The 72089-nt window shown below is 51.6% G+C and overlaps 1 protein-coding gene across 2 annotated transcripts; it reads left to right on the forward strand.

Annotated features, from left to right (window-relative positions):
- The first annotated feature begins 7290 nt into the window (after window positions 1-7290).
- Window positions 7291-37888, forward strand: LOC134433268 (serine/threonine-protein phosphatase 4 catalytic subunit-like). 2 transcript variants are annotated; one of them, XM_063182141.1, is made up of 10 exons: window positions 7291-7325; window positions 9616-9727; window positions 13814-13865; window positions 15709-15763; window positions 17496-17596; window positions 22564-22737; window positions 26626-26752; window positions 32788-32977; window positions 36563-36737; window positions 37181-37888. In XM_063182141.1, the coding sequence occupies exons 2-9, from the start codon at window positions 9630-9632 to the stop codon at window positions 36690-36692; spliced, it is 927 nt and encodes a 308-aa protein (XP_063038211.1). In that variant the 5' UTR covers window positions 7291-7325; window positions 9616-9629; the 3' UTR covers window positions 36693-36737; window positions 37181-37888. The 2 variants fall into 2 exon arrangements, with proteins under 2 accessions (XP_063038211.1, XP_063038210.1); XM_063182140.1 differs by lacking the exons at window positions 7291-7325; window positions 9616-9727; window positions 13814-13865; window positions 15709-15763; window positions 37181-37888 and adding an exon at window positions 36812-36946 and having other exon boundaries at window positions 17508-17596; window positions 36563-36697.
- The last annotated feature ends 34201 nt before the right edge of the window (window positions 37889-72089 follow it).

Genomic DNA, 72089 nt, shown 5'->3' on the forward strand with positions numbered 1-72089 from the left:
TAGACCACACCCACAAAATGCTGACACATGACAGGCCACGCCCTCAAAATGGCTTCCAGACCACGCCCCCAATATGGCAGACAACTCACAGGCCACGCCTCCAAAATATGCTGAGACCACGCCCCCAAGATGGCTGACAATGTGGAGGCCACACCCCCAAAATGGCGTCTTGGCCACGCCCCCAAGATGGCCGACATCTCGCAGGCCACGCCCCCAAATTTGTGAAGAGGCCACGCCACAAAATGGCCGACAAATCACAGGCCACGCCCCCAAGATGGCCCCAACTCGCAGGCCACGCCCCCAAATTTGTGCAGAGGTCACGCCCACAAAATGGCCGACACATGGCAGGCCACGCCCCCAAATGGCATTTGGGCCACGCCCCCAAGATGGCCGACAATGTGCAGGCCACGCCCCCAAGATGTGTGGCCACGCCCACAAAATGGCTGACACGTCACAGACCACGCCCCCAAATGGCCAACTCCTAGCAGGCCACGCCCCCAAGATGGCCGACGACACACAGGCCACGCCCCCAGAGATGTGTGGCCACGCCCACAAAATGGCTGGCGGGTCACAGGCCACGCCCACAAATAAAGCTGAGGCCACGCCCCCAAGATGATTGACAACCCACAGGACACGCCCCCAGGGGGCGGGGAGGGGATTGGGACAAACTGGGAGGGACTGGGAGGGACTGGGAGGGACTGGGTTATACTGGGAGGGACTGGGAGGGGTTATTGGGGACTGGTTTATACTGGAGGGGATTGGGACAAACTGGACAAACTGGGACAAACTGGGACAAACTGGGATGGGATTGGAACAAACTGGGATGGACTGGGTTATACTGGGACTGACTGGGAGGGACTGGGCTGGACTGGGATGGGACTGGGAATGAACTGGACTGGGATGGGATTGGAACAAACTGGGATGGGACTGGTTTATACTGGGAGGGACTGGGAGGGGATTGGGGCAAACTGGGATGGGACTGGGAGAGACTGGGATGGGACTGGTTTATACTGGGAGGGACTGGGGGGGGTTAAAAGGGGACTGGGATGGACTGGGACAAACTGGGAGGGACTGGGTTATACTGGGAGGGACCGGGAGGGGATTGGGGCAAACTGGGATGGGACTGGGATAAACTGGGATGGACTGGGAGGGATTGGGGCAAACTGGGATGGGACTGGGATGGGACTGGGATAAACTGGGATGGACTGGGAGGGGTTATTGGGGACTGGGAGGGACTGGTTTATACTGGGACAGACTGGGAGGGGTTATTGGGGACTGGTTTATACTGGGAGGGGATTGGGACAAACTGGGAGGGACTGGGATGGACTGGGATGGGATTGGAACAAACTGGGATGGACTGGGTTATACTGGGACTGACTGGGAGGGACTGGGATGGACTGGGACAGACTGGGAATGAACTGGGAGTGGGATGGGTTGGAACAAACTGGGATGGGACTGGTTTATACTGGGAGGGACTGGGATGGACTGGGATTAACTGGGATGGGATTGGGTCAAACTGGGGCTAACTGGGATGGGACTGGTTTATACTGGGAGGGACTGGGAGGGGTTAAAAGGGGACTGGGATGGACTGGATAAACTGGGATGTGACAGGTTTATACTGGGAGGGGATTGGGGTAAACTGGGATGTGACTGGTTTATACTGGGAGGAACTGGGACAGACTGGGATGGGACTGGTTTATACTGGGGGGAATGGGAGGGGACTGGGATGGACTGGGAGGCAATTGGAGCAAACTGGAATGGGACTGGTTTATACTGGGAGGGACTGGGATAAACTGGGATGGGACTGGTTTATACTGGGAGGGACTGGGATGGGATTGGGGCAAACTGGGATGGGACTGGTTTATACTGGAGGGATTGGGAGGGGTTAAAAGGGAACTGGGTTATACTGGGACAGACTGGGACAGACTGGGATGGACTGGGAGGCAATTGGAGCAAACTGGGAGGGGATTTGAACAAACTGGGATTAACTGGGATGGACTGGGAGGGTTAATGGGGAACTGGGAGGGACTGGGATGGGACTGGTTTATACTGGGAGGGGTTAAAAGGGGACTGGGAGGGGCTGGGAGGGATTGGGAACAAACTGGGATGGACTGGGAGGGACTGGGACAAACTGGGAGTGACTGGGACAAACTGGGAGTGACTGGGAGTGGGACTGGTTTATACTGGGATGAACTGAGGGGGGTTAATGGGGACTGGGAGGAACTGGGTCAAACTGGGACTAACTGGGATGGGACTGGTTTATACTGGGAGGGGGCTGGGAGGGGATTGGGAACAAACTGGGATGGACTGGGAGGGACTGGGACAAACTGGGAGTGACTGGGAGTGGGACTGGTTTATACTGGGATGGGTTAATGGCGGACTGGGTTATACTGGGAGGGGATTGGGATAAACTGGGACAAACTGGGATGGACTGGGAGGGGATTGGAACAAACTGGGATGGACTGGGAGTGACTGGGAGGGGATTGGGATGGGACTGGTTTATACTGGGACAGACTGGGAGGGGTTAATGGGGGACTGGATTGTACTGGGAGGGGATTGGGACAAACTGGGGCAAACTGGGATGGACTGGGAGGGACTGGGTTATACTGGAGGGGATTGGGGTAAACTGGGATAGGACTGGTTTATACTGGGAGGGACTGGGAGGGATTGGGATGGGACTGGTTTATACTGGGAGGACTGGGAGGGGTTAATGGGGGACTGGTTTATACTGGGAGGGCATTGGAACAAACTGGGGGCAAACTGGGATGGGACTGGGAGGGACTGGGAGGGACTGGGTTATACTGGGGCAAACTGGGATGGACTGGGCTGGACTGGGAGTGGGATGGGTTGGAACAAACTGGGATGGGACTGGTTTATACTGGGAGGGACTGGGAGGGGTTAATGGGGAACTGGGAGGGACTGGGATGGGACTGGTTTATACTGGGAGGGACTGGGAGTGACTGGGAGGGGATTGGGAACAAACTGGGAGTGACTGGGAGTGGGACTGGTTTATACTGGGATGGGTTAATGGCGGACTGGGTTATACTGGGAGGGGATTGGGACAAACTGGGACAAACTGGGATGGACTGGGAGGGACTGGGACGGACTGGGAGGGGATTGGGATGGGACTGGTTTATACTGGGATGGGTTAATGGCGGACTGGGTTATACTGGGAGGGGATTGGGATAAACTGGGACAAACTGGGACGGACTGGGAGGGGATTGGAACAAACTGGGATGGACTGGGAGTGACTGGGAGGGGATTGGGATGGGACTGGTTTATACTGGGAGGGACTGGGAGGGGTTAAAAGGGGACTGGGTTGTACTGGGAGGGGATTGGAACAAACTGGGACAAACTGGGAGGGACTGGGAGGGACTGGGAATGAACTGGGAGTGGGATGGGTTGGAACAAACTGGGATGGGACTGGTTTATACTGGGAGGGACTGGGAGGGGTTAATGGGGGACTGGGAGGAACTGGGTCAAACTGGGACTAACTGGGATGGGACTGGTTTATACTGGGAGGGACTGGGAGGGGTTAATGGCGGACTGGTTTATACTGGGAGGGGATTGGACCAAACTGGGACAAACTGGGATGGACTGGGAGGGACTGGGAGGGGTTAAAAGGGGACTGGGAGGGACTGGGACAGACTGGGATGGGACTGGTTTATACTGGGAGGGACTGGGGGGGGTTAAAAGGGGACTGGGATGGACTGGGACAAACTGGGAGGGACTGGGATGGACTGGGAGGGGTTAATGGGGAACTGGGAGGGGACTGGGATGGGACTGGTTTATACTGGGAGGGACTGGGATGGGACTGGTTTATACTGGGAGGGGTTAAAAGGGGACTGGGAGGGGACTGGGAGGGGATTGGGACAAACTGGGACTAACAGGGGCAAACTGGGAGTGACTGGGATGGGACTGGTTTATACTGGAGGCACTGGGAGGGATTGGGACAAACTGGGATGGGACTGGGACAAACTGGGAGGGACTGGGAGGGGATTGGAACAAACTGGGACAAACTGGGATGGGACTGGTTTATACTGGGATAAACTGGGAGGGGTTAATGGGGGACTGGTTTATACTGGGAGGGGATTGGGACAAACTGGGATGGACTGGGAGGGACTGGGAGAGACTGGGTTATACTGGGACTGACTGGGAGGGACTGGGCTGGACTGGGATGGACTGGGAATGAACTGGGAGTGGGATGGGTTGGAACAAACTGGGATGGGACTGGTTTATACTGGGAGGGACTGGGGTGGACTGGGATTAACTGGGAGGGGTTAATGGGGGACTGGGTTTATACTGGGAGGGGATTGGGACAAACTGGGACAAACTGGGATGGACTGGGAGGGACTGGGGGGGGTTAAAAGGGGACTGGGATGGACTGGGACAAACTGGGAGGGACTGGTTTATACTGGGAGGGACTGGGAGGGGATTGGGGCAAACTGGGATGGGACTGGTTTATACTGGAGGGACTGGGATGGACTGGGAGAAACTGGGAGGGGTTAATGGGGGACTGGTTTATACTGGGAGGGGATTGGGACAAACTGGGACAAACTGGGAGGGACTGGGACAAACTGGGACAAACTGGGATGAACTGGGACGAACTGGGACAGACTGGGATGAACTGGGACAAACTGGGATGAACTGGGACAAACTGGGAGGGACTGGGACGAACTGGGATGAACTGGGATGAACTGGGAGGGACTGGGATGGACTGGGATGAACTGGGATGGACTGGGATGGACTGGGGCAAAACTGGTACAAACTGGGACAAACTGGGACGAACTGGGATGAACTGGGACAAACTGGGACAAACTGGGATGAACTGGGAGGGACTGGGACAAACTGGGATGAACTGGATGGACTGGGATGAACTGGGAGTGACTGGGAGGGACTGGGACAAACTGGATGAACTGGGATGAAATGGGACAAACTGGGACGAACTGGGAGGGACTGGGACAAACTGGGACAAACTGGGATGAACTGGGAGGGACTGGGATGAACTGGGAGTGACTGGGAGGGACTGGGACGAACTGGGATGAACTGGGATGAACTGGGATGAACTGGGACGAACTGGGACAAACTGGGACGAACTGGGATGAACTGGGACGAACTGGGACGAACTGGGACAAACTGGGATGAACTGGGATGGACTGGGATGAACTGGGACAAACTGGGAGGAACTGGATGAACTGGGATGAACTGGGAGGGACTGGGATGAACTGGGAGTGACTGGGACAAACTGGGACAAACTGGGATGGACTGGGATGAACTGGGAGGGACTGGGACAAACTGGGACAAACTGGGACAAACTGGGACAAACTGGGATGAACTGGGAGGGACTGGGACAAACTGGGACAAACTGGGACGAACTGGGATGAACTGGGAGGGACTGGACAAACTGGGACAAAACTGGGACAAACTGGGACAAACTGGGATGAACTGGGATGAACTGGATGGACTGGGATGAACTGGGAGGGACTGGGATGGACTGGACAAACTGGGACAAACTGGGATGAACTGGGAGGGACTGGGATGAACTGGGACAAACTGGGATGAACTGGGATGAACTGGGAGGGACTGGGATGGACTGGGACAAACTGGGACGAACTAGGACAAACTGGGATGAACTGGGATGAACTGGGACAAACTGGGACAGACTGGGATGAACTGGGATGAACTGGGATGGACTGGGAGGGACTGGGAGGGACTGGGAGGGACTGGGACAAACTGGGACAAACTGGGACAAACTGGGAGGGACTGGGACAAACTGGGATGAACTGGGACAAACTGGGATGAATTGGATGAACTGGGATGAACTGGGACAAACTGGGATGGACTGGGATGAACTGGGACAAACTGGGATGAACTGGGATGAACTGGGATGAACTGGGATGTACTGGGATGGACTGGGATGAACTGGGATGAACTGGGATGAACTGGGAGGGACTGGACAAACTGGGACAAACTGGGACAAACTGGGACAAACTGGGATGAACTGGGATGAACTGGGATGGACTGGGACAAACTGGGACAAACTGGGATGAACTGGGAGGGACTGGGATGAACTGGGACGAACTGGGATGAACTGGGATGAACTGGGGACGAACTGGGATGAACTGGGACAAGCTGGGACAAACTGGGATGAACTGGGATGAACTGGGATGAACTGGGATGAACTGGGAGGGACTGGACAAACTGGGATGAACTGGGATGAACTGGGACAAACTGGGATGGACTGGGACAAACTGGGACAGACTGGGATGAACTGGAACAAACTGGGACAAACTGGGATGAACTGGGATGAACTGGGATGAACTGGGACAAACTGGGACAAACTGGGACAAACTGGGATGAACTGGGATGAACTGGGACAAACTGGGAGGAACTGGGACAAACTGGATGAACTGGGACAAACTGGGACAAACTGGGATGAACTGGGATGAAGTGGGATGAACTGGGACAAACTGGGATGAACTGGGACAAACTGGGATGAACTGGGAGTGACTGGGACAAACTGGGACGAACTGGGACGAACTGGACAAACTGGGACAAACTGGGACAAACTGGGATGAACTGGGATGAACTGGGACAAACTGGGACAAACTGGGACAAACTGGGATGAACTGGGATGAACTGGGAGGGACTGGGATGAACTGGGACAAACTGGGACAAACTGGGATGAACTGGGACGAACTGGGACAAACTGGGATGAACTGGGAGGGACTGGGACAAACTGGGATGGACTGGGACAAACTGGGATGAACTGGGACAAACTGGGACAGACTGGATGAACTGGAACAAACTGGGACGAACTGGGATGAACTGGGACGAACTGGGAGGGACTGGGATGAACTGGGAGGGACTGGATGGACTGGGATGAACTGGGACAAACTGGGACAAACTGGGATGAACTGGGACAAACTGGGACAAACTGGGATGAACTGGGAGGGACTGGGATGAACTGGGAGGAACTGGGACAAACTGGGACGAACTGGGACAAACTGGGAGTGACTGGGACAAACTGGGACAAACTGGGACAAACTGGGACAAACTGGGAGTGACTGGGCCGGGATTTGTTTTCCCTTCCCCCACACATTTGGGGATTTTTTCTCCTTTCCCGCCAAATTCCCCCGACCTCGCTCCATTTCCCGCCTTTCCCTTTAAACCCCGCGACTTTTTTCACGCCCTTCCCCCCCCCCGCCATTTTCGCGACTTTTTTGCCGCTTCCCCGCCGCCATTTTAGCTCCTCCTTCCCCTTCACTTCCGGTCCGCCACTTCCGGGCTGGGCGTGGCCGGAAGTGACGCCAGCGGCGGCAGCGGTTGGGTCCGGGCCGGGATTTTTGGGGCCGATTTCGCCGATTTTGGATTTTTTTTTTGTTTCTTTTTGAAATTTTTTGGGGTTTTTTGGGGTTTCTCGAAGGTTCCGCGAGAACTCTGAGGGGGTTTGGGGGTTCCCGAGGGGGTTTGGGGGGTCCCGGGTGGGATTTTGAGGCCTTGTGGGGCCATTGGGGGAATTTGGGGGATTTTTTTGGGGATTTTTTTGGGGATTTTTGGGGGATTTGAGGGAAAATTTTGGGGTTTTGGGGAATTTGGGGCGGATTTGGGGCAGTTTTGGGGCCACTTGGGGGCGTTTGGGGCTTTGGGGGCATTTGAGGGAATTTTTGGGGGAAATTTTTGGGATTTTAGGGCAATTTTGGGGCACTTTTGGGGCCATTTTTGGGGTAATTTTGGGGCCATTTTTGGGATTTTAGGGCAACTTTTGGGGCAATTTTGGGACCATTTTTAGAGGAATATTGGGGGAATTTTGGGCCCATTTTGGGGAATTTTTGGGCCATTTTTGGGGCCATTTTTAGGGGAAGTTTTGGGCCATTTTTGGTGGAATTTTGGGGCATTTTGGGCCCATTTTGGGGCATTTTTGGGGGAATTTTGGGGCCATTTTGGGGCCATTTTTGAGGGAATTTTGGGGGAAATTTTTGGGATTTTAGGGCAACTTTTGGGGCATTTTGGGGCCACTTTGAGAAGAATTTGGAGAGAATTTTGGGGGGAATTTTGGGGCATTTTGGGGGCATTTTAGGGGAAATTTTGGGGCCATTTTTGGAGGAATTTTGAGGCATTTTTGGGGGAATTTTGGGGCCATTTTGAGGGGAATTTTGGGGCATTTTGGGGCCATTTTTTGGAGGGGAATTTTGGGCCATTTTGGGGCCACTTTTGAGGGAATTTTGGGGGAAATTTTTAGGATTTTAGGGCAACTTTTGGGGCATTTTGGGGCCACTTTGAGAAGAATTTGGAGAGAAATTTGGGGCATTTTTGGGGGAATTTTGGGGCCATTTTGGGGGGAATTTCCGGGCATTTTTGGGGGAATTTTGGGGCATTTTTGGGGCCATTTTTAGAGGGATTTTGGAGCATTTTTGTGGGAATTTGGGGCCATTTTCGGGGAACTTTTGGGGGAATTTTTGGGGCCAATTTCGGGTGAATTTTGGGGCCATTTTTGGTGGAATTTGGGGCAAATTTTGCGTCATTTTAGGGGGGATTTTTGGGGAGATTTGGGGGAATTTTTGGGGAATTTTGGGGCCATTTTTGGGGGGAATTTTGGGGATTTTTTGGGGCCATTTTGAGGGGAATTTTGGGGCATTTTGGGGCCATTTTGGGGCCATTTTTGAGGAATTTTGGGGGAAATTTTTGGGATTTTGGGGCAACTTTTGGGGCACTTTTGGAGCATTTTGGGGCCACTTTGAGAAGAATTTGGAGAGAATTTTGGGGCACTTTTGGGGGAATTGTGGGGGAATTTTGGGGCACTTTTGGGCAATTTGAGGGGAATTTTGGGGCATTTTGGGGCCATTTCTGGGGGAATTTTGGGGCCATTTTGGGACCATTTTTCGAGGAATTTTGAGGGAACTTCGGGGCCATTTTGGGGAATTTTGGCGTCATTTTTGGGGCCAATTTTTGGGCCCATTTTCGAGGGCAATTTTGGGCCATTTTGGGGGGAATTTTGGGGAATTTTGAGCCATTTTTGTGGAATTTTGGGGCCATTTTTAGAGGGATTTTGGGGGGATTTTTGGAGCATTTTTGTGGGAATTTGGGGCCATTTCAGGGGAACTTTTGGGGCCATTTTTGGGGCATTTTGGGGGGAATTTTGGGGGAATTTTTGGGGCATTTTAGGGGGAATTTTTGGGGCTGATTTTGGGGCCACATTTGGGGCATTTTTGGGGGCATTTTGGGGAATTTTTGGGAATTTTGGGGAATTTTTGGGCAATTTTGGGGGAATTTTGGGGCATTTTTGGGGGGATTTTGGGGCATTTTGGGGCCGTTTTTGAGGGGAATTTTGGGCATTTTTGAGCCATTTTTGGGGCATTTTGGGGGAATTTTGGGGGAATTTTTGGGAATTTTGGGGGGAATTTTGAGGAATTTTTGGGCCATTTTTGGGTGGATTTGGGGAAATTTTGGGGAATTTTTGGGGGAATTTTTGGGGGAATTTTGGGAGAATTTGGGAATTTTTGGGGAATTTTGGGGGAATTTTGGGAGAATTTTGGGGAATTTTTAATTAATTCCCCCTCCAAGCCCTCTAAGAGGATGTTAATGAGCTAATGAACGTTATTAATTAATTATCAGGCGCTAATTAAGCCATGGGGGAGCTGAGCGACCTGGACCGGCAGATCGAGCAGCTGCGGCGCTGCGAGCTCATCAAGGAGAGCGAGGTCAAGGCCCTCTGCGCCAAGGCCCGGTAATTAGCGCTAATTAATCACTAATTAATGGGAATTAATAGTCATTATTAGTCATTGAATGATTATTAGTGGGATTGAAGGTTCATTAATCGTCATTAATGGGCATCAAGGAGAGCGAGGTCAAGGCCCTCTGCGCCAAGGCCCGGTAATTAGCGCTAATTAACGCTAATTAATAACTAATAATAGTCATTATTAGTCAATGAATGGTTATTAGTGGGTTTAAAGGTTCATTAATGGGCATTAATGGCTGATAAACCTCGTTAGTGCTCATCAAGGAGAGCCAGGTCAAGGCCCTGTGGGCCAAGGCCCGGTAATTAGCGCTAATTAATCACTAATTAATAGTTATTAGTAGTCATTGAATGGTTATTACGGGGTTTGAAGGTTCATTAATGGTCATTAATTGTCATTAATGGGCATCAAGGAGAGCGAGGTCAAAGCCCTGTGCGCCAAGGCCCGGTAATTAGTGCTAATTAATCACTAATTAATACTCTTCAATTGGTTATTAGTGGGTTTATTCCTTGATTTTTGCTATTTAATGCTCATTAATGGTCATTAATGGCTGATAAACCTCATTAGAGCTCATCAAGGAGAGCGAGGTCAAGGCCCTCTGCGCCAAGGCCTGGTAATTAGCGCTAATTAATGCTAATTAATGGGAATTAATAGTCATTATTAGTCATTGAATGATTATTAGTGGGTTAAAAAGTTCATTAATGCTCATTAATGGGCATTAGTGGTCATTAATTGTCATTAATGGGCATCAAAGTCCAACTTTTGTGTTCCCAGCCCGGTAATTAACGCTAATTAATGGTAATTAATGGGAATTAATAGTCCTTATTAGTCATTGAATGGTTATTAGTGGGTTTAAAGGTTCATTAATGGGCATTAATCGTCATTAACGGGCATTAATAGGCATCAAGGTCAAGGCCCTCTGCGCCAAGGCCCGGTAATTAGCACTAATTAATCACTAATTAATAGTCATTATTAGTCATTGGGTGGTTAATAGTGGTTATTGAGGGGTCTGGGCCCTAATTAGTGCTCATTAATGGCCATTAATGGGCATCAAAGTCCAACTGTTGTGTTCGCAGCGCGGTAATTAGCGCTAATTAATGGTAATTAGGATTAATTGGTTATTAATAGTTTTATTCCATTATTTTGGCTGTTTAATGGTCATTAATGATCGCTAATTGTCATTAATGGTGATCAAAGTCCAAGTTCTGTGTGTTAAACCTGGTAATTAATAAAATTGACGCTAATTAACGCCAATTAATATTAATTAATTGACTAATAATGCGTTCATTGTTGTTAGCTTGTTAGTGCTCATTAATGGTCATTAATGGTAATTAATGGGCATTAATGGGCATCAAGGAGCGCGAGGTCAAGGCCCTGTGCGCCAAGGCCCGGTAATTAGCCTTAGGCTAATTAATCACTAATTAATAACTAATTAATATTCATTGATAGTCATTGGGTGGTTAATAGTGGGTTTAAAAGTTCATTAATGGTCATTAATTGTCATTAATGGTCATTAATGGGCATTAAGGTCAAGGCCCTGTGTGCCAAGGCCCGGTAATTAGCGCTAATTAACGCTAATTAATATTCATTAATTGCTTATTAATGGGTTTAAATTTTTTTTTGGTAATTAGTGGTAATTAGAGGTCATTAATGGTCATTAATGGTCATCAAAGTCCAAGTTTTGTGTTTCAAGCCCGGTAATTAGTTATTAATTAACTAATTAATAACTAATTAATATTCATGAATAGTCATGGAGTGGTTATTAGGGGCTTTGAACGTTAATTAATGGTCATTAATGGTGATTATTGGTCATTAATGGTAATTACTGGGCTTCAAAGCCCTGCTTGTCAAACCTGGTAATTAACGCTAATAAATAACTAATTAATGCTAATTGATATTCATAGAATGGGTGTTAATGGCTTTCGACCTTTATTAATGCTAATTAATGGTAATTAATGGTCATTAATGGGCATTAATGGTCATTAAGGAGAGCCAGGTCAAAGCCTGTGCACCAAGGCCCGGTAATTAGCGCTAATTAATGTTAATTATTACTAATTAGTAGTCATTGAGCGGCTATTAGTGGTTATTGAGAGGGTTAATGGTTCATTATTAGTAATTAATGGTCATTAATGGTCATTAATGGTCATTAATGCTCATTAAGGAGAGCCAGGGCAAAGCCCTGTGCACCAAGGCCCGGTAATTAATGCTAATTAATACAATTTAATTAATTAATTGGTTATTAGTGGTTTATTTCTTTATTATTGCTAATTATTGGTAATTATTGTTCATTAGTGGGCATTAATGCTCATTAAGGAGAGCCAGGGAAAAGCCCTGAGTGCAATGGCCCGGTCATTAGCGCTAATTAGTGCTAATTAATAATTACTTAATATTCATTAATTGGTTATTCGTGGTTATTGAGGGGTTTGAATGTTAATTAATGGTAATTAATGGTCATTAGTGCTCATCAAGGAGAGCGTGGTCAAAGCCCCGTGTGCAAAAGCCCGGTAGTTAACACTAATTAATTTAATTAATAATTAATTAATATTCATTAGTTGGTTATTTGTGGTTATTGAGGGCTTTGAATGTTAATTAGTGCTAATTACTGGTCATTAATGCTCATCAAGGAGAGCCAGGGCAAAGCGCCGCGTGCAAAAAGCCCGCTAATTAATGCTAATTAATACGATTTAATTAATCAATTGGTTATTAGTGGGTTTATTTCTTTATTATTGCTAATTATTGGCAATTATTAGTCATTAATGGGCATTAATGCTCATCAAGGAGAGCGCGGTCAAAGCCGGTGTGCAAAAGCCCGCTAATTAACGCTAATTAACGCTAAATAACGCTAAATAACGCTAATTAACACTCACAGGATGGTTATTAATTGCTTTTAATTACCGTTAATTACTGCTAATTGTTTTGAATTTTTGCTGGTTGCCGCTAATTGGGATTAATGAATGGCGTGATTAATTGCGATGAATTGAATTGTGAATGGAACGGTGATTAATGAATTCATTAATCACCGCTTTAACACATCCAACTCGGACTTTGATGGCCGTTAATGACAATTAATTCATTAACGTCGGTCGGGGTTGATTTCAGGCAACGGCTTGATGATAATGGCTGTTAATGAGCAATTAATGATTAATAATTAATGATTAATAATTAATGATCAATCATTAATGGTTAATGATTAATAATTAATGACTAATGGTTAATGATTAATAATTAATAATTAGCAATTAGTGATTAAAAATTAATGATTAAAAGTTAATGATTAATGATTAATATGAATAAATAATAATTGATAGCTAATGATTAGTGATTAATAAGTAATGATTAATCATTAATGGTTAATAATTAGTGATTAATAATTAATGACTAATGTTTAATATTAATAATTCATAATTGTTTTATGATTAATAATGATTAATATTTAGTTATTAATAATTAATTATTAATAATTAATGATTAAAGATTAATATTAATAAATAGTTGATAGTTAATGATTAATGATTAATAACTAATGGTTAATCATTAATGGTTAATAATTAATGATTAATAATTAATGATTAATAATTAATTAATAATGAATAATATTAATAATTCATAACTGCTTTTGTGATTAATAATTAATGATTAATATTTAGCTATTAATAGTTAATTATTAAAAATTAATGATTAGAGATTAATATTAATAAATAACACTTGATAGTTAATGATTAATGATCAATAAGTAATGATTAATCATTAATGGTTAATAATTAATGATTAATAATTAGTTGCTAATGATTGATATTAATAAATCATAATTGATTATTTATGATTAATAATTATTAATATTTAGTTGTTAATAATTAATTATTAAAAGTTAATGATTAGATATTAATATTAATAAATAACAGTTGATCGTTAATGATTAATGATTAATAAGTAATGATTAATCATCAATGGTTAATAATTAATGATTAATAATTAATTACTAATGATTAGTAATTCATAATTGATGATTAGTGATTAATAATTAATAATTAATGATTAATAATTAATGATTAATGATTGATAATTGCTGTTGTCAGGGAGATCCTGGTGGAGGAGAGCAACGTGCAGCGCGTCGACTCCCCGGTCACCGTGAGTGCCCAAATTGCCACAAAATTCCGAAAATTTTCCACAAAATTCCCAAATTTCCCCGAAATTCCACAAAATTCCCATAATTTCCCTGAAATTCTGGACATTTCCCCCAAATTCCGGAAAATTTTCCACAAAACTCCGGAAAATTTCCCAAAATTCTGGAATTTTCCCCAAATTTGTGGAAAATTCCCCCAAAATTCCCGAAAGTTCCCCAAAATTCCCCAATATTAACCAAAATTCTGGAAATTTTCTGGAAATTTCCCAAAAATTCCCAAAAAATTCTGGAAAATTCCCCAAAATTCTGGAAAATTTCCCAAAATTCTGGAATTTTCCCCACATTTCTGGAAATTTGCCCCCAAAATTCCTGAAAGTTCCTCAAAATTCCGGAAAATTCTGCGAAATTCCACAAAATTTGACAAAATTCTGGAAATTTCCCTGAAATCAGGAAAATTCCCCTAAATTCTGGAAATTCCCCCAAATTCCCCAAAATTCTGGAAAATTCCCCAAATTCTTGAAAATTCCCCCAAATTCTTGAAAATTCCCCAAGATTCCACAAAATTCCCAAAAATTGTGGAAATTCCCCCAAATTCTGGGAAATTACGGAAAATTCCCAAAATTCCCCCAAAATCTGGAAAATTTCCCAAAATGCCGGAAATTCCACAAAATTCTGGAAAATTCTCCAAAACTCCCCAAAATCTGCAGAACTCCACAAAATTCTGGAAAATTCCCCAAAATTCCGGAAAATTCCCCAAACCGAAAATTTTGTGATATTTTGGGTGGTTCTGGGTGGTTTCGGGATCATTTGGGTGCTTTGTGGTGTTTTGGGCAGATTTTGGGATGATTTGGATGTTTTGTGAGAATTTGGGGTGATTTGGGGGCGATTGGAGTATTTTGGGTGAATTTTGTGATGTTTTTGGGTGAATTTTTGTGGGTTTTGTGATATTTTTGGGTGAATTTTGGGGTGATTTGGGGGAATTTTGGGTGGATTTTTTGGTGACTTTGGGTGATTCTGTGATATTTTGTAATATTTTGGCTGGGTTTTGATGATTTTGGGATAACTTGAGAATTTTGGGTGAATTTTGGGTGGGTTTTGGGTGAGTTTTGGGTGACTTTTGGGGTGATTTGGATATTTTGAGATATTTTGTGATATTTTGGGTGATTTTGGGATAATTTGAGTATTTTGGGTGGATTTTGTGAAATTTTGGGTGGTTTTGGGCTATTTTGGGGATATTTTGGGGTTATTGGGGTGATTTTGGTACAATTTGGACATTTTGAGTGAATTTGGGTGGTTTTGGGGATATTTTGGGTGATTTTGGGTGGTTTTGGGGTCATTTGGGTGCTCTGATATTTTGGGTGGGTTTTGGGTGAATTTTGGGTGATTTTGAGAAGATTTCAGTGTTTTGGGTGGATTTTGGGCTATTTTGGGGACATTTTTTGGGGGGATTTTGGGGTTATTGGGGTGATTTTGGTACTATTTGGACATTTTGGGTGATTTTGGGTGGTTTTGGGTGGATTTTGGGTGATTTTGGGTGATTTTGGGTGACTTCTGGGATGATTTGGATATTTTGTGGTATTTGGGGTGAATTCAGGGCTCATTTGGATATTTTGGGTGAATTTTGGGTGATTTTGGGACATTTGGGGTGAATTTTGGGATGTTTTGTGACATTTTGGGTGATTTTGGGTGGATTTTGGGTGATTTTGGGTGAATTTTATGATATTTTGGGTGGATTTTGGGTGAATTTTGGGTGAATTTTGGGTGGATTTTGGGATGATTTGGATATTTTGTGATATTTTGTGACATTTTGGGTGGATTTTGGGGTGATTTTGGGTCGTTTCCCCCCAGGTGTGCGGGGACATCCACGGGCAGTTCTACGACCTCAAGGAGCTCTTCCGGGTCAGTGACCCCCAGTGACCCCTGTGTGACCCCGAGTGACACCTGAGTGACCCCTGAGTGACCCCGAGTGAACCTGAGTGACCCAGAATGACCCCCAGTGACCCCTGGGTGACCCTGAGTGACCCCGAGTGACCCTGAGTGACCCCGAGTGACCCCTGAGTGACCCTGGGGTGACCCTGAGTGACCCCTGAGTGACCCCAAGTGACCCCGAGTGACCCCTGAGTGACCCCGAGTGAGACCCCGAGTGACCCCAAGTGACCCCTGAGTGACCCCGAGTGATCCCAAGTGACCCCTGGGTGACCCTGAGTGACCCCGGGTGACCAATGAGTGACCCCTGAGTGACCCCGAGTGACCCCTGAGTGACCCCGAGTGATCCCAAGTGACCCCTGAGTGACCCCCGAGTGACCCCGAGTGACCCGAGTGACTGAGTGAACCTGAGTGACCCTGAGTGACCCCGAGTGACCCTGAGTGACCCTGGGTGACCTCGAGTGACCCCTGAGTGACCCTGAGTGACCCTGAGTGACCCCGGGTGACCCCGAGTGACCCTGGGTGACCCCTGAGTGACCCCGAGTGACCCGGAGTGACCTCTGAGTGACCCTGAGTGACCCTGAGTGACCCCGGGGTGACCCCTGAGTGACCAATGAGTGACCCTGAGTGACCCCTGAGTGACCAATGAGTGACCCTGAGTGACCCCTGAGTGACCCCGAGTGACCCCCGAGTGACCCAGAGTGACCCTGAGTGACCAATGAGTGACCTCGAGTGACCCCGAGTGACCCCGGGTGACCCCTGAGTGACCCCTGAGTGACCCCGGGTGACCTCGAGTGACCCCGAGTGACCCCGAGTGACCCCGAGTGTCCCTGAGTGACCCCGAGTGATCCCGAGTGACCCCGAGTGACCCCGGGTGACCCCGAGTGACCCTGAGTGACCCTGAGTGACCCTGAGTGACCCCGAGTGACCCTGAGTGACCTTTGAGTGACCCAAAGTGACCCCTGAGTGACCTGAGTGACCCCTGAGTGACCAATGAGTGACCTCGAGTGACCCCGAGTGACCCTGAGTGACCCCGAGTGACCCCTGAGTGACCCCGAGTGACCCCTGAGTGACCCTGAGTGACCCTGAGTGACCCCGAGTGACCCTGAGTGACCTTTGAGTGACCCAAAGTGACCCCTGAGTGACCCTGAGTGACCCCTGAGTGACCAATGAGTGACCTCGAGTGACCCCGAGTGACCCCTGAGTGACCCCGAGTGACCCCTGAGTGACCCTTGGCCCAAAAATGCCCTAAAAATCCCCAAAAAAAAGAGTTCAGAAACAGCACAAAAATGCCCCAAAATGGCTCCAAAATTCCCCCATAAAACGTTCAAAAATTCCACAAATATGCCCCTAAAAATCCTCCAAAAGTGGCCCAAAAATGCTTAAAAAAATCGGCAAAACACGTCCCAAAATGGCTGAAAAACGGCCCAAAAATGGCCCAAAATGGCCCCAAAATTGTTCCAAAAATTGCCCAAAAATTGCCCAGAAATGACCCCAAAAATGCCCCCAAAAATTGCCCAAAAATTCCCCAAAATGATCCAAAAATGTCTCTCCCCTGTCCCTCGCTGTGCCCAATTCTGTGAATTTTTGGGTGAATTTCGCTGATTTTTGGGGCCGATTCGGTGAATTTCGGGGTGGAATCTTGAGGCTTTTCTGTGATTTTTTTTGGGGCTTTCCCGTCGCTCACCTGTCCCGTCTCACCTGCGCAGGTGGGCGGGATGTCCCGGAGACCAATTACCTGTTCATGGGCGACTTCGTCGACCGCGGCTTCTACAGCGTGGAGACCTTCCTGCTGCTGCTGGCGCTCAAGGTGAGACAGGTGTGCACAGGTGGGACACACCTGGACAGGTGTGACAGGTACACACAGGTGTGACACACCTGGGACAGGTGTGACAGGTACAGACAGCGTGGAGACCTTCCTGCTGCTGCTGGCGCTCAAGGTGAGACAGGTGGGGCACACCTGGACAGGTGTGCACAGGTTGTGCTCAGGTGTGACACACCTGGACAGGTACAGACAGGTACAGACAGTGTAGAGACCTTCCTGCTGCTGCTGGCGCTCAGGTGAGAGCACCTGGACAGGTGTGCACAGGTGTGCACAGGTGTGACAGGTACAGACAGTGTGGAGACCTTCCTGCTGCTGCTGGCGCTGAGGGTGAGACAGGTGGGACACACCTGGACAGGTACAGACAGGTACAGACAGGTGTGGCACGGGTGTGACAGGTGTGATGGGTGTGACACACCTGGACAGGTGTGACAGGTACAGACAGCGTGGAGACCTTCCTGCTGCTGCTGGCGCTCAAGGTGAGACAGGTGGGACACACCTAGGACAGGTGTGCATGGGTGTGCACAGGTGTTGACACACCTGGACAGGTGTGCTCAGGGTGCGACAGGTACAGACAGGTGTGACACACCTGGACAGGTACAGACAGGTACAGACAGGTACAGACAGGTGTGCACAGGTGTGACGGGTGTGACACACCTGGGCAGGTACAGACAGGTACAGACAGCGTGGAGACCTTCCTGCTGCTGCTGGCGCTCAAGGTGAGAGCACCTGGACAGGTGTGCTCAGGTGTGATGGTGTTACACACCTGGACAGGTGTGACAGGTACAGACAGGTGTGACACACCTGGGTAGGTACAGAGAGGTACAGACAGGTGTGACACACCTGGACAGGTACAGACAGCGTGGAGACGTTTCTGCTGCTGCTGGTGCTCAAGGTGAGAGCACCTGGACAGGTGTGCATGGGTGTGATGGGTGTGACACACCTGGACAGGTGTGCACAGGTACAGACAGGGTGTGATAGGTGTGATACACCTGGACAGGTACAGACAGGTACAGACAGGTGTGACACACCTGGGACAGGCACAGACAGGTGTGGCACACCTGGACAGGTACAGACAGGTGTGACACACCTGGGACAGGCACAGACAGGTGTGACACACCTGGACAGGTACAGACAGCGTGGAGACCTTCCTGCTGCTGCTGGCGCTCAAGGTGAGAGCACCTGGACAGGTGTGCACAGGTGCGACAGGTACAGACAGGTGTGACACACCTGGACAGGTACAGACAGGTACAGACAGGTGTGCACGGGTGTGACAGGTGTGCACAGGTACAGACAGGTGTGACAGGTACAGACAGCGTGGAGACCTTCCTGCTGCTGCTGGCGCTCAAGGTGAGAGCACCTGGGACAGGTACAGACAGGTACAGAGAGGTACAGACAGGTGTGCACGGGTTGTGACGGGTGTGACACACTTGGGACAGGTGTGACAGTACAGACAGCGTGGAGACGTTTTTGCTGCTGCTGGCGCTCAAGATGAGAGCACCTGGACAGGTGTGCACAGGTGTGATAGTGTGACACACCTGGACAGGTGTGCACAGGCACAGACAGGTGTGACACACCTGGACAGGTACAGACAGGTGTGACAGGTACAGACAGGTGTGACACACCTGGGACAGGCACAGACAGGTGTGACACACCTGGGACAGGTGTGCACAGGTACAGACAGGTGTGACACACCTGGACAGGTACAGACAGCGTGGAGACCTTCCTGCTGCTGCTGGCGCTCAAGGTGAGAGCACCTGGACAGGTGTGCACGGGTGTGCATGGGTGTGCTCAGGTGTGACACACCTGGACAGGTACAGACAGCGTGGAGACGTTTCTGCTGCTGCTGACGCTCAAGGTGAGCTCACCTGGACAAGGTGTGCACAGGTGTGATGATGTTACACACCTGGACAGGTGTGCACAGGTACAGACAGATGTGATGGGTGTGACACACCTGGACAGGTACAGACAGGTACAGACAGCGTGGAGACCTTCCTGCTGCTGCTGGCGCTCAAGGTGAGACAGGTGGGACACACCTGGGACAGGTGTGCACGGGTGTGCTCAGGTGTGCACAGGTGTGACAGGTACAGACAGGTACAGACAGGTGGGACACACCTGGACAGGTACAGACAGGTGTGACAGGTACAGACAGGCGTGTCACACCTGGGACGGGCACAGACAGGTGTGACGGGTACAGACAGGTTGTGCACAGGTGTGATGGGTGTGAGCACACCCCTCACACTGTGTCATACCCAGTACACGTGTGTTATAAATGTCTCAGGTGTGACCCAGGTGTGTCACCTGTGCCCAGGTGCGGTACCCGGACCGGATCACGCTGATCCGCGGCAACCACGAGTCGCGGCAAATCACGCAGGTGTGGCACAGGTGATGCCATAGGTGTGTCATACATGACCCAGGTGTGTCGTACCTGACCCAGGTGTGTTACCTGTGTCCAGGTGCGGTGCCCGGACCGGGTCACGCTGATCCGGGGCAATCACGAGTCGTGGCAGATCACGCAGGTGTGGCACAGGTGTGCTGTACGTGGCACAGGTGATGCCATAGGTGTGTCATACATGACCCAGGTGTGTCATACCTTACCTGACCCAGGTGTGTTACCTGTGCCCAGGTGCGGTGCCCGGACCGGATCACGCTGATCAGGGGTAATCACGAGTCGCGGCAGATCACGCAGGTGTGGCACAGGTGTGCTGTGCGTAGCACAGGTGACACCGTAGATAGGTTATACATAGCACAGGTGTGTCATACGTGACTCAGGTGTGTCTCACCTGCCCAGGTGCGGTACCCGGACCGGATCACGCTGATCCGCAGTAACCACGAGTCGCGGCAGATCACGCAGGTGTGGCACAGGTGATGCCATAGGTGTGTCATACGTGATCCATGTATGCTGTACCTGACCCAGGTGTGTCTCACCTGCCCAGGTGCGGTACCCGGACCGGGTCACGCTGATCCGCGGCAACCACGAGTCGCGGCAGATCACGCAGGTGTGGCACAGGTGTGGCACACACAGCACAGGTGACACCGTAGATAGGTTATACATAGCACAGGTGTGTCATACATGATCCATGTATGCTGTACCTGACTCAGGTGTGTCTCACCTGCCCAGGTGCGGTACCCGGACCGGATCACGCTGATCAGGGGTAACCACGAGTCCCGTCAGATCACGCAGGTATGGCACAGGTGTGCTGTGCGTAGCACAGGTGACACCGTAGGTGTGTCACACACAGCACAGGTGTGTCATACATGACTCAGGTGTGACCCAGGTGTGTCTCACCTGCCCAGGTGCGGTACCCGGACCGGATCACGCTGATCAGGGGTAACCACGAGTCCCGTCAGATCACGCAGGTATGGCACAGGTGTGCTGTGCGTAGCACAGGTGACACCGTAGGTGTGTCACACACAGCACAGGTGTGTCATACATGACTCAGGTGTGACCCAGGTGTGTCTCACCTGCCCAGGTGCGGTACCCGGACCGGATCACGCTGATCCGGGGCAACCACGAGTCGCGGCAGATCACGCAGGTGTGGCACAGGTGTGGCACACACAGCACAGGTGACACCGTGGATAGGTTATACATAGCACAGGTGTGTCATACCTGACGCAGGTGTGTCACACATGGCACAGGTGTGGTACCCAGGTGTGTTACCTGTGCCCAGGTGCGGTACCCGGACCGGATCACGCTGATCAGGGGTAACCACAAGTCACGGCAGATCACGCAGGTGTGGCACAGGTGTGCTGTGTGTGGCACAGGTGATGCCATGGATAGGTTATACATAGCACAGGTGTGTCACACACAGCACAGGTGTGTCATACATGACTCAGGTGTGACCCAGGTGTGTTACCTGTGCCCAGGTGCGGTACCCGGACCGGATCACGCTGATCCGGGGGTAACCACGAGTCGCGGCAGATCACGCAGGTGTGGCACAGGTGTGGCACACACAGCACAGGTGACACCGTGGATAGGTTATACATAGCACAGGTGTGTCATACCTGACGCAGGTGTGTCACACACGGCACAGGTGCAGTACCCAGGTGTGTTACCTGTGCCCAGGTGCGGTGCCCAGACCGGATCACGCTGATCCGGGGTAACCACGAGTCGCGGCAGGTCACGCAGGTGTGGCACAGGTGTGCTGTGTGTGGCACACGTGATGCCATGGATAGGTTATACATAGCACAGGTGTGTCACACGCAGCACAGGTGTGTCATACATGACCCAGGTGTGACCCAGCTGTGTCTCACCTGCCCAGGTGCGGTACCCGGACCGGGTCACGCTGATCCGCCACAATCACGAGTCGCGGCAGATCACGCAGGTGTGGCACAGGTGTGCTGTACGTGGCACAGGTGACACCGTAGATAGGTTATACATAGCACAGGTGTGTCATACATGACTCAGGTGTGTCACACACAGCACAGGTGTGACTCAGGTGTGTTACCTGTGCCCAGGTGCGGTACCCGGACCGGATCACGCTGATCCGCGGTAACCACGAGTCGCGGCAGATCACGCAGGTGTGGCACAGGTGTGCTGTACGTGGCACAGGTGACACCGTAGATAGGTTATACATAGCACAGGTGTGTCATACATGACTCAGGTGTGACCCAGGTGTGTTACCTGTGTCCAGGTGAGGTGCCCAGACCGGGTCACGCTGATCCGCCACAATCACGAGTCGCGGCAGATCACGCAGGTGTGGCACAGGTGACACCATAGGTGTGTCACACGCAGCACAGGTGTGTCATACCTGACCCAGGTGTGACCCAGCTGTGTCTCACCTGTCCAGGTGCGGTACCCGGACCGGGTCACGCTGATCCGGGGCAATCACGAGTCGCGGCAGATCACGCAGGTGTGGCACAGGTGTGTCACACACGGCACAGGTGACACCATAGGTGTGTCATACGTGACTCAGTTGTGTCGTACCTGACCCAGGTGTGTCTCACCTGCCCAGGTGCGGTACCCGGACCGGATCACGCTGATCAGGGGCAATCACGAGTCGCGTCAGATCACGCAGGTTTACGGCTTCTACGACGAGTGCCTGCGCAAGTACGGCTCGGTCACCGTGTGGCGCTACTGCACCGAGATCTTCGACTACCTGAGCCTGTCGGCCATCATCGACGGCAAGGTCAGCGCACCCGGGCACACCTGGGGGGGATAGAAACACACCTGGGCACACCTGGGCACACCTGGGGGATAGGGGCACACCTGGGCACACACCTGAGGGGGATAGGAACACACCTGGGCACACGTGGGATGTAGCTGGGCGCACCCGTGATACACCTGGGACACACCTGGGAGGGGTAGGAACACACCTGGGCACACCTGGGGGCACCTGGGCACACCTGGGGGCACCTGGGGCATCTGGGGGCACAGTGGGGGCACCTGGGCACACCTGGGACACACCTGGGGGCACCTGGGCACACACCTGGGGGCACCTGGGCACACCTGGGGGCACCTGGGACACACCTGGGACACACCTGGGCACACCTGGGCACACCTGGGGCGGGTGGGACACTGAGGTGTGGCACTGCCTGAGCCTGTCGGCCACCATCGATGGCAAGGTGAGCACACCTGGGCACACCTGGGGGGATAGGAACACACCTGGGCACACCTGGGGGCACATGGGGGCACCTGGGAAGGGTTTGGGCACACCTGGGACACACCTGGGCGTGCCTGGGCACACGTGGGATGTAGCTGGACACGCCCATGATACACCTGGGGGCACCTGGGAGGGATTTGGGGACACCTGGGCACACCTGGGCACACCTGGGCACACGTGGGATGTAGCTGGGCGCACCCGTGATACACCTGGGACACACCTGGGAGGGGTAGGAACACACCTGGGCACACACCTGGGGGCACCTGGGCACACCTGGGGCGGGTGGGACACTGAGGTGTGGCACTGCCTGAGCCTGTCGGCCATCATCGACGGCAAGGTGAGCGCACCTGGGCACACCTGGGGGGGATAGAAACACACCTGGGCACACCTGGGGGGGATAGAAACACACCTGGGGGCACCTGGGCACACCTGGGGCATCTGGGGGCACAGTGGGGGCATCTGGGCACACCTGGGGCGGGTGGGACACTGAGGTGTGGCACTACCTGAGCCTGTCGGCCACCATCGACGGCAAGGTCAGCGCACCTGGGCACACCTGGGGGCACCTGGGGGGGATAGAAACACACCTGGGCACACCTGGGGGCACATGGGGGCACCTGGGCACACCTGGGCACACCTGGGCGCACCTGGGGGAGAGAAATGGGGAAAACTGGGGGAAAATGAGGGGAAAACCAGTGAAAGTGAGGGGTTTGGGCACACCTGGGCACACCTGGGAGGGGTAGGAACACACCTGGGCACACCTGGGCACAGCTGGGAGGGGTTTGGGGACACCTGGGCACACCTGGGGACACCTGGGAGGGATAGGAACACACCTGGGCACACCTGGGCATACCTGAGGGGATCGGAACACACCTGGGCACACCTGGGGGTACATGGGGGCACCTGGGAGGGGTAGGAACACACCTGGGCACACCTGGGCACAGCTGGGCATACCTGAGGGGGATCGGAGCACACCTGGGCACACCAGGGCACAGCTGGGAGGGGTAATGGGCACACCTCAGGAGGCGCGAGGAACACACCTGGGCACCAAAATGACCCAAATGTGTAAAATGTCTCAAACACCCCAAAAACCCCAAAATACCCAAAAATCCCAAATGTCCAAAATTGCCGATTTTAACCCAAAATGCCCCAAAATTTTCAGATTTTCTGTGTCCACGGGGGCTTCTCGCCGTCCATCCAGACCCTGGACCAGATCCCTGTCCCAAATACCCCAAATACTCCAAAAACCCAAAACCCCCAAATTCCCCAAAATACCCAAAAATCCCAAATGTCCAAAATTGCCGATTTTAACCCAAAATGTCCCAAAATTTTCAGATTTTCTGCGTGCACGGGGGCCTCTCGCCGTCCATCCAGACCCTGGCCCCCAATACCCCAAAATGACCCAAAAAACCCCAAATATCCCAAAATACCCCAAAAACCCCAAAATACCCAGAAATCAAAAATGCCCAAAATTGCCGATTTTAACCCAAAACGCCCCAAAATTTTCAGATTTTCTGCGTCCACGGGGGCCTCTCCCTGTTCCTTTTCCTGTCCACAATGACCCCAAATACCCCAAATACCCCCAAAAATCCCAAATACCCCAAAATATCCCAAACATCCCCAAAAACCCCAAAATACCCAAAACCCAAAAATGTCCAAAATTGCCGATTTTAACCCAAAACGTCCCGAATATCCCAATATATTCCAAATATCCCAAATACTCAAAATGTCCCAAATGGCCCAAAATATCCCAATAATCCCAAGTATTCCAAAATATCCCAAAATACCTTAAAAACCCCAAATGTCCCAAAATACCCAAAACTCAAAAATGTCCAAAATTGCTGATTTTAACCCAAAATTTTCAGATTTTCTGCGTCCACGGGGGCCTCTCGCCGTCCATCCAGACCCTGGACCAGATCCCGGCCCCAAAAACCCCAAAAACCCCAAAACCCCCCAAAACCCCAAAATACCGAAAAATGAAAAATGTCCAAAAATTGCCGATTTTAACCCAAAATGCTCCAAAATTTTCAGATTTTCTGCGTCCACGGGGGCCTCTCGCCGTCCATCCATGCCCTGGACCAGATCCCTGTCCCAAATACCCAAAATATCCCAAAAACCCCAAAACCCCCAAATACCCCAAAATACCCAAAAGTTAAAAGTATTCAAAATTGCCGATTTTAACCCAAAATGCCCCAAAATTTTCAGATTTTCTCCGTCCACGGGGGCCTCTCCCTGTCCCTTTTCCTGTCCAAAAGGACCCCAAATACCCCAAAAACCCCAAAAATCCCACACACCCCAAAACCCCCAAAATACCCAAAAATCAAAAATGCCCAAAATTGCCGATTTTAACCCAAAATGCTCCAAAATTTTCAGATTTTCTGCGTCCACGGGGGCCTCTCCCTGTCCCTTTTCCTGTCCGCAATGACCCCAAATATTCCAAAAACCCCAAAAATCCCAAAAACCCAAAAACCCCCAAAAACCCCAAAATACCCAAAAGTTAAAAGTATTCAAAATTGCCGATTTTAACCCAAAATGCTCCAAAATTTTCAGATTTTCTGCGTCCACGGGGGCCTCTCGCCGTCCATCCAGACCCTGGACCAGATCCCTGTCCCAAACACCCCAAATACTCCAAAAACCCCAAAAACCCCAAAAACCCCCAAAACCCCAAAATACCCAAAAATGAAAAATGTCCAAAATTGCCGATTTTAACCCAAAATGTCCCAAAATTTTCAGATTTTCTGCGTCCACGGGGGTCTCTCCCTGTCCCTTTTCCTGTCCACAATGACCCCAAATATTCCAAAAACCCCAAAAATCCCACACACCCAAAAACCCCAAAATACCCAAAAACCAAAAATGTCCAAAATTGCCGATTTTAACCCAAAATGCCCCAAAATTTTCAGATTTTCTGCGTCCACGGGGGTCTCTCCCTGTCCCTTTTCCTGTCCAAAAGGACCCCAAATATTCCAAAAACCCCAAAAACCCCAAAACCCCCCAAACCCCCAAAATACCCAAAAATCAAAAATGTCCAAAATTGCCGATTTTAACCCAAAATGTCCCAAAATTTTCAGATTTTCTGCGTGCACGGGGGCCTCTTGCCGTCCATCCAGACCCTGGACCAAATACCACAAATACCCCAATTATCCCAAAATACCCCAAAAATCCCACACACCCCAAAAACCCCAAAATACCCAAAAATCAAAAATGCCCAAAATTGCCGATTTTAACCCAAAATGCTCCAAAATTTTCAGATTTTCTGCGTGCACGGGGGCCTCTCCCTGTCCCTTTTCCTGTCCACAATGACCCCAAATATTCCAAAAACCCCAAAAATCCCAAAAACCCCCAAAAACCCCAAAATACCCAAAAGTTAAAAGTATTCAAAATTGCCGATTTTAACCCAAAATGCCCCAAAATTTTCAGATTTTCTGCGTGCACGGGGGCCTCTCGCCGTCCATCCAGACCCTGGACCAGATCCGCACCATCGACCGCAAGCAGGAGGTGCCGCACGACGGCCCCATGTGCGACCTGCTCTGGTCCGACCCCGAAGGTACCTGGGCACACCCGGGCACACCTGGGCACACCTGGGCACACCTGGGCACAAAAACCCCCAAAAAATCCGGGAAAAATTAAAAAAATCCCAAAGATTTTAGCCCAAAGTTCATGAAATTGGCAGCAAAAATTCGCCTGAAAATTCACCGAGTTGGTGCCAGTGAGGGACAGCTGGGCACACCTGGGCACACCTGGGCACACCTGGGTACAAAAAACCCCCAAAAAGTCCGGAAAAAATAAAAAAAATCCCGAAGGTTTCAGCCCAAAATTCACGAAATTGGCCCCAAAAATCAGCGAAATTCAATGTATTGGGCACAGTGAGGGACACCAAAAAAAACCCCAAAAAATCCCAAAGATTTTACCTTAAAATTCATTAAATTGACCCCAAAAATTCACTTCAAAATTCAGGGATTTGGGCACAGTGTGGGTCAGGTCTGGGCACAAAAAACCCCGAAGAAATCCGGAAAAAATTAAAAAAATCCCGAAGGTTTCAGCCCAAAATTCACGAAATTGGCCCCAAAAATCAGTGAAATTCACTGAAAAATTCAATGTATTGGGCACAGTGAGGGGCACCAAAAACCCCCAAAAATCCCCCAAAAATCCCAAAAAATGCCTCAAAAAATCCCCAAAATTGTGAAGATTTCACCCCAAAATTCATGAAATTGGTCCTAAAAATCAGCGAAATTCACTGGAAAATTCATTGAATTTGTTACAGTGAGGGACACCAAAAAACCCCAAAAAAATCCTAAAAAAATCCCAAAGATTTGACCCCAAAATTCATTAAATTGACCCTAAAAATTCACTTCAAAATTCATAAAATTGGTTACAGTGAGGGACAGGTCTGGGCACAAAAAACCCCAAAAAATCCTGAAAAAATTCAAAAATTCCTGAAGTTTTTAGCTCAAAATTCACGAAATTGGCCCCAAAAATCAGCGAAATTCACTGAAAAATTCAATGTATTGGGCACAGTGAGGGACACCAAAAACCCCAAAAAATCCTAAAAAAATGCCCAAAATTGTGAAAATTTCATCCCAAAATCCCAAAGATTTGACCCCAAAATTCATGAAATCGACCCCAAAAATTCAATTAAAAATTCACTGAATTGGTCCCAGTGAGGGACCGGTCTGGGCACAAAAAACCCCAAAAAATCTTGAAAAAATTCAAAAATTCCTGAAGTTTTTAGCTCAAAATTCCCTAAATTGACCCCAAAAATTCACTTCAAAATTCACAAAATTTGTCACAGTGAGGGACAGGGGAGGGACCCAAAAAATCCTAAAAAATCAAAAAATCCCAAAGATTTCAGCCCAAAATTCACAAAATTGGCCCCAAAAATCGCCTGAATCCGGTCCAAAAATTCTTGGATTATTCACAATAATCCCCCAAAAATTCCTCAAAAATTCACCGAAATTGTGAAGATTTCACCCCAAAATTCACCAAATTGGCCCCAAAATCAGCGAAATTCACTGAAAAATTCAATGTATTGGGCACAGTGAGGGACACCAAAAAACCCCAAAAAAATCCTTAAAAAATTCCCAAAATTGTGAAGATTTTGCCCCAAAATCCCAAGATTTGACCCCAAAATTCACCAAATTGACCCCAAAAATTCACTTCAAAATTCACTGAATTGGTCCCAGCGAGGGACAGGGCTGGGCACAAAAAACCCCCCAAAAATCCTGAAAAAATTTAAAAAATCCCGAAGGTTTTAGCCCAAAATTCACGAAATTGGCCCCAAAAATCAGCGAAATTCACTGAAAAATTCAATGTATTGGGCACAGTGAGGGGCACCAAAAACCCCCAAAAATCCCCAAAAAATGCCTCAAAAAATCCCCAAAATGGTGAAGGTTTCACCCCAAAATTCATGAAATTGGCCCCAAAAATCAGCGAAATTCACTGAAAAATTCAATGTATTGGGCATAGGGAGGGACACCAAAAATCAAAAAAAAATCCTAAAAAATCCCCAAAATTGTGAAGATTTTGCCCCAAAAATCCAAGATTTGACCCCAAAATTCACCAAATTGACCCCAAAAATTCACTTCAAAATTCAGTGAATTGGTCGCAGCGAGGGACAGGTCTGGGCACAAAAAACCCCAAAAAAACCCGGAAAAAATTTAAAAAATCCCGAAGGTTTCAGCCCAAAATTCACGAAATTGGCCCCAAAAATCAGCGAAATTCACTGGAAAATTCAATGTATTGGGCACAGTGAGGGACACCAAAAACCCCCAAAAATCCCCCCAAAATCCCAAAAAATGCCTCAAAAAATCCCCAAAATTGTGAAGATTTCACCCCAAAATTCACGAATTTGGCCCCAAAATTCAGCGAAATTCACTGGAAAATTCAATGTATTGGGCACAGTGAGGGACACCAAAAAACCCAAAAAAATTCCTAAAAAATCCCAAAGATTTGACCCCAAAATTCATTAAATTGACCCTAAAAATTCACTTCAAAATTCATAAAATTGGTTACAGTGAGGGACAGGGGAGGGACACCAAAAGTCCTAAAAAAATAAAAAAAACCCCAAAGATTTCACCCCAAAATTCACAAAATTGGCCCCAAAAATCGCCTGAATCCGGTCCAAAAATTCTTGGATTGTTCACAATAATCCTCAAAAAAAGCCTCAAAAAATCCCCAAAATTGTGAAGATTTCACCCCAAAATTCACCAAATTGGCCCCAAAATTCAGCGAAATTCCCTGGAAAATTCAATGTATTGGGCACAGGGAGGGACACCAAAAAACCCCAAAAAAATCCTAAAAAATGCCCAAAATTGTGAAGATTTTACCCCAAAATCCAAAGATTTGACCCCAAAATTCATTAAATTGACCCCAAAAATTCAATTAAAAATTCACAAAATTGGTCCCAGTGAGGGACAAGTGAGGGACCCCAAAAATCCTAAAAAAATCAAAAAAACCCCGAAGATTTTAACCCAAAATTCACAAAATTGGCCCCAAAAATCGCCTGAATCCGGTCCAAAAATTCTTGCATTATTCACATTAATCCCCAAAAAATGCCTCAAAAAATCCTCAAAATTGTGAAGATTTCACCCCAAAATTCACCAAATTCGCCCCAAAAATCAGCGAAATTCACTGAAAAATTCAATGTATTGGGCACAGTGAGGGACACCAAAAAACCCCCCAAAACCCCTGAAAAAATCCCAAAGATTTGACCCCAAAATTCATTAAATTGACCCCAAAAATTCACTTCAAAATTCACAAAATTGGTTACAGTGAGGGATAGGGCTGGGCACAAAAAACCCCAAAAAATCCTGAAAAAATTCAAAAATTCCTGAAGTTTTTAGCTCAAAATTCACGAAATTGGCCCCAAAAATCAGCGAAATTCGCTGGAAAATTCAATGTATTGGGCACAGGGAGGGACACCAAAAAACCCCAAAAAAATCCTAAAAAAATCCTCAAAATTGTGAAAATTTCATTCCAAAATCCCAAAGATTTGACCCCAAAATTCATGAAATCGACCCCAAAAATTCACTTCAAAATTCACTGAATTTTTCAGTGAATTTCGCTGATTTTTGGGGCCAATTCATCCAAATTTTTTCGTAAAAACTCCAAATTTTTTCCGATTTTTTCGGGGTTTTTTTCCTTTTTTTTGGTTATTTTTAATCTCACATGTCCCTCACATGTCCCTGACATGTCCCTCGCATGTCCCTCACCTGTCCCTCACTGTGACCGATTCCGTGAATTTTTAAGTGAATTTTTAAGTGAATTTTTTTGGGCCAATTCATCCAAATTTCATCGTAAAACCTCCAAATTTTTTGCGATTTTTTTGGGGTTTTTTTCCTCTTTTTTGGGTATTTTTTATCTCTCATGTTCTTGACGTGTCCCTCACATGTCCCTGACCTGTCCCTCACTGTGATTGATTCCATGAATTTTTAAGTGAATTTTTTGAGGCCAATTCATCCAAATTTCATCATAAAAACTCCAAATTTTATCGTAAAAACTCCAAATTTTTTGTGATTTTTTCAGGGTTTTTTTCCTTTTTTTTTGGGGTATTTTTTATCTCACATGTCCTTGACATGTCCTTGACATGTCCCTCACCTGTCCCTCACATGTCCCTCACCTGTCCCTCACTGTGACCAATTCCATCCATTTTTAAGTGAATTTTTAAGCGAATTTTTTGAGGCCAATTCATCCAAAATTTATCATAAAAACCCCAAATTTTTTGCGATTTTTTGGGTTTTTTTTTTCTTTTTTTTTGGGTATTTTTAATCTCACATGTCCTTGACGTGTCCCTCACATGTCCCTCACCTGTCCCTCGCTCTGACCAATTCCATGAATTTTTAAGTGAATTTTTTGGGGCCAATTCATCCAAATTTCGTCATAAAAACCCCAAATTTCATTGTAAAAACCCCAAATTTTTTGCGATTTTTTTTGGGTTTTTTTCCTTTTTTTTTGCATATTTTTTATCTCACATGTCCTTGGCGTGTCCCTCACATGTCCCTCACCTGTCTCTCACCTGTCCCTCACTGTGACCAATTCCATCCATTTTTAAGTGAATTTTTAAATGAATTTTTTGGGGCCAATTCATCCGAATTTTATCATAAAATCTCCAAATTTTTTGCGATTTTTTTTGTGTTTTTTCCTTTTTCTGGGTATTTTTTATCTCACGTGTCCTTGGCATGTCCTTCGCATGTCCCTCACCTGTCCCTCACTGTGACCAATTCCGCCCATTTTTAAGTGAATTTTTAAGTGAATTTTTTGGTGTCAATTCATCCAAATTTTATCATAAAAACTCCAAATTTTTTCCCATTTTTTCGGGGTTTTTTCCTTTTTTTTGGTTATTTTTAATCTCACATGTCCCTCACATGTCCCTGACGTGTCCCTCGCATGTCCCTCACATGTCCCTCACTGTGACCAATTCCGTGAATTTTGAAGTGAATTTTTAAGCGAATTTTTTGAGGCCAATTCATCCAAATTTTTTCGTAAAACTCCAAATTTTTTGCGATTTTTTTCGGGTTTTTTTTTCCTTTTTTTCGGGTATTTTTTCATCTCACATGTCCTTGGCATGTTCTTCACATGTCCCTCACTGTGACTGATTCCGTGAATTTTTAAGTGAATTTTTAAGTGAATTTTTTTGGGCCAATTCATCCAAATTTCATCGTAAAACCTCCAAATTTTTTGCGATTTTTTGGGGGTTTTTTTCCTCTTTTTTGGGTATTTTTTATCTCTCATGTTCTTGACATGTCCCTCGCATGTCCCTCACCTGTCCCTCACCTGTCCTTCACTGTGACCAATCCCATCCATTTTTAAGCGAATTTTTTTGGGCCAATTCATCCAAATTTCATCATAAAAACTCCAAGTTTCATTGTAAAAACCCCAAATTTTTTGCAATTTTTTTTGGGTTTTTTTCCTTTTTTTTTTGCGTATTTTTTATCTCACATGTCCTTGACGTGTCCCTCACATGTCCCTCACCTGTCCCTCACTGTGATCGATTCCGTCCATTTTTAAGTGAATTTTTAAGTGAATTTTTTTGGGCCAATTCATCCAAATTTCATCGTAAAAACTCCAAATTTTTTGCGATTTTTTTCGGGTTTTCTTTCCTTTTTTTCGGGTATTTTTCATCTCACATGTCCTTGACATGTCCCTGACATGTCCCTCACCTGTCCTTCACATGTCCCTCACCTGTCCCTCGCTGTGACCAATTCCGTGAATTTTTAAGTGAATTTTTTGAGACCAATTCATCCAAAATTTATCATAAAAACCCCAAATTTTTTGCGATTTTTTCGGGGTTTTTTTCCTTTTTTTTGGGGGTATTTTTTATCTCACCTGTCCCTCACCTGTCCCTCACATGTCCCTGACCTGTCCCTCACATGTCCCTCACCTGTCCCTCACTGTGACCAATTCCGTCCATTTTTAAGTGAATTTTTAAGCTAATTTTTTGGTGCCGATCCATCAAATTTCATCCTAAAAACCCCAAATTTCATCGTAAAAACCCCAAATTTTTGCCATTTTCTCGGGGTTTTTTTCCTTGTTTTTCATCTCCCGTGTCCCTGACGTGTGCTTCGCGTGTCCTTGGCGTGTCAGACACCACGGGCTGGGGCGTGTCGCCGCGCGGCGCCGGTTACCTGTTCGGCTCCGACGTGGTGGCGCAGTTCAACGCCGCCAACGAGGTCTCCATGATCTGCCGCGCCCACCAGCTCGTCATGGAGGGCTACAAGTGGCACTTTGGCGAGACCGTGCTCACCGTCTGGTCCGCGCCCAATTACTGCTACCGGTATGTAAATGAGATGCTAATGATATGCTAATGAAGTGGTTTTTGATTGGGAGATACCTGGGGGACAGGTGGGGCTGGGGACACCAGCTCGTCATGGAGGGCTACAAGTGGCACTTCGGGGAGACCGTGCTCACCGTCTGGTCCGCGCCCAATTACTGCTACCGGTATGTAAATTATATGCAAATGAGGTCTTAATTATGCGGTTATTTACTGGGGGTTGCGTTAAGGACAGGTGTGGTTTGGTCACACCTACGCAGGCAGTGATGGGCTCCAGGTGAGGAGCTCCAGACATGAGTAGGAGAGTGAAAAAGGGGCCCAATTACTGCTACCGGTATGCTAATTATATGCAAACTATATGCTAATGAAGTGGTTTTTGATTGGGAGTTACCTGGGGGACAGGTGGGGCTGGGGGACACCAGCTCGTCATGGAGGGCTGCAAGTGGCACTTCGGCGAGACCGTGCTCACTGTCTGGTCCGCGCCCAATTACTGCTACCGGTATGCTAATCATATGCTAATGAGGTCTTTATTATGGGGTGTTTTATTGGGGGTTGTGCTAAGGACAGGTGTGGTTTGGTCACACCTGTGCGGGCAGTGATGGGCTCCAGGTGAGCAGCTCCAGACATGAGCAGGAGAGTGAAAAAGGGGCCCAATTACTGCTACCGGTATGCTAATGATATGTAAATGATATGCTAATGAAGTGGTTTTCGATTGGGAGTTACCTGGGGGACAGGTGGGGCTGGGGGACACCAGCTCGTCATGGAGGGCTGCAAGTGGCGCTTCGGGGAGACCGTGCTCACCGTCTGGTCCGCGCCCGATTACTGCTACCGGTATGTAAATGATATGCTAATGAGGTCTTAATTATGCAGGTTTTATGCGGTAGTGTTATAACGTACAGGTGTGGTTTGGTCACACCTGTGCGGGCAGTGATGGGCTCCAGGTGAGCGGCTCCAGACATGAGCAGGAGAGTGAAAAAGGGGCCCAATTACTGCTACCGGTATGCTAATCATATGCTAATGAGGTCTTAATTATGCAGGTTTTATGCGGTAGTGTTATCACGTACAGGTGTGGTTCGGTCACACCTGTGCAGGCAGTGATGGGCTCCAGGTGAGCGGCTCCAGACATGAGCAGGAGAGTGAAAAAGGGGCCCAATTACTGCTACCGGTATGCTAATGATATGCAAATGAGGTCTTAATTATGCGGTTATTTACTGGGGGTTGCGTTAAGGACAGGTGTGGTTCGGTCACACCTGTGCAGGCAGTGATGGGCTCCAGGTGAGGAGCTCCAGACATGAGTAGGAGAGTGAAAAAGGGGCCCAATTACTGCTACTGGTATGCTAATTATATGCAAACGATATGCTAATGAAGTGGTTTTTGGTTGGGAGATACCTGGGGGACAGGTGGGGCTGGGGGACACCAGCTCGTCATGGAGGGCTACAAGTGGCACTTTGGGGAGACCGTGCTCACCGTCTGGTCCGCGCCCAATTACTGCTACCGGTATGCTAATCATATGCTAATGAGGTCTTAATTATGCGGTTATTTACTGGGGGTTGCGTTAAGGACAGGTGTGGTTCGGTCACACCTGTGCAGGCAGCGATGGGCTCCAGGTGAGGGGCTCCAGACATGAGTAGGAGAGTGAAAAAGGGGCCCGATTAGTGCCAATTGCATGCTAATGAGATGCTAATGAGGGCTTAATTACGCGGGTTTTATGCGGTGGTTATCTCAGGCGCAATGGGGTTGGTCTCACCTGTAAAGGGGTCCAGGTGTGCCGGTCTTGGCAGAGGTAGAAAGGTGGAAATGGTGCCTGATTGGCGCTAATTGCATGCTAATGAGATGCTAATTAATGTGGGAATTATTGGGGAATTAATGGGGGAATTAATTAGGGACAGGTGTGGTTTGATCACACCTGTGCAGGTGAAGCGATGGCTCCAGGTGAGGGGCCCAATTGCTGCTACAGGTATGCAGATTAGATGCTAATTAAGTGTTAATTACATGCAAATTATGCTCAGTTTAATGAGGCACGGGAGGGTGTGGCTTGTAGCCGGACTCTGCCTGAATCTCCAGGTGAGCTGGGCAGGTGAGCAGAGAACCCCGCCTCCAAATATGCAAATGAGGTGCGATTCTATGCAAATGAGATGCAAATGGGGGCTGGGTGTGGGAGGAGTCAGGCTGGGGTTGGCCGGGCTCCAGGTGAATCAGACAGGTAAGAATGCGGCAAAACCCCAGGAAAAGCGATTTAATGAGATGCTAATGAGATGCTAATGAGGCTCGGGATGCAAAGGGGCGGGGCTGGAGCCATCAGGTGGGGCTGGGCGGGGTTTGGGGATCGCCAGGTGAGAACTCTCTGAAGAATTCCGCTAAAACTGAATAATGAGATGCAAATTAAGCACAAACACCTCACAAATGCCATGCAAATGAGATGCAAAAGGCGTGTGAAACACAAAGTGGGCGGAGCTTGGGGCAGTCAGGTGGAGGTGGGGTGCCCAGGTGCGCTGGGCAGGTGGCAGCTCCACCAAAACCGACTAATGAGATGCAAATAAAGTAGAAATTATATTCAAATGAGATGCAAATGAGATGTCAGACACAGAGGGGGCGGAGCTTGGGGCAGTCAGGTGGGGCTGGGGTGCCCAGGTGAGCTGGGCAGGTGAGAAATCTGTTTGAAAGTGCCCCTAAAACTGAATAATGAGATGCAAATTAGGTACACACACCTCACAAACACCATGCAAATGAGATGCAAATGAGATGCAAATGAGGACCATAGTCAAAAGGTGAGCTGGGCAGGTGAGAGCTCGCTATGAGCCAAATAATGAGATGCAAATAAGGTAGAAATGCTATTCAAATGTGATGCAAATGAGCCGTGACACAAAGGGGGCGGAGCTCGGGTGCCATTCAAATTATATGCAAATGAGCCGTGAGACAGAGGGGGCGGAGCTCGGGTCAGTCAGGTGGGTTTGGGGTCTCCAGGTGAGCTGGGCAGGTGAGAACGCTGTTTAAAAGTGCCCCTAAAACTGAATAATGAGATGCAAATGAGATGCAAGTTTCGTATATATATATGACATATGCCATGCAAATGAGATGCTAATGAGGGATAAGACACAAAGGGGGCGGAGCTTGGGGCTGTCAGTTGGGTTGGGGGTCTCCAGGTTAGAACTCTCTTGAAGAATTCCACTAAAGCGGATTAATGAGATGCAAATTTGATGCAAAAGAGATATATGGGACATATATTATGCAAATGAGATGCAAATGACGCATGGAACGCGAAGGGGGCGGAGCTTGGGGCAGTCAGGTGGGGCTGGGGTTGTCCAGGTGAGCTGGGCAGGCAACAACTCTGCTAAGAATTCCACTAAAACTGGATAATGACATGCAAATTAGATGCAAATGAGATGTAAGTGACAGATGCAATGCAAATGAGATGCTAATGAGCATGCGAGACACAATGGGGGCGGGGCTTGGGGTTCTCAGGTGTGTTTGGGTTCTCCAGGTGAGAGCTCTTAAGAATTCCGCTAAGACCGAATAACGAGTCGCAAATTACGCATAAACGCCATGCAAATGAGGTGCTAATGAGGTGCCGACGCCCCCCCCCGGCAGGTGCGGTAACGTGGCGGCCATCTTGGAGCTGGACGAGCACCTGCAGAAGGAGTTCATCATCTTCGAGGCGGCGCCGCAGGAGACGCGCGGCATCCCCGCCAAGAAACCCGTGGCCGACTACTTCCTGTGACGCACCTGGGCACACCTGGGGGCACCTGGGCACACCTGGGCACACCTGGGTATGGCTAGGGTACACCTGGATATGGTTAGGATACACCTGGGGGCACCTGGGTACTTCCTGTGACGCACCTGGGCACACCTGGGGGCACCTGGGCACACCTGGGGGCACCTGGGCACACCTGGGCATGGCTAGGGTACACCTGGGCATGGCTAGGATACACCTGGGCACACCTGGGGGCACCTGGGCACACCTGGGGGCACCTGGGGGTACCTGGGTATGGCTAGGGTACACCTGGGTATGGCTAGGGTACACCTGGGCACACCTGGGCGCACCTGGGCGCACCTGGGCATGGCTAGGGTACACCTGGGGGTACCTGGGTACTTCCTGTGACGCACCTGGGCACACCTGGGCATACCTGGGTACACCTGGGGGCACTTGGGTATGGCTGGGATACACCTGGGCATGGCTAGGATACACCTGGGCACACCTGGGCAAACCTGGGCACACCTGGGTATGGCTAGGGTACACCTGGGTATGGCTAGGGCACACCTGGGCACACCTGGGGTTATCTAGGGCACACCTTGGCACACCTGGGTATGGCTAGGGTACACCTGGGGGCACCTGGGGGCATCTCGGGTACACCTGGGATACACCTGGGGGCACTTGGGATATTCCTGGAAACATCTGGGCACACCTGGCGGTACCTGGGCACACCTGGGGGCATCTCAGATAGACCTGGGTATGGCTAGGGCACACCTGGGGGCACCTGGGGGCATCTCAGATACGCCTGGGGGTACCTGGGGTACACCTGGGGGCACCTGGGCACACCTGGGGGCATCTCAGATACACCTGGGGGAACCTGGGCACACCTGGGTATGGCCAGGGTACACCCGGGAACACCTGGGGGTACCTAAGATACACCTGGGCACACCTGGGGGCACACCTGGGCACACCTGGGATATAGCTGGGTGTACCTCAGGTAGACCTGGGCACACCTGGGGGCACCTGGGATAGACCCGGAGGTGCCTGAGACACACCTGGGTATGGCTGGGGTACACCTGGGGGCACCTGGGCACACCTGGGTATGGCTGGGGTACACCTGGGGGCACCTGGGCAAACCTGGGCACACCTGAGATACACCTGGGCACACCTAGGTATGGCTGGGGTACACCTGGGCAAACCTGGGCACACCTGAGATACACCTGGCCACACCTGGGTATGGCTGGGGTACACCTGGGCAAACCTGGGCACACCTGAGATACACCTGGGTACACCTGGGTATGGCTGGGGTACACCTGGGCACACCTGGGCACATCTGGGTATGGCTGGGGTACACCTGGGCACACCTGGGCACACTTGGGGAGTACCTGGGGGTAGCTGGGCATGGCTGGGGCACACCTGGGCACACCTGGGGGTAGCTGGGCACACCTGGGGGTACCTGGGGTGTTCCTGTGCCACACCTGGGCACACCTGGGGGTACCTTGGATAGACCTGGGCATATCTGAGGGCAGCTGGGCACACCTGGGGGGTACCTGAGATGCACCTGGGAACACCTGGGCACACCTGGGGGTGCCTTGGATAGACCGGGGCATATCTGGGGGTATCTGGGCACACCTGGGGGTACCTGGGCACACCTGGGGGTACCTGGGATGTTCCTGTGACACACCTGGGCACACCTGGGGGTACCTGGGATGTTCCTGTGACACACCTGGGCACACCTGGGGGTGTCTGTGATAGATCTGGGCACACCTGGGGGTACCTGAGACACACCTGGGAGTACCCGGGATACACCTGGGGGTACCTGGGCACACCTGGGGGTGTCTGTGATAGATCTGGGCATACCTGGGGGTACCTGAGACACACCTGGGCACACCTGGGAGTACCTGGGATACACTTGGGGGTAGCTGGGGGCACCTGGGTATTGCCAGGGCACACTCGGGGACACCTGGGATAGACCTGGGCACACCTGGGGGTACATCTGGATACACCTGGGGGGGCCTTGAATGGACCTGGCAGCACCTGGGCACACCTGGGGGTACCTGGGCACACCTGGGGGGTACCTGGGCACACCTGGGGGGTACCTGGGCACACCTGGGGTTACCTGGGCACACCTGGGGTTACCTGGGCACACCTGGGGGGTACCTGGGCACACCTGGGGGGTACCTGGAGGCACCTGAAGGTACCTGGGGAACATCTGTGACCTCCTGAGGTCACCGTGGGGGCACCTGGGCACACCTGGGACACACCTGGGATCCACCTGGGGGTACCTGGGCACACCCGGAGGTACCTGGAGGCACCTGGGCACACCTGGGGGTGTCTCTGATAGATCTGGGCATATCTGGGGGTACCTGGGACACACCTGGGCACACCTGGGATCCACCTGGGGGTACCTGGGCACACCTGGGGGTACCTGGGACACACCTGGGGGTACCTGAGACACACCTGGGCACATCTGGGGCACACCTGGGATCCACCTGGGGGTACCTGGGACACACCTGGGGGTACCTGGGACACACCTGGGCACATCTGGGGCACACCTGGGATCCACCTGGGGGTACCTGGGCACACCTGGGGGTACCTGGGACACACCTGGGGGTACCTGAGACACACCTGGGCACATCTGGGGCACACCTGGGATACACCTGGGCACACCCGAGTGCCCTCGAAGGACAAAACTGGGCACACCCGAGTGCTCCAGGGGTCACCTGGGCGCACCTGGCATCGCCCCTGAGCTCAGCTGGGGCCACCTGGGGTGTGGGGCCGGCCTGGGGACCCCCCCCCCCACCCCGTGACCTTCGGGGCGACCCCAGGTGTGCCCAGGTGACCCTCAGGGCCCCTCCCCCTCCCTTCCCCCTCCCCCCGCGCGCGTTTTGGGGCCAAAAGGGGAATTTTTTGTGTTTCTGCCTCGTTTTCGGCTCCGTTTGGATAAAAAAAAGTTCGAAAAATCCCAAAGAAAGTTTCCCGGGAATTTTGGGGAAGCGGGGGATGGGCGGGGGGGGGGCAATCCCATCATCCTCTGCGGCAGAACCAAGATGGCGGCACCCACGAACCAAGATGGCGGCGCGCGTGAGTCCCCACGTGACCGTAAATCCAAGATGGCGGTCTCTGCGCCGGAAGTGTTGGTGCAGGGCAGAAATGGGAACAAGTGGGTGACGTCACGGATCGGGCCACGCCTCCTCTACCGAAGCCACGCCCACAAATGGGCGTGGTCAGCAGCGTTTTAGGCCTGGCTGCCTCCCCTCACTTTAAATCTCGCGAGATCTGGGAAAGGGGCGGCGGGAGAGCAGCGAAATCTCGCGGGAGTTTCCTTATCGGAGGACTGAGAATCTCGCGAGACTTGGGAGGGGCAGGGAAGGAGGGGAGGGGGGTTTAAAATCTCGCGAGATCTCCTGTGGAGATGCCCTGAGGTCTCGCGAGATTTGGAGCAGGGAGGAGGGGAAATCTCACGATAACACGCATCGATACTGACGGAAATCTCGCGAGATTTGTGTAAAGGGCGGGATTGAGGGAAAAGCTTCAGGTCGTGAGGGGGTTGAAATCTCGTGAGATTGCCCGTAAAGAAGGGGCGTGGTCTCGCGAGATTTCGTGTGTGGGGAGGAGGAGGAGGAGCAAGGCCTGGAGAAGGCAGGGCCTGGAACACCGGCATGGCGGCCACGGGGAAGGGTCAAAATCTCGCGAGAGTTGGTGTGAGGGAAGGGCGGGAGCGAGGAGAGGGCGGGAAAGGGAAGGGGCGGGGCCTCGACCCCAAATCAGAGACCCCAAACCCCAAACTGGGACCCCAAACCCCAAACCGGGACCCCAAACCCCAAATCAGAGACCCCAAACCCCAAACTGGGACCCCAAACCCCAAACCGGGACCCCAAACCCCAAACCAGAGACCCCAAACCCCAAACCAGAGACCCCAAACCCCAAACTGGGACCCCAAACCCCAAACCAGAGACCCCAAACCCCTCACAGGCCCGAACCCCAAATATGGGGCACAAAACCCCAAACCTGGAACCCCCAAACTGGCCCCAAATTCCAAACCGGAGACCCCCAATAAGACCCCAAACCCCTCACAGGCCCTGACTCCAAACCAGAGACCCCAGACCCCAAATCAGGGACCCCAAACCCCAAATCAGACCCCAAACCCATCACAGCTCCGACCCCAAACCAGGCACCCCAAACCCCAAACTGGGACCCCAAATCCCAAACCAGAGACCCCAAACCCCTCACAGGCCCAAACCCCAAATATGGGGCACAAAACCCCAAACCAGGGACCCCAAATTCCCAACCGGGGGCACCAAACCCCAAACTGGGACCCCCAAACTCCAAACTGGGACCCCAAACTCCAAACCAGGGAACCCAAACCCCAAACCAAAATTTGGGCCCCGAATTGGCCCCAAACCCAAAATCAGGGGCCCCAAACCCCTCACAGGCCCTGACACCAAACAAGGGACCCCAAACCCCAAACCAGGGACCCCAAATTGGAAACTGGGACCCCAAACTGGCCCCAGACCCCAAATCAGAGACCCCAAATCCCAAATCAGGGACCCCAAACCCCTCACAGGCCCTGACCCCAAACCAGGGATCCCAAACCCCAAATCAGGGACCCCAAACCCCAAACCTGGAACCCCAGATCAGGGATGCAAACCAGAGACCCCAAACTCCAAATCTGGGATCACAAATCCCAAAGCAAAGACCCTAAACCCAAAATCAGGGACCCCAAACCCCAAACTGGGACCCCAAACCCCAAACCAGAGACCTCAAATCCCAAATCAGGGACCCCAAAATGACCCCAAACCAGGGACCCCAAATCCCAAATCCGGGACCCCAAACCCCAAATCAGGGATCCCAAATCAGGAACCCCATAATTCCCCCACATTTAAAAGAACTTCAAAACCTTCCTGGAATCCATTGGGGACCCCCCAAAATCTCTCTGGGAATCCCAAAATTAAAAAAAAAAAAAAAAAACTAAAAAAATCCCAAAAGTCCCCAAAATTCCCCCAACTCTTAAAAAAACCCCAAAACCTCTTTGCCAACTCTTAGGGACTCCCAAAAATTCCAAAAAAGCCCCCTAAAAAATCCCAAAACCACAAATTACCCCAATCCCTAAAGAGAACTCCAAAATCTCTTTGTGATCCATGGGGACCCTCCCAAAATCTCTCTGGGAACCCCAAAATTTATTAAAAGCCCCAAAAAACCCCCAAAGCCCCCCGAAATTCCCATAACCCTTAAAAAAACCCCAAAACCTCTTTGTCAACTCTTAGGGACCCCCAAAAATTCTCTGAAACCCCCAAAAATTCCGAAAAATTCCCCAAAAATCCCAAATTCCCTCAAACCCCTAAAAGAACCCCAAAATCTCTCTGTGATCCATGGGAATCCTCCCAAAATCTCTCTGGGAACCCCAAAATTTATTAAAAGCCCCCAAAAAACCCCCAAAGCCCCCCGAAATTCCCCCAACCCTTAAAAAAACCCCAAAACCTCTTTGCCAACTCCTAGGGACCCCTAAAAATTCTCTGAAACCCCCAAAAATTCCAAAAAATTCCCCAAAAATCTCAAATTCCCCCAAACCCCTAAAAGAACCCCAAAACCTCTCTGAAACCCCTGGACACCCCAAAAAACCCCAAAAATCCCCCCAAAGAACCCAAAAGTAAACGAAAAACCAAAAAAGAAACCCCAAATCCATTCTGTCACTCCAAAATCTTTTTCCCACGGTGGGTCCCCAAAACCGGGATTTTTTAACTCATTTTTTTATTCATGGCAGGAAAACCTTCGACAGTGTGGGGGAGGGGCAGGAGCAACGCCTCCGTGACCCCTCCCCCACCCCCAAAACCTTGGCCCCGCCCCCCCCAGCCCAGCAAAAAGCACATTTGCACAGATCGGGTTCAAAAGGAACCAATTTTGCAACAAGAGGGGGGAGGGGGAAAACGCCCCTCCCCCACCCCCCAAGGACCCCGCCCACTCTACCCCCCCCCCCGACTATGCTGGGCACGGTCCTGAAACAAGATGGCCGCCGAGGGGCAAGATGGCCGCCGGGTGTTGTGGTCTGCTCGTAGTCAAGATGGCCGCTGGGAATCAAGATGGCTGCTGGAAGTCACGGGAGTTGGAAGAAACCATGATGGCCGCCAGGTGTTGTGGTCTGTTCGTAGTCAAGATGGCCGCCAGTAATCAAGATGGCTGCCGGGAGTGATGGGAGTTGGTGGGAGTCAAGATGGCTGCCGAATATCAAGATGGCTGCTAGGATTTCTGGTCTGCTCATAGTCAAGATGGCCACCGGAAATAAAGATGGCCGCCAGGTGTTGTGGTCTATTCATAGTCAAGATGGGTGCCAGTAATCAAGATGGCCGCCACGTGTTGCGATCTGATCGTAGTCAAGATGGCTGCTGGGAATCAAGATGGCGACCAGGTGTTGTGGTCTGTTTATAGTCAAGATGGCCGCTGGGAATCAAGATGGCTGCCGAGAGTAACAGGATTTAGTGAGAGTCAAGGTGGCCGCTATAAATCAAGATGGCCGCCAGGTGTTGTAGTCTGTTTATAGTCAAGATGGCTCCTGGGAATCAAGATGGCTGCTGGGAGTGACGCGAGTTCGTGAGAGTCAAGATGGCCACTGTAAATCAAGATGGCCGCCGGGTTTTATGGTCTGCTCATTGTCAAGATGGCCGCCAGGTGTTGTGGTCTGTTCGTAGTCAAGATGGCCGCCAGTAATCAAGATGGCTGCTGGGAGTGATGGGACTTGGTGGGAATCAAGATGGCTGCCAGAAATCAAGATGGCGACCAGGTGTTGTGGTCTGTTTATAGTCAAGATGGCTGCTGGGAATCAAGATGGCTGCCGGGAGTGACAGGAGTTGGTGAGAATCAAGATGGCCGCTGTAAATCAAGATGGCCGCCAGGTTTTATGGTCTGCTCATAGTCAAGATGGCTGCAGGAAATCGAGATGGCCACCGGGTGTTGTGGTCTGTTTGTAGTCAAGATGGCTGCCAGTAATCAAGATGGCTGCCGGGAGTGATGGGAGTTGGTGGGAATCAAGATGGCTGCCGGAAATCAAGATGGTGACTAGGTGTTGTAGTCTGTTTATAGTCAAGATGGCCACTGGGAATCAAGATGGCTGCCGAGAGTAACAGCAGTTAGTGAGAGTCATGGTGGCCGCCAAAAATCAAGATGGCCGCCAGGTGTTGCGATCTGATCGTAGTCAAGATGGCTGCTGGGAATCAAGATGGCTGCCGGGAGTGACAGGAGTTGGTGAGAGTCAAGATGGCCACTGTAAATCAAGATGGCCACCAGGTGTTGTAGTCTGTTTATAGTCAAGATGGCCGCTGGGAATCAAGATGGCTGCCGAGAGTAACAGGAGTTAGTGAGAGTCATGGTGGCTGCCGGATACCAAGATGGCCGCCAGGATTTCTGGTCTGCTCATAGTCAAGATGGCCACCGGGAATAAAGATGGCCGCCAGGTGTTGTGGTCTATTCGTAGTCAAGATGGCTGCCAGTAATCAAGATGGCTGCTGAGAGTGATGGGAGTTGGTGGGAATCAAGATGGCTGCCGGAAATCAAGATGGCGACCAGGTGTTGTAGTCTGTTTATAGTCAAGATGGCCGCTGGGAATCAAGATGGCTGCCGAGAGTAACAGCAGTTAGTGAGAGTCAAGGTGGCCGCCAAAAATCAAGATGGCCGCCAGGTGTTGCGGTCTGGTCGTAGTCAAGATGGCTGCTGGGAATCAAGATGGCTGCCAGGAGTGACAGGAGTTGGTGAGAGTCAAGATGGCCGCTGTAAATCAAGATGGCCGCCAGGTTTTATGGTCTGCTCATAGTCAAGATGGCTGCCGGAAATCAAGATGGCCGCCGGGTGTTGTGGTCTGATCGTAGTGAAGATGGCTGCCGGGAGTGATGGGAGTTGGTGGGAATCAAGATGGCTGCCGGAAATCAAGATGGCGACCAGGTGTTGTGGTCTGATCGTAGTCAAGATGGCTGCTGGGAATCAAGATGGCTGCCAGGAGTGACAGGAGTTGGTGAGAATCAAGATGGCTGCTGTAAATCAAGATGGCCACCAGGTTTTATGGTCTGCTCATAGTCAAGATGGCCACGGGGAATAAAGATGGCCGCCAGGTGTTGTGGTCTGTTTATAGTCAAGATGGCCGCTGGGAATCAAGATGGCTGCCGAGAGTAACAGTAGTTAGTGAGAGTCAAGGCGGCCGCCGAAAATCAAGATGGCCGCCAGGTGTTGCGGTCTGGTCGTAGTCAAGATGGCTGCTGGGAATCAAGATGGCTGCCGAGAGTAACAGCAGTTAGTGAGAGTCATGGTGGCCGCCGAAAATCAAGATGGCCGCCAGGTGTTGCGGTCCGGTCGTAGTCAAGATGGCTGCTGGGAATCAAGATGGCTGCCGGGAGTGATGGGAGTTGGTGGGAATCAAGATGGCTGCCAGAAATCAAGATGGCGACCAGGTGTTGTAGTCTGTTTATAGTCAAGATGGCCGCTGGGAATCAAGATGGCTGCCGAGAGTAACAGGATTTAGTGAGAGTCAAGGTGGCCGCTATAAATCAAGATGGCCGCCAGGTGTTGTAGTCTGTTTATAGTCAAGATGGCCGCTGGGAATCAAGATGGCTGCCGAGAGTAACAGGAGTTAGTGAGAGTCATGGTGGCTGCCGGATACCAAGATGGCCGCCAGGATTTCTGGTCTGCTCATAGTCAAGATGGCCACCGGGAATAAAGATGGCCGCCAGGTGTTGTGGTCTATTCGTAGTCAAGATGGCTGCCAGTAATCAAGATGGCTGCTGAGAGTGATGGGAGTTGGTGGGAATCAAGATGGCTGCCGGAAATTAAGATGGCGACCAGGTGTTGTGGTCTGTTTATAGTCAAGATGGCCGCTGGAAATCAAGATGGCTGCCGAGAGTAACACCAGTTAATGAGAGTCAAGGTGGCCGCCGAAAATCAAGATGGCCGCCAGGTGTTGTGGTCTGGTCGTAGTCAAGATGGCTGCTGGGAATCAAGATGGCTGCTGGGAGTGACAGGAGCTGGTGAGAATCAAGATGGCCGCTGTAAATCAAGATGGCCGCCAGGTTTTATGGTCTGCTCATAGTCAAGATGGCTGCAGGAAATCGAGATGGCCACCGGGTGTTGTGGTCTGTTTGTAGTCAAGATGGCCGCCAGTAATCAAGATGGCTGCCGGAGTGATGGGAGTTGGTGGGAATCAAGATGGCTGCCGGGAATCAAGATGGCTGCCGAGAGTAACAGCAGTTAGTGAGAGTCAAGGTGGCCGCCAAAAATCAAGATGGCCGCCAGAATTTCTGGTCTGCTCATAGTCAAGATGGCCACCAGGAATAAAGATGGCCGCCAGGTGTTGTGGTCTATTCGTAGTCAAGATGGCTGCCAGTAATCAAGATGGCTGCCGAGAGTGATGGGAGTTGGTGGGAATCAAGATGGCTGCGGGAAATCAAGATGGCGACCAGGTGTTGTAGTCTGTTTATAGTCAAGATGGCTCCTGGGAATCAAGATGGCTGCCGGGAGTGATGCGAGTTCGTGAGAGTCAAGATGGCCACTGTAAATCAAGATGGCCGCCGGGTTTTATGGTCTGCTCATTGTCAAGATGGCCGCCAGGTGTTGTGGTCTGTTTGTAGTCAAGATGGCTGCCAGTAATCAAGATGACTGCCGGGAGTGATGGGAGTTGGTGGGAATCAAGATGGCTGCCAGAAATCAAGATGGCGACCAGGTGTTGTAGTCTGTTTATAGTCAAGATGGCCGCTGGGAATCAAGATGGCTGCCGAAAGTAACAGCAGTTAGTGAGAGTCAAGGTGGCCGCCAAAAATCAAGATGGCCGCCAGGTGTTGCGGTCTGGTCGTAGTCAAGATGGCTGCTGGGAATCAAGATGGCCGCCAGGATTTCTGGTCTGCTCGTAGTCAAGATGGCCGCCAAGAACCAAGATGGCCGCCGACTTTTATGGTCTGCTCATAAACAAGATGGCTGCTGGGAATCAAGATGGCAGCCAGGTGTTGTAGTCCGCTTGTATTCAAGATGGCCGCCAGGAACCAAGATGGCTGCAGGGTGTTTTGGTCTGCTCATATCAAAATGGCCGCCAGCAATCAAGATGGCCGCCAAGAATCAAAATGGCCACTGAGTTTTTGCATCTTCTTGTGACCAAGATGGCCGCCAGGTCACGTGTTAAATTCAAGATGGCCGCCAGGAAACAAAATGGCCGCCGGGAGTCCCAGAGGTTGCCGAGAACCAAAATGGCCGCCGGCTTTCGGTGTTTGAAGCCAAGATGGCTGCCGGGTCACGTGACGATTTAAATCAAGATGGCTGCCAAGAAACAAGATGGCGCCCGGGTCCAAGATGGCCACCGCAGAGGCACAAAATGGCAGCCGAATGTGACGTCATCGATGCGCCGAGACGACCATCTTGGATTCACTACGGCGGCCATCTTGGGGTCATCGAAAGGTCAGCCCCGGCGGCCATCTTGGAACTGCTCTGGTGGCCATTTTGTGACCCCGCCCCTTTTCATGGCAGCCATATTGGGGTCATTCAAAGGTCACCGTGGTGGCCATGTTGGAGTCATTTAAAGGTCACCATGGTGGCCATACTGGGGTCAACCAAAGGCCACCCTGTCGGCCATATTGGGGTCAAAGGTCACAATGGCGGCCATATTGGGGTCAGTCAAAGGTCACCATGGCGGCCATACTGGGGTCAACCAAAGGCCACCCTGTCGGCCATATTGGGGTCAGTCAAAGGTCACCATGGCGGCCATATTGGGGTCGGTCAAAGGTCACCGTGGTGGCCATATTGGGGTCATTCAAAGGTCACCGTGGTGGCGATATTGGGGTCATTCAAAGGTCACCATGGCGGCCATACTGGGGTCAACCAAAGGCCACCCTGTCGGCCATATTGGAATTTCCCACCCAGCAGCCATTTTGTCCCTTCCCCATGATCATCGGCCATTTTGTGTCCCACAAACGTCGGCCATTTTGTGCCTGTCCCACAATTGCCGGCTGTTTTGTCTTTTACGAATGTCGGCCATTTTGTATCCCAGAATCGTCGGCCATTTTGTGCCTGTCCTGCATCTGTTGGCTGTTTTGTGTTTTACGAGTGTCGGCCATTTTGTATCCCACAATCGTCGGCCATTTTGTTTTTCCGCCACCGTGGTCGGCCATTTTGTGCCTCTCCAAAAACTGTTGGCCATTTTGTTGCCCTCCCACAAACGTCAGCCATTTTGTCCCTTCCCCACAACTCCTGGCCATTTTGTGTCCCACAATTATCGGCCATTTTGTGTTTTACAAGTGTCAGCCATTTTCTGTCATGCCCAGGTCGGCCATTTTGTATCCCACAATCATCGGCCATTTTATCCCTCCCCCAATATGGTCGGCCATTTTCTCCGTCCTCCAAAACTGTCGGCCATTTTATGTCCCACAATTGTCGGCCATTTTGTTACCCTGCTACAATTGTCAGCCATTTTGTGTTTTACAAGTATCAGCCATTTTGTGTCTTTCAGCAATCGCCAGCCATTTTGTGCCTTTTCAACAACTGTCCGCCATTTTGTTTCCCTCCCACAAACATCGGCCATTTTGTATCCCACAATTGTCGGCCATTTCGTGTCCCACAATTGTCAGCCATTTTGTGTCCCACAATTGTCAGCCATTTTGTGTCCCACAATTGTCAGCCATTTTGTATCCCACAATTGTCGGCCATTTTGTGTCCCACAATTGTCAGCCATTTTGTGTCCCACAATTGTCAGCCATTTTGTATCCCACAATTGTCGGCCATTTTGTATCCCACAATTGTCGGCCATTTTGTGTCCCACAATTGTCGGCCATTTTGTGTCCCACAATTGTCAGCCATTTTGTGTCCCACAATTGTCGGCCATTTTGTGTCCCACAATTGTCAGCCATTTTGTATCCCACAATTGTCAGCCATTTCGTGTCCCACAATTGTCAGCCATTTTGTGTCCCACAATTGTCAGCCATTTTGTATCCTACAATTGTCAGCCATTTCGTGTCCCACAATTGTCAGCCATTTCGTGTCCCACAATTGTCGGCCATTTTGTGTCCCACAATTGTCAGCCATTTTGTGTCCCACAATTGTCAGCCATTTTGTATCCCACAATTGTCAGCCATTTTGTGTCCCACAATTGTCAGCCATTTTGTATCCCACAATTGTCAGCCATTTTGTGTCCCACAATTGTCAGCCATTTTGTGTCCCACAATTGTCAGCCATTTTGTGTCCCACAATTGTCAGCCATTTTGTGTCCCACAATTGTCAGCCATTTTGTGTCCCACAATTGTCAGCCATTTTGTATCCCACAATTGTCGGCCATTTTGTGTCCCACAATTGCCGGCCATTTCGTGTCCCACAATTGTCGGCCATTTTGTGTCCCACAATTGTCAGCCATTTTGTGTCCCACAATTGCCGGCCATTTTGTATCCCACAACTGTCAGCCATTTTTCCCCAATCTAACAATCATCAGCCATATTGTCCCTCTCCAAAAACCGTCAACCATTTTATATTTTACAAACATTGGCCATTTTGTTTGCCAAAACCGTCGGCCATTTTGATCCCGACCCCTGCCGTCGGCCATCTTCTCCATTCCCCGCTGCCGCCATCTTGCCCTGCCCATCACGTCTTGCCCCTCCTCCCCCTCAGCCCCGCCCCCACCCCGCCAGGGGGGTCCTGTGGTGTTGCCCCTCCCCCGGGCTGGGCGGGGCCGGCGCAGCGCCGGGGGGGCTGCATCCGGCGGGGCGGGGCCAATGGGGAGCCCCGGCCACGCCGCCTCCTTTTGGCGGGGGCGGGGTTTTCATTAGCCCCGCCCCTTCTCCTCCTCTTTGCCGGGGGTTGTGGGAGGGGCTCCCTACGCCTGGCCACGCCCCCTCCCGACGCGGTCACGCCCTCCTCGCTGCCGTCATTGGGTGGGCGTGGCCTCCTCCGCGGCTCCTTCTGAAGGGGCGGAGCCAAAGGCGCTCCGGGCCGTGCCCGGGTGGATCTGGGCGGGGCCGGCGATGGTGGGCGGGGACTCGTTGACTCCTCCCCTTCCTCAGCCCCGCCCCTCTCGGGCGACGCCATCTTGGGCGGCCGCCCCCGACGCTTCTTCCGGGGCGGGGACTCCTCGCTGGCCCCGCCCCCTTCTCCCGGTATTGGCCGCCCGCGCCGTCGGCCACGCCCCCTCTCCTGCGATTGGCCGGAGCGCTGCTGGACCGCCCCGGGTGGGCGTCGCCGCCTGGCCCTGGCCCCGCCCCCTCCCAGCAGCCTCCTCTTGGGCGGGCGGCCCCGGCGGCGCTTGGTGGGCGGGGCCAACGCTAACGAGGAAGGGGGCGTGGCCGCCCGGGGGGGTGTGGCAGCGGCGCCGCGGGGGCGTCGCCGGGCGCCGCGGGAGGCTCCGCCCCTTTCGGAGCCGGGGGGCGGGGCCTCGAGGACGGTGACCAATCGGCCGGGGAGGGTGCGCAGCACTTTGGCGGCCGGGCCGGATTTGCCGCCCAGCCGGATCTCGACGTCGGCGCTGCGGCGGCGCCGAGGGGGCGGAGCCACCGGGGGGGGCGTGGCCGAGCGCCCGAGCTCCTCTGGCCCCGCCCCCTTCGGGGATGTCGGTGGGGGCGGGGATTTGGGGGGAGGAGGGGGTGATGACGTCACAGGAAGGGGCGGGGTCGGTGGTTGCGTCGTCACGGGAGGTGGCGATGACGTCACTGGAGGTGGCGATGACGTCACGGGAGGAGGAGGAGGGGGAGGGGGAGGAGAGGGCGGGGGCGTGGCTTGAGGAGGAGACGGCGATGACGTCACCGGGGGAGGGGGCGGCGGCGGGGAGGGAGGGGGCGTGGCTTGAGCCGGGGGCGGCGGCGACGACGTCACGGCGGGCGGCGACGACGTCGCCGCCGCGTCGGCCGCGACCGGCGGCGACGCCGCCGCCGCGACGCCGGGCTGCGACGTCGCGGGGGGCGCGTCCGAGCCCTGCGACGTCGCCGACGACGTCGCCGATGACGTCACCGCCCTCAGGCGCTGGCTGGCCCGCGTGGGGTGGGGCGGGCGGGGCAAGGCCCGGGCGCGCCTCAACCTCCTGGCCCCGCCCCCTCCCTTCTCGGCGCCGAGCTCCGCCTCCTCCGGCGCCAAGGCCCCGCCCCCGGCGCCGGCCACGCCCCCTCCCGGCTCCTCCTCCTCTTCCTCGTCCTCCTCCTCCTCCTCGGGCGGCAGCCGGAAGCGCCCCCCGCCCCCCTTGGCCTGGTCGATGTCCTTGCGGGCCGCCTCCACCTGCTCCTGGAAACGGGGGGGGGGACGGGACGGGTGAGACCCCAGACCCAATTTGGGGACGCCCCAAAATTCATTGGGAACCCCCAGACCCAAATTTTAAATTTTCTGCCCCAAATTTTTGGGACGATCCAAAACATTTCCTGAAGTTTTATTGGGAAACCCCAAAACTCCATTGCAACCCCCAGACCCAATTTGGGAACCCCCAAATCCAATTTGTGAACCCCCAAAATTCATTGGGAACCCCCAGACCCAATTTGGGAACCCCAAAACTCCATTGGAAACCCCCAAAATTCATTGGGAACCCCCAGACCCAATTTGAGAACCCCCAAAATCCACTGAGACCCCCAGACCCAATTTGGGAACCCCCAAAATTCATTGGGGACCCCCAGACCCAATTTGGGAACCCCCCCCGAATTTTTTGGGTCGCTCCAAATGCGTCAGGACCTTTTTTAAACCCTCCCCTCCCCCCCCCAAGTATTCGAATGGATTCTTCCACCCCCAGGCTCAATTTGGGAACCCCAAAAATCCTTTTGGGACCCCCCCAAATCACCCCAAAATCCCCTCAAAACCCCTCTGGGACCCCCTCAGGACCCCCCAAAATCCCTTTGGGACCCCCCAGAACCCCTCAGGACCCCCCCAAATTGATTTGGGACCCCCCAAAACCCCTCAAGGCCCCCCAAAATTGATTTGGGACCCCCCAAAATGGATTTGGGCCCCCCCAAACCTCGGCCTGCTTCAGCTCCTCGCGGCTGACGTCCTCGAGCGAGGCCTCCAGGAAGTTCATGGCGTAGCGCTCGATGGGGGTCAGCTGGGAAAAGAAATTTGGGGAGGGGTCAGAAAGGACCTGGGGACCCCCCCGAGAACCCCCAAAAAAATTTGGGATCAGAAAAAGCCCCCCAAAAAAATCCCAGTTTGAAAATGCTAAAATGCACCCAAAAAATAATGAAAAATTCATTTTAACCCCGATTTCCCATTTTTCACCCCAAAATCCCCAATTTTAATCCTAAATCCCCATTTTTCACCCAAATTTCACCTGGTGTTTTGCACCTATCCCCTCCCAGGTGTGCCCAGGTGTGCCCAAAATCCCCATTTTTAACCCCAAAATCCCCATTTTTCACCCAAATCTCACGGAGTTTTTTTCCTTTATCCCCTCCCAGCCGTGCCCAGGTGTGCCCAGGTGCCCACAGGTGTGCCCAGATAACCCCAAATCCCAATTTGTCACCCCAAATCCCCAATTTTCACCCCAAAATCCCCATTTTTCACCCAAATTTCACGGGGTTTTTTTCCTTTATCCCCTCCCATCCGTGCCTGGGTGTGCCCGGGTGTGCCCAGGTGTGCCCAGGTAACCCCAAATCCCCATTTTTCACCCCAAAATCCCCATTTTTCGCCCAAATTTCACGGGGTTTTTTGCGCCCATCCCCTCCCAGCCGTGCCCAGCCGTGCCCAGGTGTGCCCGGGTGTGCCCGGGTGTGCCCGGGTGTGCCCGGGTGTGCCCGCTGCGCCCTCACCTGCTCCACCAGCGCGGCGATCTCCTGCTCGGCCTTGCTCAGCTCCTCCTCGGGCGCCCCCTCGGGGCTGGGGCTCTCGCTGAACTCGGCCATGGCGGCCACGTGCTCGGCCTGCGCCTGCGAGGCCGCCCGGATGTCCTCGGGGTCCTCCGCCCCGCACAGCGCCTGCCGGGAGAAATTTGGGGAAAATTTGGGGGGAAACGGTGAAAATTTGGGAAAAAACGGCGAAAAAATGAGAAAGAACGGTGGAAAAACGGCGAAAAACGGTGGAAAAACGACAAAAATGTGGCGGAAAATGAGATTGGGGCATTGGGGCCGTTGGGGACAATCAGAGCAAAACTTGGCAAAATTTGGGGGGAAAAAAATGAGAAAAATTAGGAGAAAAATAATTAGAGGAAAAACAGAGAAAATACGGGAAAAAATGGTGAAAAAACGAGAAAGAACGGTGAAAAAACGGCGGAAAACGGTGGAAAAATAGTGAAAAACGGTGGGAAAATGGCGAAAATATGGTGGAAAACGAGATCGGGGACGATCGGAACAAAACTTGGCAAAATTTGGGTAAAAAATAATTAGAGAAAAAAAAAGGGAAAAAATTTGGAAAAAAACAGTGAAAAAACGGTGAAAAAACGGCGAAAAACAGCGGAAAAACGGCGAAAAACGGTGGGAAAATGATAAAAATATGGCGGAAAATGAGATTGGGGTGTTGGGGATAATCAGAACACAACTAGGCAGAATTTGGGGAAAAAATTGGGAAAAACATAATTAGAGGAAAAACAGAGAAAATTGGGGGAAAAACGGCGAAAAAACGAGAAAGAAGGGTGGAAAAACGGTGGAAAAACGGCGAGAAACAGCGGAAAAACGACAAAAATATGGCGGAAAATGAGATTGGGGCGTTGGGGACGATCGGAACAAAACTTGGCAGAATTTGGGGAAAAAAAAAGGGAAAAAATTGGGGGAAAATGGAGAAAATTTTGGAAAAAACGGCGAAAAACTGTGAAAAAATGGCAAAAAACGGCAGGAAAACGGCAAAAATACGGTGGAAAATGAGATTGAGGCAGTGGGGCCAGTGGGGACAATCAGAAAAAAACTTGGCAAAATTTGGGGGAAAGAAAAGGGAAAAAAATTGGGGGAAAAATGGAGAAAATTTAGGAAAAACCGGTGAAAAAACGAGAAAGAACGGTGAAAAAATGGTGGAAAACGGTGAAAAAACGGCAAAAAACGGTGGAAAAATGAAAAAAATATGGCGGAAAATGAGATCGGGGCTTTGGGGCCGTTGGGGACAATCAGAGCAAAACTTGGCAAAATTTGGGGAAAAACAAAGGGAAAAATTGGGGGAAAAATAATTAGAGGAAAAACGGAGAAAATTTGGGAAAAAATGGTGAAAAAACGAGAAAGAACGGTGAAAAAACCGCGGAAAACGGTGGAAAAATAGTGAAAAACGGTGGGAAAATGGCGAAAATATGGTGGAAAACGAGATCGGGGACGATCGGAACAAAACTTGGCAAAATTTGGGTAAAAAATAATTAGAGAAAAAAAAAGGGAAAAAATTTGGAAAAAAACAGTGAAAAAACGGTGAAAAAACGGCGAAAAACAGCGGAAAAACGGCGAAAAACGGTGGGAAAATGATAAAAATATGGCGGAAAATGAGATTGGGGTGTTGGGAATAATCAGAACACAACTAGGCAAAATTTGGGGAAAAAATTGGGAAAAACATAATTAGAGGAAAAACAGAGAAAATTGGGGGAAAAACGGCGAAAAAACGAGAAAGAAGGGTGGAAAAACGGTGGAAAAACGGCGAGAAACAGCGGAAAAACGACAAAAATATGGCGGAAAATGAGATTGGGGCGTTGGGGACGATCGGAACAAAACTTGGAAAAATTTGGGGAAAAAATAATTAGAGGAAAAACGGAGAAAATTTGGGAAAAAACGGTGAGAAAATGAGAAAGAACGGTGGAAAAACAGCGAAAAACGGTGGAAAAGCGGCGAGAAACGGTGGAAAAACGACAAAAATATGGCAGAAATGAGATTGAGGCAGTGGGGCCAGTGGGGACAATCAGAAAAAAACTTAGCAAAATTTGGGGAAAAACAAAGGGAAAAATTGGGGGAAAAATAATTAGAGGAAAAACGGAGAAAATTTGGGAAAAAATGGTGAAAAAACGAGAAAGAACGGTGAAAAAACCGCGGAAAACGGTGGAAAAATAGTGAAAAACGGTGGGAAAATGGCGAAAATATGGTGGAAAACGAGATCGGGGACGATCGGAACAAAACTTGGCAAAATTTGGGTAAAAAATAATTAGAGAAAAAAAAAGGGAAAAAATTTGGAAAAAAACAGTGAAAAAACGGTGAAAAAACGGCGAAAAACAGCGGAAAAAACGGCGAAAAACGGTGGGAAAATGATAAAAATATGGCGGAAAATGAGATTGGGGTGTTGGGAATAATCAGAACACAACTAGGCAAAATTTGGGGAAAAAATTGGGAAAAACATAATTAGAGGAAAAACAGAGAAAATTGGGGGAAAAACGGCGAAAAAACGAGAAAGAAGGGTGGAAAAACGGTGGAAAAACGGCGAGAAACAGCGGAAAAACGACAAAAATATGGCGGAAAATGAGATTGGGGCGTTGGGGACGATCGGAACAAAACTTGGAAAAATTTGGGGAAAAAATAATTAGAGGAAAAACGGAGAAAATTTGGGAAAAAACGGTGAGAAAATGAGAAAGAACGGTGGAAAAACAGCGAAAAACGGTGGAAAAGCGGCGAGAAACGGTGGAAAAACGACAAAAATATGGCAGAAATGAGATTGAGGCAGTGGGGCCAGTGGGGACAATCAGAAAAAAACTTAGCAAAATTTGGGGAAAAACAAAGGGAAAAATTGGGGGAAAAATAATTAGAGGAAAAACGGAGAAAATTTGGGAAAAAATGGTGAAAAAACGGTGAAAAACGGTGGGAAAATGACAAAAATACGGTGGAAAATGAGATCGGGGCATTGGGGACAATCAGAACAAAACTGGGCAAAATTCGGGGAAAAAAAATGGGAAAACAATAATTAGAGGAAAAACAGAGAAAATTTGGGAAAAAACAGTGAAAAAACGGCGAAAAACGGTGGGAAAATGACAAAAATACGGTGGAAAATGAGATCGGGGACAATCAGAACAAAACTTGGCAAAATTTGGGGGAAAAAAAGGGAAAAAATTGGGGGAAAAATGGAGAAAATTTAGGAGAAAACGGCGAAAAACGGTGAAAAAATGGCGAAAAACGGTGGGAAAATGACAAAAATACGGTGGAAAATGAGATTGGGGCATTGGGGACGATCGGAACAAAACTTGGGAAAATTTGGGGGAAAAAAAGGGAAAAAATTGGGGGAAAAATAATTAGAGGAAAAACAGAGAAAATTGGGGGAAAAACGGTGAAAAAACGAGAAAGAACGGTGAAAAAACGGCGAAAAACGGTGGAAAAATGGCGAAAAACGGCGGGAAAACGGCAAAAATACGGTGGAAAATGAGATTGAGGCAGTGGGGCCAGTGGGGACAATCAGAAAAAAACTTAGCAAAATTTGGGGGAAAGAAAAGGGAAAAATTGGGGGAAAAATAATTAGAGGAAAAACGGAGAAAATTTGGGAAAAAACGGTGAAAAATGGTGAAAAAACGGCGAAAAATAGAGAAGAAATGGTGGAAAATTGGGAAATAATGGGATTGGGGACATTTGGGGACATTGGAAATATTGAGGAAAAATGGGCAAAAATTTGGACAAAAATGGGGAAAAAATGGTGGAAAATGACAAAAAATTGGACGAGATATAGCGGAAAATATGGCAAAGAAATGGGGAAAAATGGAGGGAAATTGGGAAAAAATGGGACTGGGGACATTGAGGAAAAACGGTGGAAAATTGGGAAAAAATTGGGAAAAAATTGTATGAAAAATTGGGAAAAATGGGGGAAAATTAGGAAAAATGGGATTGAGGGTGTTGGGGACATTGGGGACATGGGGAAAAAACGGGAAAAAATCTGAGAAAAAACGGGGGAAAAATTGGATCGAAAATAGGGAAAAATGGTGGAAAATACGATGAAAAACAGTGAAAAAATAGGGAAAAATGGTGGAAAATACAATAAAAACCAGTGAAAAAATGGAGGAAAAATTGGATCAAAAATAGGGAAAAATGGTGGAAATTATGATAAAAAACAGTGAAAAAATTGGGAAAAATTGGACGAAAAATGGGACCAAAAATGGAGAAAAAATGGTGGAAAATTGGGAAATAATGGGATTGGGGACATTGAGCAAAAATGGTGGGAAATTGGGAAAAAATTGGATGAAAAATGGGGAAAAATGGGGAAAAATGGTGGAATATTGGGAAAAAATGGGATTGGGGACATTGGGGACATTGGGAAAAAAACGGGAGAAAATTTGAGAAAAAATGGGGGAAAATTGGATCGAAAATAGGAAAAAATGGTGGAAAATAGGATGAAAAACAGTGAAAAAATTGGGAAAAATGCGACGAAAATCGGGGAAAAATTACAGATAATTGGGAAAAAATGACATTGGGGACACTGGGGACATTGAGAAAAAATGGTGGAAAATTAGAAAAAAATGGGATTGGGGACATTGGGGACATTGGGAAAAAAACGGGAAAAAATCTGAAAAAAAATGGGGGAAAATTGGATCGAAAATAGGAAAAACGGTGGAAAACATGATAAAAAACAGTGAAAAAATTGGGAAAAGTGGTGGAAAGTACCTTGAAAAATAGTGAAAAAATGGAGGAAAAACGATCAAAAATAGGGAAAAATGGTGGAAATTATGATAAAAAACAGTGAAAAAATTGGGAAAAATTGGACGAAAAATGGGACTAAAAATGGAGAAAAAATGGTGGAAAATTGGGAAATAATGGGATTGGGGACATTGAGCAAAAATGGTGGGAAATTGGGAAAAAATTGGATGAAAAATGGGGAAAAATGGGGAAAAATGGTGGAATATTGGGAAAAAATGGGATTGGGGACATTGGGGGCATTGGGAAAAAACGGGAAAAAATCTGAAAAAAAAAGGGGGAAAATTGGATCAAAAATAGGAAAAAATGGTGGAAAATACGATGAAAAACAGTGAAAAAATTGGGAAAAATGGGACGAAAAACGGGGAAAAATTACAGATAATTGGGAAAAAATGACATTGGGGACATTGGGAAAAAATGGTGGAAAATCAGAAAAAAATGGGATTGGGGACATTGGGGACATTGGGAAAAAAACGGGAAAAAATCTGAAAAAAAATGGGGGAAAATTGGATCGAAAATAGGAAAAACGGTGGAAAACATGATAAAAAACAGTGAAAAAATTGGGAAAAATGGTGGAAAGTACCTTGAAAAATAGTGAAAAAATGGAGGAAAAACGATCAAAAATAGGGAAAAATGGTGGAAATTATGATAAAAAACAGTGAAAAAATTGGGAAAAATTGGACGAAAAATGGGACTAAAAATGGAGAAAAAATGGTGGAAAATTGGGAAATAATGGGATTGGGGACATTTGGGACATTGGAAATATTGAGGAAAATGAGGAAAAATGGGGAAAAATTTGGGAGAAAAAGATGAAAAAAATTGGGAAAAAATTGGATGAAAATTGGGGGAAAAATAGTGGAAAATAGGAAAAAATTGGGTGAAAATTGAGGAAAAATGGTGGAAATTTGGGAAGAAATTGGACGAAAAACGGGGAAAAATGAGATTGGGGACATTAAGAAAAAATGGGGGAAAATAGGATGAAAAACAGTGAAAAAATTGGGAAAAATGCGACGAAAATCGGGGAAAAATTACAGATAATTGGGAAAAAAAGACATTGGGGACACTGGGGACATTGGGAAAAAACAGGAGAAAATCTGAGAAAAAGCCGGGGAAAAATTGGATCAAAAATAGGAAAAAATGGTGGAAAATATGATGAAAAACAGGGAAAAAATTGGGAAAAATGCGACGAAAATCGGGGGAAAATTACAGATAATTGGGAAAAAATGGGATTTGGGCCGTTTCCGTGACATTTGGTGCCGTTTCGGTGACATTTTGGTGCCATTTTGTGTCCCCCACCTGCTCCAGGATGTGCGTCCTCCTGGTGGCCGCGGGGTCCTCGTCGTCCTCGTCCGTGCCTCTGTCCCCGCGGTGTCCGTCCGTGCCGCGGTGTCCGTCCGTGCCGCGGTCGGCGTCGCCGTCGGTGCCGCGGTCGCGGGCGGCGTCGTCGGGCGCCATGTCGAACAGCTCGCGGATGGTTTGCTGCGGGGGGGGGAGAGGGGACAGGGAGGCACCTGAGCACACCTGGGGACACACCTGGGACAGCTGGGGACACCTGGGGACACACCCAAACCTCACCTGAGCACACCTGGGACACACCTGGGGACACCTGGGGACACCGAACCCCACCTAAACCTCATCTGGACACACCTGGGCACACCTGAACCTCACCTGGGCACACCTGAACCTCACCTGGACACACCTGGAGCCACCCAAACCTCACCTGGGCACACCTGAACCTGACCTGGGCACACCTGGAGCCACCCAAACCTCACCTGGGCACACCTGGGCACACCTGAACCTGACCTGGGCACACCTGGAGCCACCCAAACCTCACCTGGGCACACCTGGACACACCTGAACCTCACCTGGACACACCAGAACCTCACCTGGACACACCCAAAGCTCACCTGGACACACCTGGGCACACCTGGAGCCACCCAAACCTCACCTGGACACACCTGGGCACACCTGAGATCCCCCCAAACCTCACCTGGGCACACCTAGACACACCTGAACCTCACCTGGGCACACCTGGAGCCACCCAAACCTCACCTGGGCACAAACGGACCCACCTGAGATCCCCCCAAACCCTACCCGGGCACACCTGGACACACCTGAACCTCACCTGGACACACCTGGGCACACCTGAATCTCACCTGAGCACACCTGAACCTCACCTGGGCACACCTGGAGCCACCCAAACCTCACCTGGACACACCTGGGCACACCTGGACCCATCTGAGATCCCCCCAAACCCCACCCGGGCACACCTGGACACACCTGAACCTCACCTGGACACACCTGGAGCCACCTGAGATCCCCCCAAACCTCACCTGGGCACACCTGGACACACCTGAACCTGACCTGGACACACCTGAACTAAGCAAAACCCCACCTGGATACACCCCAAGCTCACCTGGACACACCTGGAGCCACCCAAACCTCACCTGGGCACACCTGAACCTCACCTGGACACACCAGAACTAAGCCAAACCTCACCTGGACACACCTGAACCTCACCTGGAGCCACCCAAACCTCACCTGGACACACCTGGACCTCACCTGGGCACAGCCCAAGCTCACCTGGGCACACCTGAACCTCACCTGGAGCCACCCAAACCTCACCTGGACACACCCCAAGCTCACCGGGACACACCTGGAACCCACCTGAGATCCCCCCGAACCCCACCCGGGACCCCCTCCCCACCCTCACCTGTTGGGGTGGGCGTGGCCTCACCTGTCGGGGGGGGGTGGGCGTGGCCTCACCTGTTTGAAGTAGGCCGTGGTGAAGTTGCCGCCCTCGATGGCCATGTCGCCCAGGAGCCGCTTCTGGTTGGCCTTCTTGAGGATGTTCTCCTCAACGGTGCGCTCCGAGATCAACCTGCACAGGTAAGGACAGGTGAGACACAGGTGAGACAGGTAGGAACAGGTAAGGACAGGTATGGACAGGTAAGGACAGGTAACAGCTTCTGGTTGGCCTTCGTGAGGATGTTCTCCTCAACGGTGCGCTCCGAGATCAACCTGCGCAGGTGAGGACAGGTAAGGACAGGTGAGACACAGATGAGACACAGGTGAGACACCTGGGACAGGTGAGACACACGTGAGATAAGGGAATGGCTCCTGGTTGGCTTTCTTGAGGATGTTCTCCTCCACGGTGCGCTCCGAGATCAACCTGGGCAGGTGAGAGACAGGTGAGACACAGGTGAGACACAGATGAGACACCTGGGACAGGTACGGACAGGTGAGATAAGGGAATGGTTTCTGGTTGGTCTTCTTGAGGATGTTCTCCTCCATGGTGCGCTCCGAGATCAACCTGGGCAGGTGAGACACAGGTGAGACACAGGTGAGAGACAGGTGAGACACCTGGGACAGGTATGGGCAGGTATGGACACCTAAGACAGGTATGGACAGGTAAGGACAGGTATGGACAGGTAACAGCTTTTGGTTGGCCTTCTTGAGGATGTTCTCCTCCACGGTGCGCTCCGAGATCAACCTGCACAGGTGAGGACAGGTAAGGACAGGTGAGACAGGTAGGAACAGGTAAGGACAGGTATGGACAGGTATGGACAGGTAACAGCTCCTGGTTGGCCTTCTTGAGGATGTTCTCCTCAACCGTGCGCTCTGAGATCAACCTGGGCAGGTGAGACACAGGTGAGACACCTGGGACAGGTATGGACAGGTATGGACAGGTGAGATAAGGGAATGGTTTCTGGTTGGCCTTCTTGAGGATGTTCTCCTCCACAGTGCGCTCCGAGATCAACCTGGGCAGGTGAGACACAGGTGAGACACCTGGGACAGGTATGGACAGGTATGGGCAGGTATGGACACCTAAGACAGGTATGGACAGGTATGGACAGGTAAGGACAGGTAACAGCTTCTGGTTGGCCTTCTTGAGGATGTTCTCCTCAACGGTGCGCTCCGAGATCAACCTGGGCAGGTGAGACACAGGTGAGAGACAGGTGAGACACCTGGGACAGGTATGGACAGGTACGGACAGGTGAGATAAGGGAATGGCTCCTGGTTGGCCTTCTTGAGGATGTTCTCCTCAACGGTGCGCTCCGAGATCAACCTGCGCAGGTGAGACACAGGTGAGACACAGGTGAGACAGGTAGGAACAGGTAAGGACAGGTATGGACAGGTAAGGACAGGTAACAGCTTCTGGTTGGCCTTCTTGAGGATGTTCTCCTCAACGGTGCGCTCCGAGATCAACCTGCGCAGGTGAGACACAGGTGAGACACAGGTGAGACACAGGTGAGACACCTGGGACAGGTACGGACAGGTATGGACAGGTGAGATAAGGGAACCGCTTCTGGTTGGCCTTCTTGAGAATGTTCTCCTCAACCGTGCGCTCTGACATCAACCTGGGCAGGTGAGACACAGGTGAGACACCTGGGACAGGTATGGACAGGTACGGACAGGTATGGACAAGTAAGGACAGGTAAGGACAGGTAACAGCTTCTGGTTGGCCTTCTTGAGGATGTTCTCCTCAACCGTGTGCTCTGAGATCAACCTGCGCAGGTGAGGACAGGTGAGACACAGGTGAGACACCCGGGACAGGTATGGGCAGGTATGGACAGGTGAGATAAGGGAATGGCTCCTGGTTGGCCTTCTTGAGGATGTTCTCCTCAACCGTGTGCTCTGAGATCAACCTGGGCAGGTGAGACACAGGTGAGAGACAGGTGAGAGACAGGTGAGACAGGTGAGACACCTGGGACAGGTATGGGCAGGTACGGACAGGTACGGACAGGTGAGATAAGGGAATGGCTTCTGGTTGGCCTTCTTGAGGATGTTCTCCTCAACCGTGCACTCCGAGATCAACCTGGGCAGGTGAGGACAGGTGAGACACAGGTGAGAGACAGGTGAGACACCTGGGACAGGTACGGACAGGTACGGACAGTTATGGACAGGTGAGACACAGGTGAGATAAGGGAACGGTTTCTGGTTGGTCTTCTTGAGGATGTTCTCCTCCACGGTGCGCTCCGAGATCAACCTGGGCAGGTGAGGACAGGTGAGACACCTGGGACAGGTATGGACACGTGAGACACCTGGGACAGGTATGGACAGGAGAGACACAGGTGAGAGATAAGGGCAGGTATGGGCACGTATGGACAGATAAAGACAGGTGACACAGGTATGGACAGGTACGGACAGGTGAGATAAGGGAATGGTTTCTGGTTGGCCTTCTTGAGGATGTTCTCCTCCACGGTGCGCTCACTGATCAACCTGGGCAGGTGAGACACAGGTGACACACCTGGGACAGGTACGGGCAGGTATGGACACCTAAGACAGGTATGGACAGGTATGGACAGGTAAGGACAGGTAACAGCTCCTGGTTGGCCTTCTTGAGGATGTTCTCCTCCACGGTGCGCTCTGAGATCAACCTGGGCAGGTGAGACACAGGTGAGACACAGGTGAGACACCCAGGACAGGTATGGGCAGGTATGGACAGGTATGGACAGGTATGGACAGGTATGGACAGGTAAGGACAGGTAACAGCTCCTGGTTGGCCTTCTTGAGGATGTTCTCCTCAACCGTGCGCTCTGAGATCAACCTGGGCAGGTGAGGACAGGTGAGACACAGGTGAGACACAGGTGAGACAGGTGAGACACCTGGGACAGGTATGGATAGGTATGGACAGGTAAAGACAGGTAACAGCTCCTGGTTGGCCTTCTTGAGGATGTTCTCCTCCACGGTGCGCTCCGAGATCAACCTGGGCAGGTGAGAGACAGGTGAGACACAGGTGAGACACCTGAGACAGGTACGGACAAGTATGGACACCTAAGACAGGTATGGACAGGTAAGGACAGGTAACAGCTTCTGGTTGGCCTTCTTGAGGATGTTCTCCTCAACGGTGCGCTCACTGATCAACCTGGGCAGGTGAGACACAGGTGAGACACAGGTGAGACACAGGTGAGACACCTGGGACAGGTATGGACAGGTATGGACAGGTATGGACAGGTATGGACAGGTATGGACAGGTATGGACAGGTGAGATAATGGAATGGTTTCTGATTGGCCTTCTTGAGGATGTTCTCCTCAACAGTGCGCTCCGAGATCAACCTGCGCAGGTGAGACACAGGTGAGACACAGGTGAGACACAGGTGAGACACCTGGGACAGGTATGGGCAGGTATGGACAGGTATGGACAGGTAAGGACAGGTATGGACAGGTAACAGCTTCTGGTTGGCCTTCTTGAGGATGTTCTCCTCAACGGTGCGCTCACTGATCAACCTGCGCAGGTGAGACACAGGTGAGACACAGATAAGGACAGGTAAGGACAGGTGAGACACAGGTGAGATAAGGGAACGGCTCCTGGTTGGCCTTCTTGAGGATGTTCTCCTCAACCGTGCACTCCGAGATCAACCTGGGCAGGTGAGACACACGTGAGACACAGGTGAGACACCCGGGACAGGTATAGACAGGTATGGACAGGTAAGGACAGGTATGGACAGGTAAGGACAGGTAACAGCTTTTGGTTGGCCTTCTTGAGGATGTTCTCCTCAACCGTGCGCTCTGAGATCAACCTGGGCAGGTGAGACACAGGTGAGACACAGGTGAGACACCTGGGACAGGTACGGACAGGTATGGACAGGTGAGATAAGGGAATGGCTCCTGGTTGGCCTTGTTGAGGATGTTCTCCTCCACAGTGCGCTCACTGATCAACCTGGGCAGGTGAGGACAGGTGAGACACAGGTGAGACACTTGGGACAGGTACGGACAGGTGAGATAAGGGAATGGTTTCTGGTTGGCCTTCTTGAGGATGTTCTCCTCCACGGTGCGCTCCGAGATCAACCTGGGCAGGTGAGACACAGGTGAGACACAGGTGAGACACCTGGGACAGGTATGGACAGGTATGGATGGGTATGGACAGGTACACACAGGTATGGACAGGTATGGACAGGTGAGACACAGGTGAGATAAGGGAACGGCTCCTGGTTGGCCTTCTTGAGGATGTTCTCCTCCACGGTGCGCTCCGAGATCAACCTGGGCAGGTGAGACACAGGTGAGAGACAGGTGAGACACAGGTGAGACACCTGGGACAGGTACGGACAAGTACGGATGGGTATGGACAGGTATGGACAGGTATGGATGGGTATGGACAGGTACACACAGGTATGGACAGGTGAGCCAGGGAAACAGCCCCAGGTGAGCTCCAGGTGTTCTCCTGCACCGTGATCAACCTGACAGGTGAGACACAGGTGAGACACGGGTGAGACACAGGTGAGACACAGGTCAGACACAGGTCAGACACCTCTGGGGACAAGCAACAAAATTTTGGGGCAAAAAGCGCCGATTTTGGGAAAAAAACGCGGAGGTTTTGGGGCTGGAAATGGGAATTTTGGAGGTCACAAAATGGCGGCAGCTCCAGACGTGGAGAAGATCCTGGGCAGGTGAGACACAGGTGAGACACAGGTGAGACACAGGTGAGAAAAAGGTGAGCTCCTAAACCCCACACACACCTGCCCAGGTGAGCTCCTAAATCCCCAATCCCTGCCCAGGTGAGCTCCTAAATCCCCAATCCCTGCCCAGGTGAGCTCCTAAACCCCACACACACCTGCCCAGGTGAGCTCCAGGTGCCACAGGTGAGTCCAGAACTCCCCAAGAAATTGAGATGGGAACCCCAAACCTACTCCCACCTGCCCAGGTGTGTCCCCAGGTGTGTGCCCAGGTGTGCCCTCACCTGTAGATGTGCACGTCGCAGGTCTGCCCAATGCGGTGGCACCTGCCCGGGTACCCAATCCCTGCCCAGGTGTGTCCCCAGGTGTGTCCCCAGGTGTGCCCTCACCTGTAGATGTGCACGTCGCGGGTGTGCCCGATGCGGTGGCACCTGCCCGGGTACCCAATCCCTGCCCAGGTGTGTCCCCAGGTGTGCCCTCACCTGTAGATGTGCACGTCGTGGGTCTGCCCGATGCGGTGGCACCTGCCCGGGTACCCAAACCCTGCCCAGGTGAGCTCCAGGTGCCACAGGTGAGCCCGTAACTCCTCCATATTTGCAGGTACCAACCCCAAACCTTCTCCCACCTGCCCAGGTGTGTCCCCAGGTGTGTCCCCAGGTGTGTCCTCACCTGTAGATGTGCACGTCGCGGGTCTGCCCGATGCGGTGGCACCTGCCCGGGTACCCAAATCACCCCTCAGGTACCCACACACCTGCCCGGGTGAGCTCCAGGTGCCACAGGTGAGTCCAGAACTCCCCAATAAAGGCAGATACCAACTCCAAACCTTCACTAAACCTCTCAGGTGACCCCCCAGGTGTGCCCTCACCTGTAGATGTGCACGTTGCGGGTCTGCCCGATGCGGTGGCACCTGCCCGGGTACCCAAACCCCTGCCCAGGTGAGCTCCAGGTGCCACAGGTGAGTCCAGAACTCCCCAATAAATTGAGATGGGAACCCCAAACCTTCTCCCACCTGCCCAGGTGTGCCCAGGTGTGTCCCCAGGTGTGCCCTCACCTGTAGATGTGCACGTCGCGGGTCTGCCCGATGCGGTGGCACCTGCCCGGGTACCCAAATCACCCCTCAGGTACCCAAACACCTGCCCAGGTGTGTCCCCAGGTGTGTCTCCTCACCTGTAGATGTGCACGTCGCGGGTCTGCCCGATGCGGTGGCACCTGCCCGGGTACCCAATCCCTGCCCAGGTGAGCTCCAGGTGCCACAGGTGAGCCCAGAACTCCCCAATAAAGGCAGATACCAACCCCAAACCTTCACTAAACCTCTCAGGTGACCCCCCAGGTGTGTCCCTCACCTGTAGATGTGCACGTCGCGGGTCTGCCCGATGCGGTGGCACCTGCCCAGGTACCCAAATCACCCCTCAGGTACCCAAACACCTGCCCAGGTGAGCTCCAGGTGCCACAGGTGAGCCCGTAACTCCTCCATATTTGCAGGTATCAACCCCAAACCTTCTCCCACCTGCCCAGGTGTGCCCAGGTGTGTCCCCAGGTGTGTCCCCAGGTGTGTCCCCTCACCTGTAGATGTGCACGTCGCGGGTCTGCCCGATGCGGTGGCACCTGCCCGGGTACCCAAACCCTGCCCAGGTGAGCTCCAGGTGCCACAGGTGAGCCCAGAACTCCCCAATAAAGGCAAATATCAACCCCAGACCTTCACTAAACCTCTCAGGTGACCCCCCAGGTGTGCCCTCACCTGTAGATGTGCACGTCGCGGGTGTGCCCGATGCGGTGGCACCTGCCCGGGTACCCACACACCTGCCCAGGTGAGCTCCAAGGTGAGCCCGTAACTCCTCCATATTTGCAGGTATCAACCCCAAACCTTCTCCCACCTGCCCAGGTGTGTCCCCAGGTGTGTCCCCAGGTGTCCCCTCACCTGTAGGTGTGCACGTTGTGGGTCTGCCCGATGCGGTGGCACCTGCCCAGGTACCCAAACACCTGCCCAGGTGTGTCCCCAGGTGTGTCCCTCACCTGTAGATGTGCACGTCGCGGGTCTGGCCGATGCGGTGGCACCTGTCCAGGTACCCAAATCACCCCTCAGGTACCCAAACACCTGCCCAGGTGTGCCCAGGTGTGTCCCCAGGTGTGTCCCCAGGTGTGCCCTCACCTGTAGATGTGCACGTCGCGGGTCTGCCCGATGCGGTGGCACCTGCCCGGGTACCCAAATCACCCCTCAGGTACCCAAACCCCTGCCCAGGTGAGCTCCAGGTGCCACAGGTGAGTCCATAATTCCTCAATAAATTGGGATAGGAACCCCAAACCTTCTCCAAACCCATCCAGGTGACCTCCCCCACCTGCCCAGGTGTGTCCCCAGGTGTGTCCCCAGGTGTGCCCTCACCTGTAGATGTGCACGTCGCGGGTCTGCCTGATGCGGTGGCACCTGCCCGGGTACCCAAACCCTGCCCAGGTGTGTCCCCAGGTGTGCCCTCACCTGTAGATGTGCACGTCGCGGGGTCTGCCCGATGCGGGTGGCACCTGTCCTGCGCTGCGCGTCCATGGTCGGGTTCCAGTCCGAGTCGTAGAACACGACCGTGTCGGCCCCGGCCAGGTTGACGCCGACGCGCCCGAGCGCGTGGAGAGGATGAAGCAGAAGATGCGCTTGTCGGCGTTGAAACGCTCCATCAGGGCCTGGGGACAGGTGAGGGACAGGTGAGGGACAGGTGAGGGACAGGTGAGACACCTGGGGACAGGTGAGGGACAGGATGGAGCAGGAGATGCGCTTGTCGGTGTTGAAGCGCTCCATGAGAGCCTGCGGACAGGTGAGGGACAGGTGAGACACCTGGGGGACAGGTGAGGGACAGGATGAAGCAGGGATGCGCTTGTCGGCGTTGAAGCGCTCCATGAGAGCCTGGGAAGGTGAGGGACAGGTGAGGGACAGGTGAGACACCTCAGGGGCAGGTGAGACATCTGGGGGACAGGTGAGGGACAGGTGAGACACCTGGGGACTGGTGAGGGACAGGTGAGGGACAGGATGGAGCAGAGATGCGCTTGTTGGCGTTGAAAACGCTCCATGAGAGCCTGCGGACAGGTGAGGGACAGGTGAGGGACAGGTGAGGGAACAGGTGAGACACCTGGGGGACAGGTGAGACACCTGGGGGACAGGTGAGGGACAGGATGGAGCAGGAGATGCGCTTGTCAGCGTTGAAAACGCTCCATCAGGGCCTGGGGAATGGACAGTGTGAGGGACAGGTGAGGAAACACCTGGGGGACAGGTGAGGGACAGGTGAGACACCTGAGGGCACAGGATGGAGCAGGAGATGCGCTTGTTGGCGTTGAAACGCTTCCATCAGGGCCTAGGACAGGTGAGGGACAGGTGAGGGACAGGTTGAGGGAACAGGTGAGACACCTGGGGACTGGTGAGGGACAGGATGAAGCAGGAGATGCGCTTGTCGGCGTTGAAACGCTCCATCAGGGCCTGGGACAGGTGAGGGGACAGGTGAGGGACAGGTGAGGGACAGGGTGAGGGACAGGTGAGGGACAGGTGAGACACCTGGGGGGACAGGATGGAGCAGGAGATGCGCTTGTCGGCGTTGAAACGCTCCATCAGGGCCTGGGGAATGGACAGGTGAGGGACAGGTGAGACACCTGGGGGACACCTGGGGGACAGGTGAGGGACAGGTGAAACACCTGGGGACAGGTGAGGGACAGGATGGAGCAGGAGATGCGCTTGTCAGTGTTGAAACGCTCCATGAGAGCCTGAAACAGGTGAGGGACAGGTGAGGGACAGGTGAGGGCGGGGCACACCTGGCCGCACAGGTGGAGCAAGCAGGAGAAGCCTCAGGAGAAAAAAAATTGAGGAGGGAAGGAGAGACTGGGACACCTGGGCACACCTGAGACACCTGGGAGCGAACTTGGGGCGCACCTGAGATACCTGGGGCACAGCTGGGCACACCTGGGCACACCTGAGAGCGAACTTGGGGCACACCTGAGGCACCTGGAGCACACCTGGGCACACCTGAGACACCTGGGAGCGAACTTGGGGCACACCTGAGATACCTGGGGCACAGCTGGGCACAGCTGGGCACACCTGAGACACCTGGGAGCGAACTTGGGGCGCACCTGAGGCACCTGGAGCACACCTGGGAGTGAGCTCAGGGCACCTGGGACACACCTGGGATGAGCTTGGGGCACCTGGGACACACCTGCGGCACACCTGGGGCACACCCGAGACACCTGGGGCACACCTGGGGCACACCGGGGCACATCTAGGACACCTGGGGCACACCTGGGACACCTGGGAGTGAGCCTGGAGCACCTGGGGCACACCTGAGATACCTGGGATGGGCCCCAGGAGCTCACCTGAGACACCTGCGACGCACCTGGGCACACCTGGCAGGGAGCTCGGGGCACTCGGGACACACCTGGGACGCACCTGGGACACCTGAGGGACACCTGGGGCACACCTGAGGTATCCGGGCACACCTGGGCACACCTGGGAGTGAGCTTGGGGCACCTAAAGCTCACCTGAAATACCTGGGGCACACCTGGGGCACACCTGGGGCACACCTGGAGATGAGCCCAGACCACCCGAGATGGAGCTCAGGGCACTCAGGAGCTCACCTGGGGCACACCTGGAGGTGCTGCTGTCTCCAGGTGAGTCTCAGCCACACCTCACTGCAGCCAGGTGTGTCCAGGTGTGTCCCAGGTGTGTCCCAGGTGTGTCCCAGGTGTGCCCAGGTGCCTCCAACTCTACCCAGGTGTATCCCAGGTGTGTCCCAGGTGTATCCCAGTCACACCCAGGTGTATCCCAGGTGTGTCCCAGGTGTGTGTACCCCACCCAGGTGTATCCCAGGTGTGTCCCATGTGTGCCCGAGTGTGCCCAGGTGTATCCCAGGTGTGTCCCAGGTGTGTCTAACACCACCCACGTGTGCCCAGGTGTGTCCCAGGTGTATCCCAGGTGTGTCTGACCCCATCCAGGTGTATCCCAGTCACACCCAGGTGTGTCCCAGGTGTGTCTTACCCCACCCAGGTGTGTGTGACCCCACTCAGGTGTATCCCAGGTGTATCCCAGGTGTGTCCCAGGTGTGTCCCAGGTGTGTCTGACCCCACCCAGGTGTATCCCAGGTGTGTCCCATGTGTGCCCGGGTGTGCCCAGGTGTATCCCAGGTGTGTCCCAAGTGTTTCCCAGGTGTGTCTAACCCCACCCAGGTGTGTCCCAGGTGTGTCAGGGCTCACCTGTCTCTGCTCCACCCGCGTGGAGCCGTCGAGGCGCAGGTAGATGTGCCCCAGGTGTGTCCCAGGTGTGCTCAGGTGTATCCCAGGTGTGTCCCAGGTGTGTGTAACCCCACCCAGGTGTGCCCAGGTGTGTGTAACCCCACCCAGGTGTGTCCCAGGTGTTTTCGGGGCTCACCTGTCTCTGCTCCACCCGCGTGGAGCCGTCGAGGCGCAGGTAGATGTGCCCCAGGTGTATCCCAGGTGTGTGTAACCCCACCCAGGTGTGCCCAGGTGTGTCCCAGGTGTGTCAGGGCTCACCTGTCTCTGCTCCACCCTCGTGGAGCCGTCGAGGCGCAGGTAGATGTGCCCCAGGTGTGCTCCAGGTGTGTGTAACCCCACCCAGGTGTGCCCAGGTGTGTCCCAGGTGTTTTTGGGGCTCACCTGTCTCTGCTCCACGCGGGTGGAGCCATCCAGCCGCAGGTAGATGTGCCCCAGGTGTGCCCCAGGTGTGTCCCAGGTGTGTCCCAGGTGTCTCTAACCCATCCCCAGGTGTGTGTAACCCCACCCAGGTGTATCCCATGTGTGCCCAGGTGTGTCCCAGGTGTGTGTAACCCCACCCAGGTGTGTCCCAGGTGTTTTCGGGGCTCACCTGTCTCTGCTCCACCCACATGAAGCCGTCGAGGCGCAGGTAGATGTGCCCCAGGTGTGTCTAACCCTATCCAGGTGTGTCCCAGGTGTGTCGCAGGTGTGTGTAACCCCACCCAGGTGTGTCCCAGGTGTGTCAGGGCTCACCTGTCTCTGCTCGACGCGGGTGGAGCCGTCCAGCCGCAGGTAGATGTGCCCCAGGTGTGCTCAGGTGTGTGTAACCCCACCCAGGTGTGTCCCAGGTGTGTCCCAGGTGTGTCTAACCCTATCCAGGTGTATCCCAATCACACCCAGGTGTATCCCAGGTGTGTCCCAGGTGTGTGTAACCCCACCCAGGTGTGTCCCAGGTGTTTTCGGGGCTCACCTGTCGCTGCTCCACCCGCGTGGAGCCGTCCAGCCGCAGGTAGATGTGCCCCAGGTGTGTCCCAGGTGTGTCCCAGGTGTGTCCCAAGTGTCTCTAACCTATCCCCAGGTGTGTGTAACCCCACCCAGGTGTATCCCAGGTGTGCCCCAGGTGTATCCCATGTGTGCCCAGGTGTGTCACAGGTGTGTCTGACCCCACCCAGGTGTGTCCCAGGTGTTTTTGGGGCTCACCTGTCTCTGCTCCACGCGGGTGGAGCCGTCCAGCCGCAGGTAGATGTGCCCCAGGTGTGTCCCAGGTGTGTGTAACCCCACCCAGGTGTGTCCCAGGTGTGTCCCAGGTGTGTCTGACCCCACCCAGGTGTGCCCAGGTGTGTCCCAGGTGTATCCCAGGTGTGTCAGGGCTCACCTGTCGCTGCTCCACCCGTGTGGAGCCGTCGAGGCGCAGGTAGATGTGCCCCAGGTGTGCCCGGGTGTGCCCCAGGTGTGTGTAACCCCACCCAGGTGTATCCCAGGTGTGTCAGGGCTCACCTGTCTCTGCTCCACCCGCGTGGAGCCGTCGAGGCGCAGGTAGATGTGCCCCAGGTGTGCCCCAGGTGTGCGCCAGGTGTGTGTAACCCCACCCAGGTGTGTCCCAGGTGTGTCTGACCCCACCCAGGTGTGTCCCAGGTGTGTCCCAGGTGTGTGTAACCCCACCCAGGTGTGTCCCAGGTGTGTCACAGGTGTGGCCGGGTGTGTCCCAGGTGTGTCAGGGCTCACCTGTCTCTGCTCCACCCGCGTGGAGCCGTCGAGGCGCAGGTAGATGTGCCCCAGGTGTATCCCAGGTGTGTCTAACACCACCCAGGTGTGCCCAGGTGTGTCTGACCCTATCCAGGTGTATCCCAATCACACCCAGGTGTGCCCAGGTGTATCCCAGGTGTGCCCCAGGTGTGTGTAACCCCACCCAGGTGTGTCCCAGGTGTTTTTGGGGCTCACCTGTCGCTGCTCCACCTGCGTGGAGCCGTCCAGCCGCAGGTAGATGTGCCCCAGGTGTGTCACAGGTGTGCCCCAGGTGTATCCCAGGTGTGCCCAGGTGTATCCCAGGTGTGCCCAGGTGTGTGTAACCCCACCCAGGTGTGTCCCAGTCACACCCAGGTGTGTCCCAGGTGTGTCTGACCCCACTCAGGTGTGTGTGACCCCACTCAGGTGTATCCCAGGTGTATCCCAGGTGTGCCCCAGGTGTGTCTAACCCTATCCAGGTGTATCCCAATCACACCCAGGTGTATCCCAGGTGTGTCTGACCCCACCCAGGTGTTTTTGGGGCTCACCTGTCGCTGTTCCACCCGCGTGGAGCCATCCAGCCGCAGGTA

This window comes from Melospiza melodia, unplaced genomic scaffold (assembly GCF_035770615.1).
Source record: "Melospiza melodia melodia isolate bMelMel2 unplaced genomic scaffold, bMelMel2.pri scaffold_157, whole genome shotgun sequence".
NCBI classification, from domain to species: Eukaryota; Metazoa; Chordata; class Aves; order Passeriformes; family Passerellidae; genus Melospiza; species Melospiza melodia.

Excerpts from the sequence above, each read along its gene's own strand:
- LOC134433268 (XM_063182141.1), top strand. The coding sequence starts at position 9,630 with ATGGGGGAGCTGAGCGACCTGGACCGGCAGATCGAGCAGCTGCGGCGC. Across the intron at positions 13,866-15,708 it reads GCGTCGACTCCCCGGTCACC|GTGTGCGGGGACATCCACGG; the intron begins GTGAGTGCCCAA and ends GTTTCCCCCCAG. Across the intron at positions 15,764-17,495 it reads CAAGGAGCTCTTCCGGGTCA|GTGGGCGGGATGTCCCGGAG; the intron begins GTGACCCCCAGT and ends TCACCTGCGCAG.